Below are 72089 nucleotides of genomic sequence, written 5' to 3'. Positions count from 1 at the left end.
ACCTGCATAGGTAGGGAAGGTAGTTACTGGCATAGTACTCAGTAGTTGCACAGTAAGTGAAGCCAACAAGTGTTCGCTTTAGAATACGGCCCGGTTCCCTGTTGTTGAGCAGTAGTTACAGGTAAGTACTCGGTAGTTGCACAGTAAGTGAAGCCCACAAGTGTTCGCTTTAGAATACGGCCCGGTTCCCTGTCGTTGAGCAGTAGTTACAGGTAAGTACTCGGTAGTTGCACAGTAAGTGAAGCCAACAAGTGTTCGCTTTAGAATACGGCCCGGTTCCCTGTTGTTGAGCAGTAGTTACAGGTAAGTACTCGGTAGTTGCACAGTAAGTGAAGCCAACAAGTGTTCGCTTTAGAATACGGCCCGGTTCCCTGTTGTTGAGCAGTAGTTATAGGTAAGTACTCGGTAGTTGCACAGTAAGTGAAGAACGCAAGTGTTCGCTTTAGAATACGGCCCGGTTCCCTGTCGTTGAGCAGTAGTTACAGGTAAGTACTCGGTAGTTGCACAGTAAGTGAAGAACACAAGTGTTCGCTTTAGAATACGGCCCGGTTCCCTGTCGTTGAGCAGTAGTTACAGGTAAGTACTCGGTAGTTGCACAGTAAGTGAAGAACACAAGTGTTCGCTTTAGAATACGGCCCGGTTCCCTGTTGTTGAGCAGTAGTTACAGGTAAGTACTCGGTAGTTGCAGTGGAAGTACCGGATAAGTACTCGGTAGTTGCAGTGGAAGTACCGGATAGTTAGACAGTAAGGAAAGACAGGGGTGATCTTCAGGGCTGGGTAACTTTAAAAGGTGAATTGGTGTATCTGAAAAATGAAGACATTAAATAAAGATGTTTTGCACGTCTGCATGTCTTGTCATTATTATGTGAAACACATTTTAATCAGTACGTTACAGTATTTCAGTTTGTCATTGTTCACACAACCTGTAGGGGTCCATGGTGATTCTTAGGAGGAAGTGGCACATCAAGGTTGTACAGTAAAAGCATATGTGAGAGATATGAACAGTTTTTGCTATTTCGAGAGTGGGTGAACCATTGTTAATGTTTTTTGCTGTTCGTAGGCACCCCATATTTGTTTAATTCATATCCTGTGTTTTTATTTTATTTTATTTATTGTTTCTGGAGGCACTGAATGTCATTGAATGCCTCACAGAAAAACGAACGTCTTTGAACTACACATTGAGAGTGTCGGAGAGCAGTTGAAGCTGAGGAGACGTCATGAATCTTGTTCGGAATCGAAAATAAAATCTATCTATTAAAAATCCATCCTGTGGATCTTCATTGCCGGGGACTACGGGAGCAACACATATGTTCAGGAAAATTACACTGTCTTGACAAGTATCTATATGGTAAAACACAGGAAACTACCGTGTAAGACTTCAGAACTTACACTGTAAACACGTACGTAAGTACCCCATAAGAGTCTGTAAAATGTCATGCTACATTTATGAAAGTTACCCCCACACTTTAGGAAATTACCTATTAAGACACATCAAACTACACTGTAAGACAACCGCACTTACGCTGTCAGACACAAGTGTAAGTACTCGTCGGGTTCCGCGAAATAACTTATACATGTCCGACAGTTACCTTCACAGTTGAGGAAACTACACTGTAAGAGAAGGGAAGTTACTCTGTAAGACGCGGGCCGTATTATAAAGTGCTACCAAAAACACTTCTATTTATTTTTCAAGGGTGTTTGTTCAAGGGCTTCAAGGTGATGGATTTCTTCTTCATTAATGCCAGAGGCTTCAGTCTGTGGAGAAAGCTGACATGAGACATGAGGAAGACTTCGATTCCGATAATGTTTTTAGTGAAAATGCATAGTTTTTGTTTCAGAAAAGTTTTGCATTTACACAACAAGTTTTTAACACAATTTCACGTGAAAACGTTTCAATTCAAGCGAGGTCCTTCGTTCTGCCCCGGATGGAGCTCCCACTTCTCCGTGGTCTTGAGACGCCGTCCGATTCGCTGAGCCCATTGTGTGGGTACTGGAGCTGTGGGTGGACAGGGTAGAATCAAGGCTGACCACATGCTGAGTGGCCACTGGGCACTCTGCCCTGCTCGGCACCATGTGCGGCTCGTACATCCGCCCACAATTTGTTTTTGTCTCCGCCATCCGAAAGCTCAATTCCCTGCAGCTGTGGATACGTGGAGAAGTCACCGTGTGTGGGTTCATCTCGGCTTACATCTGTCGAACTGACTGGACTCTTACATCACAGGAAATGTCCACGGCTTCAGATGGAATTGTTCTATTTTTTCACTACACTTTTAACCTTCTTTCGTTCTCAATTATCTCTGTTCGTGTCTGAGGTTTTTATGGGTATTGACGATCAGCACATTGGAGAGCAATTCAGTATTTTCTATAAAAGCAAACATGTTGGAAAATGTCTTTGTCGACAAGAAAAAGAACTAAATACACATTTTAACTTGAAAGGTTGACATTTAAGCAGGTTTTTAACTCCCCATAGATGAAGAGTGAGTGTGTGTGTTTGTCGGTCTGTGTTTATCCTGGTGTGAACTTGTGACCCGTCCATGATGCACCTTCCCTCTAAACCCTGTAAAAGAGCCATGAGACGGCCACGTTTTTATTGTGGCTGTATAAATAACAGTGAATTGGATTGAATTGAATAGTCAGATGGGGCTGGCCCCAGCCCTGCAGCAGCCCGAGTTACATCAAACACCACGGAAGATGCTTTCAGTCTCATGCGTTGCGGCAATCCCATTCTTCTTCATAATCGGGTTCTGCTCTTATGCCAAATGTGGATTTGTCAGCTCAGTTATCACATGAAAGCATTAAAAAGTTCTTAAATAGGTTATCAGGAATCTTTTCAAGACTGAAATGTCATTCTGTGTTCATGTCATCCTCTGAGGAAACAAACGCGACTCCGGTGTTTGGTTTCTTTTCTCTCTTATGCAGCGAAAGCCGCAACACGATGAGTGATATTCCACCTGTGTGGGAGTGAAGTTAAGGTAGCAGCCATTTGTTCCATTAACACCTGACACCGAAGGAAGTTAGAATGGAATCACATTATTTCAAGATCCTCTGCGGTCTTGCTGCAGGTGGCGAGGATCACGATATTTCATCCCTACGCCGCGCGACGCGTGTGACCTACGAATAAATATGAATAACATCGGGGTGGTTTCTTCTACAGCCTGAAGTGCAGGAGATGGAACGGCCTCGTAATGGAACACGAGGCCAAGTGGCAGCTGCTTGTAAGATATTTCTTTTCGACGGCTGTTTTAAAAAGCGCACTTTTATCTCTCCACACACTCGCCAGTTCTGCTAACTGAACTCTGTTCACCTAAATGAAAGGCATCGATTTCCAGACTCAGGATGGACAATAAAGGAATAATTACACTCAGATATCTGATTATCTGATCCGTCTGACTCCAGAAGAAATTAGATGAATGAATGAAGTAGTTAATCTCACTGGTTTTGTAAGAACAAATGGGGCAAGCTGGCCTTTAAAGTCAAAATCACCAGTCCCAATAAAGCAGAAGGATGTGCAGCAAACCAATCCCTTCAGACAAATACTGCCACGGTCAGTACCCCCACCTCATGGGAATCTATGTGTAGTTAGCAAGTTCAGGTTTAATGTGTCTATAATACCTTTTTTCACACTGACGAACTCGCTCCGCCGAGGTGAGCGCTTTGCCGTACCCCCATTCAAAACAGCGGAGAAGGCAGATTGTGGTCTTACAAAACGCCATGGGAGTGGGCGACGCGGGGTTAAGCGTGGCCAGTCTGAGAACGAGGAGTCTGAAATGACTCTGCCTGGTCACACCGAAATCACACGAGAAACAAACGGTCAAAACAGACATCGGAAAAGCAAAAAATGACGCATCGGATGAAATCGTGAGTTTAAAGGATCTGGACCTGCTGCGGTCTCGGACGGATCTGGTCGGACTATGAGAACTTTCTAGAAGCCAGTGACTTTCGGACTCCGGGCTGTGCTGCGACGCCAGCTTGTTTCCAGTGGAGAAGGTTAATACCTGCAGACTCTCTGGTCGCTCTGTCCTGCTGCTCATTCCTGAGTGTAAAAAGAATCGGTTTCCATTTCAGTTGGTGGTAACAGCGTGAATGGGCGCCGCTCAAAGCTACAATTTCCTCCCTTTGAAATGGAGCTAATGAAAGCGTGCACATGAGTCACCAGTGAACAGATGTTGTCTCAAAAGCCCACAGTGGCCCCTCTCCTGCCCCCCAGCAGCCCCCCGCGGCCCCCCACGGCCCCTCTCAGCAGTCTGTGTTTGTGTGCATGGACGAGATTGCAGGTTTCACCGAGGTTCGCCGCCATTACTGCCTTTCACCTAATCAACTGACCATGCTGCTCCTTCATTTGTGTGTTAATCCGGTAATAGTCAGCCATTCCTGTGTGGATTTTCACTGTAAATTAGTTTTTCTATCACACATCAACTTGACATTATAGTGAACATATGAAATTAATTCTTTTCCTGTTGTTTTATTGCAGTTCCAGCTTGAATAAAGCCCAGTGTGGAAACTGTGAGATCCGTGTGAGATTAACCGATTGTGCAACATTTTGGACTTTAATTCGCTCATTTCTCACCTTACAGTCCTGTGTTTAATTCTTCCAACTCTTTCCATCATCTTTAAGGCAGCTTGATGCTACGTCACAACACCTTTCAAATCACGCAGTGCATGATGGGTACTTCTGCCCTACATCAGGCCTCCGTCTGTCTGAACAAACCGATCGTCAATCACAGAGAAATAAACCTTCAATAGCAGCCGAGGAATCGCAGCAATCACAGTTGATCCCCTCACCGTTCAGTAACAACAGATAACCCAGTTGGCTTTTCTTCAGTAGAATGGAACTCGCATTTCCCCAGTAATGAATGTTGTTCGCACAAAATAGGACTTTACCTGCTAATATGAGGAGACATTTCATTGTTGTTCACACGGAAGTGGGTTTATTTTGCCTTCTCTTGCTTTTGTTGCTGCATGAAACGAGCTTCTCCCAGCATCTGATGGATGGCCGTTTGGTTCATGAGGCGTGAGGAGGCTGAAGGAGCATCTATTTTCACTTGCTCTAACTTTGGTTTTTAAAGTGTAAGAGTGGATAAAGACGTCACCAAAATTTGACATTTAACTAAATTAAGCAATAATGTAAGTATGTGTTTAGAAACAGAGCTCAAAGCGAATGAAAATGTGACCTTTTGAAAACTGCTCCTAACGCTTTGACCCCACATGCTTAGAAACAGCCTTGAAAACCATCAGATAGACTCCCATTGGAAGCTGAGCTCCCGGCCAACCTAACAAGAAACTGAAGAGAAAAAGTTTTCTGTAATAAGGTTATGGTAATATAGCTGAGATAAAAACAACTTCACACCCAGTCTTTAATATCTAATACAAAATGAAGAGACTTAATTAAAAACCCAGGCTGCGCTCTTCAAGATTCATGGGGGATTTTTACTTTATCACCACAAGAGTGTTTTTTCCCCTCTTAACTCTACAAGGAAGGAAGAGCAATAACCCTCCCAGAATGGCCTGTCATGGAGTCGCCTGCTCTCATCCCGGAAAGCAGATGAGATTAGATAATCCTTTATTGGTCCCACGGTGGGAAATTCCTGCTGTTACAGCAGCTAACATACAGAGGTGAAGAAAATGAGGACGGATAAGAATATCAAGACAACAGAAGCCGATAATAACATAAATCGCCAATATTATCCTTCATTAATAAATATTTAATTGATTGACTGAGTGATTCATTCATTCATTCATGAGATCTGCAAAAACAGAGTTATGCTGGTTGAATAATTGCACATTTTACTTGATTTAGATTTAAACTTAAACGCTCATCCCTGTCACTTAGTCTGCTTTTTGTCATTGAAAAATCCAATTAAGATGCATCAGTTTTTGTCACAGAGACACAGAACATTTGAATACATGTTAATCTTTCCAGTTGATTGGACTTCTTGTGGAGCCTCTCCTCCCTGAAATAAGTGATAAACCTGTTAAAGAAGCAGATTACAGCAGTTGTAAAGTGTCCACACACGGTTAACAGTTAGTTTTAGCATCCATTTCAATCTGTTTTTATTAGCTTTTAAAGCATTTCATGCTGGCGGTGTCCCTGAATAATTCATACACACTGGCTGATCACATCAATCATAAAATTAGAATATTTTTACACTGTAATTGTTGCTCTTTATTTATCGGCCTCACATGCTGTGCCTGCTAATCACTGATCATTACTCGTGTATTAAAGCTATGCAGTTGACAATATATAATTGGATCACCGATCCACACAATGAAAACGTTGTGTGTGTGTGAACAATTGAACAATGTCAGTAGGGGCGACAGTAGCTCAGTTGGTAGAGCAGGTCGTCTTATAACCGGAAGGTTGGCGGTTCGATCCCCGCTCCCGCAGGCGTAAAACTGGCGTTGTGTCCTTGGGCAAGACACTTCACCCACCTTGCCTAGTATGAAAGTTGTGAGAGTGAATGGTTGGTGGTGGTCGGAGGGGCCGATGGCGCAGATTGGCAGCCTCGCTTCCGTCAGTCTGCCCCAGGGCAGCTGTGGCTACAGTAGTAGCTTACCACCACCGAGTATGGTGTGAAAGGGTGATGTGATATTGCAGTGTGAAGCGCTTTGGGCTCTGTCATGCAGGGTAAAAAGCGCTATACAAGTGTAGTCCATTTACCAATGTTCTTGTGTTAGTGTGCCTGTCATGACCAACAGCGCTCCTGGAGAGGAAGACGCTAAAGCTCACTCTTCATCTTCCCTCCTGGTCTGTTCCGTCTTCTCAGACCCATCAGGTCGTGTTTCTGACTCCTGGCTCCACCTAGTCTGACCTTACCTAATGTTTTTCATTTACTCCTCCTCCTCAGTCCCTCACAGAAGAAAAAAAAAGTAATTTCTCCTATTTCCTTTGCCCTCTGTCCCTGCCTCATACCTCTCTCTTCTTATTCCCACCATTTAGCCCATTTATCTCATTACCCCTCCTCTACAATCACTGCTGCTGTCCTTCCTTCTCTCCGTCCCGCTCGCTCTCTTTCCACCAGCTTGATTGTAAACCGCGGCCTTTCTGCTCGGCCTCTCTTTTTGGCTCATCAGAGATTGAAGTAGGATGAAGGAGCGGCGGCCGGAGCGGAGCGAGTGTGTGTTCGAGGCCGCCGCCCGCCGCTAGTGCTGCTGTTTGATTAGCCGCCATTATCAGAAACAACATAATCATGCTGGGGAGTAATGGGCAGGAGGAAAATTACCCTCAGAGAGGAATCTTTTCTGAAGTACAGATGTCTAACATTATTTCCTAATTGATGCTGATGTTTAGGAGTCAAAGATAATTACATGTAATAATCCAATGGTGATGTGTGCCGTGATGGTTTTACACTAAACTCAGCTGTAGCCTCTGTTTGTGTTGATGTGTTTCACAGAGAAACACCAATACGTTGATGTGGATTTACAGGAAACACTAACACACATTACACCACATCCATAATTGTTTTTTTCTCATTTTGATATTTGCAAACTAAATAGGTATTCAATCGACGCTTTCCAGTTGAAAGGGCCTGAATGTTTGGGGTTAAAGCGTGCAGCGTTCTCTCTGTGGATGCACAGCAGTGCTTTTGCATGTCAGGTACAGCTGGTGACCACGTCGTCCTGCAGTCGCCTGCCCAAACGTTGGACTCATGCAAACTAGAGGCAAACAAAGTGCAAGAACACCATCCAAACAAGGATTCCTGCAAGGGAACGGTTTCTCCTGTCACCTGGAGGAGAACATGTCAGACCTTATTTTATTGAGATAGATTATATTAACCACCATGCAGTCTACGCTGGTCTTTTTGGCTGAACTGGGAGATAGAAATGGAGGTGAAGCACAGATACAGTTAAAGTCTTTCCCTATGTAGTGGAGGATTCCTTCAGAAACTACACTGGAACATTAATCAAGCGCCAGGGCCCGTTTGCACAATGTCATAAGTGAAAATGCATTTTTTTTATTTTAATTTCAGAAAATCTTATGCTACTGCGACATTTTGAAAACATCTGTTTGCAAGGAAATGGCAAAAACTTTGAAAATGATCAAACTTTGCCGTAGGACCACCTTTTTATGCACACATGTGCTCGTATAAATGGAGCCTCAGGCTGCGGAAGAGTGGCGGAGCAAGGCAGCTTTTGTCAAAAGTCTTCAACTAGTACAGAGTTGGAATCGAGATGATTTTTCCTGTCGTCTCACACTCATTGGTATTTCGATCACACTCGTCTTGGATTCACAAAATATTTAGATTGTCTTGACCAAGTCCTTGTTCCTATATGTAATCCAACTGCTTCTTTAATTTCTTTGTTTCATAAGCAATCGTTTACTAATTACTAATTACTTATAAAATAATAATTACTTTTAAAAAATAGGATAAAGTAATGGCTGCTCAGTACTTTGGAATGAAGTTTCAATGAAAGTTAAATATTCAGTAAAACACCACACCTGCAAGCAAATTATTAGTTAGAACACAGAATGAAATGGAAGTGAGAAGATAACAGGGTAATACTTCACATAATTTAATTAAATGGCATGAACACAGAAAGTGACACAAGACTAAACACATCGGCATTTTAGTGAAATGTGACAGCACAGATGTGCAAAATTAATCAAAATAAAATAAATGACATGATCCACCGACTGCCTTTAAAGCAACACTAAGGAACGTTCAGTTTTCGTTGATTTTGGCGGCGCCAGTGGACAAAAGCGGTAGTGTTTTGCCTGACAGAATACTACAGTTCCCATGAGGCCTAGAGCGTGGCGTCGTAAATTGCTGTTCCCGGTGGCCATGCTGTCGGACTACATTTGTTTCCAGTGGCTGTGTGAAGGACGGATAGCGACGAGGTAATGATCTAAATGAATCTAATGGTGGCTAAACAATGTTATATCGTGATGTGACGCATGCCGTAAAGCAGTCCGCACATTTGGAGCTTTTTAGTGTGCAGGGTTCCTACCACCCTCCTCACAGCTGCTCAGTCAAAGTGAAAGCAATACTGACGCCCTCAGGCCGTGACAGAGGGGTCATTCAACTTGTTGTAAGTCGAAGTATCATCACAAAAGATATTAAAATGTTTTATTAAGGTTGAAAAGTTCCTTAGTGCAGGTTTAAGAACACAAATAATGCAGCCGTCACATGACTGCAGTAGTTTATAGGTATGAACAGAACATTATCTGTATGTAACAGCTTTACTCAAAAAGTTAAAGGTGCTGTAGGCAGGATTTTGCTAGTCAATGCTAATTTTTCTGTGTTTTCTTTGGATTAAATGTTAGAGTATCCATTGATAATCCTTTAGGAGTGTAGCATAATTGCACTACCGCGAGGGCGCAGCGTTTCCGTCTGTCTCTGTTCTGAGCTGAAAAAGAATCTGGACAGCTCCAGGTATCTTTGACCAATCAGAAGAGCCCCTGAAGCTCTAACCGTGATTGGTCGAGGGGCGTTCGTCGCACGTTCTTGTGGGAGGGGCTTAACTTGTGTAATGGCGTGATGTCAGAGAAAACAGGACAGGATTGGCTGTGCTGGGTTTCAAATCGACATCTTAGATGGGTCAAATCGACATCTTGGTTAGGTAAACCTAAGCAAGATGGCGGAGATGCGGAATCCTGCCTACAGCACCTTTAACGCTATAATGATGGAGACATCTTGAGAGCAGGGCATTTAAGTTGAAGCACGCAGCAGCAACTTCCTTATCTCCAAGTATTTATTGAAACACCGAATACACAACAGGCAATGACACCATCCCTTTACAATGTAAACAGAAAACAGCATCTCTTCAGTCACACTCAAAACAACCATCATCCCCATGGTTAAAACCCTCCATCAGAGCTGCACTGATGTTGGTCCCTTCTGGTTTACCATGTTCAGGTATTGGTTGGATAGCAGGCTGCTCTCCAGCTGTTTTTTTTAAGAAGTTGTTCATCTCTAGGCATCTTGATGCGTACCGGGAGAAGCACTTTGATGACTGCAATGCAAAATTCCTGGACACACTTGAACATGCTGAAAAGATGGCTGATGGTCCTGTCTTCACTGCCGGTAGACAGTTTACAGAAGGCAGAAGCAACCCGCTTTCAGACTGGGACACACAAGCAGTAATTTGTGTCCTTCTTTGCCAGGACGTCCCGGGTCTGATCGTAGATGTAGAGGAAGGACTTCCGGGACACTCGGAGGTTTTGCACAAACAGCGTGATCGTGGCTGTGCCCAGGCAACAGGCGACAGGCGATCAACGCCTCGAAATCCTTAAGGCCATCCAGAAAGACATGCATAGACCTCACCATAAACTCCATGTTTGAGTGTGACTGTGTGTCTGACTGTTTGTCTCTGTGTTTGTCCTGTGATGGACTGGAGACCTGTTCATCGTGTTCCGTCTCTCTTCCACCCACAGTTTTTCAATGTGAAAGTTTCGAGCTTATTGTGAAGTTTCTCCATGTTGAAGTTTTCCTTCAGCGTTGTGTTTCCTATTGGCCAGTTTGGAGAACAGAGTGAAGTAAAAAGTTGGCTGGATGTGTCCATCCAAATGTAAAAGTACCAAGCCAACCGCTGAGCTGCTGGGACTTTCACACCGAGCATCATAACCGTTAAAGAGAAAGCAGACTATCTCCGGTACTCAGGCAGGGTCAGAGGACAATCGTCAGAATGGAGTTGACATATTGTCAGTCCGCAGGAGAATACACACCGTGTGTGTGTGTGTGTGTGTCTTCAGAGGTGAAACACACACAACACGGTGTGTGCGCAGTGAGCCTTTAAAGCTGATGGAGCTGCAGTCGGGGGGTCGGTTCATTCTCTCAGCCTCTGCAGGAGAACAGGGCACCGCTGGGTTTTCTTGATGAGAGATCATCAAATCAACAATTAGCTCTTCAGATTTCTTCACATTGAAGGTTTTTTGTCTCAGTTTCCACCTTTTCGACTTTTCGACTATCTCTGTCGTATTTCGGTGTTGATGCTGAGTCTAGAGGTGAAGTTGTTATAATATTACTGCCACATCAACAAAAGATAAAGCCATCTGGAAACCAGCTGTATATATTCAAAATTATTCTGCTGCACAAGGAGCGCAGATGCCATAAGGGAGCAAAGAGAATAAACCATTCCTCCCAGCTAATCACACAGTATTTGACATCTAACACACCTGTGAATCTATTAAATACAGTTGAAAATGTCTGACACATGCTTGTTTCATAGGGGAACCTTTTAAGTAGCTATTTACTGAAGGAAAGTTAAAACCAAAACTGTTTAAAATCCAACTGAGAGAAACCGAAGACAAACACAATGCATTCTGGGGACTTTAATCATTAACAAAAAACAGAGAAAATCTCTATTGTCCTCTTTCTACTCAGTTCTGAATGTTTCGTGAAAATGTCACAGTTTCTGATAGTAAAATAAATTATGTTTCCAGCAAGCAGGAGGGTGAAAATCCTCTGAAGTAGACGCAGTAAATGGCTTCTGAGCCGTGCTGTAAAGGCAGAGTGACAGGTGACAGCAGGTCTCACACACTCGGAATGTGTGGGTGTCTACAAGTGTGCCTGATGTTTAAAAATGACAAAAGCTCTTCAAATGGAATGAAACGTTTTATCAGTACAATGTGATGCAGAAGTTTCACTAAACAACAAATCAAGTTAATCCAACTGAACACATTTCTCTATTGAGGCATCCCATCAGGGAAAAGCTACACAGATTTTCACTGATCCCTCATCTAATCTGTTGTCTGCTGGTAACTTTCAGATCAATCGCTATTAATTATCTCATATTAAGTCTTTGACCCTGATTATCTTTTTTAGCCTCAATTTAGCAAAGTTGACTCTAAAATGAAAACTTGTTTGTAGCCCGAACTTTCTGAAATTGTTTAAATGCAACAATCAAGCCAACAATATTATTTAACCAGGCCTAAGCATTTAAAGTAACACTAAGGAACTTTCAGTTTTCGTTGATTTTGACAGTGGACAAACGCGGTGGTGTTTTGCCTGAAGGAATATAGTTCCCATGAGGACTAGCGCGTGGCGTAAAATGCTGCTCCCGGTGGCATGCTGTCGGACTGAACTCGCCTTCATTTGTTTCCAGTGGCTGTGTGAAGGACGGATAGCGACGAGGTAATGAATCTAATGGTGGCTAGACAATGTTATATCATGATGCTGAAAATAAACGTTTAGCTTTGGTAAACGTAACTTTGTTTTTGTACCGCTTTTCCCCCCTCGGAGACCACAGACATGTCGCATGCCGTAAAGCAGTTCGCACATTTTTTAGTTTTTTAGTGTGCAGGGTTCCTACCACCCTCCTCACAGCTGCTTAGTCCAAGTGAAAGCAATACTGACGCCGTCAGCCCATGACAGAGGGGTCATTCAACTAGTTGTAAGTCGATGTATCATCACAAAAAATATTACAATTTTTTTTATTAAGGTTGAAAAGTTATCTAGTGTCACTTTAACTAAGCGTTTTTCTTCCATCAGAGGCACAACCCTATCATCTTCGGCCTCAATTTCACCTCGATTTCTCCCTTTTTTACTTTTAAACCAACTCTCTCTCTCTCTCAAAACCTAATTTACATAACATTTTCAAATTAAAACAGAAAACTTGTTAAATCTCTTACTGTTCTGGTTTTAGTTCCTACTTTTTAGATCATGTCTGGTTTCACATTCCTTGCCTGTGTTCAGTGAATGCTCCTTTTCTCTTCCTGATTATTGATTGAGGTCAGCTGTGTCTTGTTTCTTTGTGTGTACATGTCTACCTTCTTCTCTTGTCTTCCACTCTCGGGCCCCCTTTACACACGTTTTCAAGTGAAATTGGAAAGTTTATGTTGTGTTTATTGCCGTGTTATTACTGGAAAACGGTGTTTGAAGTTATTGAAAATACAAATTTATAAAAACTTCTGCCAAGGTGGAAATTCTCAAAACTGTTCTGACTCCATCTCCATGGAAACAGGGTAAAACAGAACTTTTTGAACACACTCCGACTCCGCCTCTGTTGAAATGGGGAAAAATCTACCAAATAATTGTTCTACAATGTTTACCTCCAGATTGTCATTAATTCAATTCTGATTTAAAATCTTAGCATATTTATTTCTGCAGTTTCCAAATCAGCCTCTTTCAGACAGGGACAGACAAAAAAGTTTCCAATTATCAAACATCCATGGTCAGCCTGTCACTGGAACTGAGCTGTCATTTCATCGCATTCACAGAGAAACAAAGATTTCCTCCACACTGGTAACGTATTGCTTTAATATTTGCAGACAGCATTAAGAATTCATCACCCAACAGCTAGTATCTATGACAGTTTGCAACCTTTATCTAGTAACATGGATCAGCTAGTGGTTCAACTCATAACTTCACTGCAGTTCCTATCTTCGCTGAACACAACAGGCAGACACAAATCTCTGTCTGCTTAATGGATTTTACCGCTCTTCTCCGACAAAGCAAATTACGGCCCATGATAGATACAACTACTACTACTTGGTATGGCTTGAAGTTATAAGCCAAATGGTTTGGCAGTGAAAATAAGTTGAGCTTTTTAAGCATTATGAATGTGAACCATAAAATGAGGATGCTTAACAGTCACATTATGGATTACATTTCATCCTAATTCAGTGGCTTTAATTCTGTGGAGGATTGTTGAGTGGAGCCAGACCACCTGCACCACTTTAATGATTACATTGAGCACAGATGGGGCATAAACTTCAAGTCTGCTCACTAATATATCTGCATTGTTTGTCCTGACAAATGATGAGCACGATCATTTGTGAACAGATGCAAATTGGAGTTGTCTCCATTGCATCTGTTTGCATATCTTATGTTGCAGAGTGATGTCTCTTACCATCGTTTAGCATTCCCTCTACATCTGAAAAGTGAGGAGATTATTTGCTGGAGTTTTAAGTGATGAATGTGAAAACCTCTCTTGTGCTTTGGGTGTTCAAAATGTTGCCTTGTCAAAGAGAAACTTTTCTGAAATGAAAACACAAAAATGATACGTTTTCACTTGAAACGATGTCGTGTAAACGGGGTCAAAGTTTTTGCTGGTCCAAAGGGTTCTGACTGTCTCTGAGCCTGCAGGACATCAGTGGTTTTGGCAGATTTTGATTGAATTTTTGACAGAATAGCAGTTGATTTTGCCTGGAGCTGTTTATGTGGGATAACATTGACAATATGGAGAGTAAACATACTAAACCTGAAATCCTAAAAGGAAATTCCCAACCATCCCAAAAGGTGAATCCACCACCCTGCAGAGAAATTCACCCTGCACGCAGTATCTGCCGTGTCGTTATTTTTGTCATGTCCCGGGGTGTGAGTAGAGATGAAAAGACATCATTATTAGGGTTGGACAGACGAACAAGTTGGATTGTTATTCCGGGTGACTCTCAACTATCAAACTACCAAGTCCAAAAGGACCTAGGCTGGAAATCATGACACAGAGACAAATATTACTGTTACTGTCCATCTACTGAGTATGTGCATAACTAATTACTCCAGCTATGGTACACGTGCACAGCAGCAGCGTTTTCAAAAAGTTGTGTTTTCGTCCACGTACATGGAAATTGATGGAAATGGAGCATTTTAGAAAAGTTCCACCGTTGCATCCATTTTCAAAAAGTTGCATTTTCAATGGCTCCAAACATCTCGAAAATGCAATGAAAGTTCTCAGTTTTCACTTGGAATTATTTGGATCAGTACATTTGGATTTCATCTTTGCTTTTTGCAGATGATGTTGTCCTGTTAGCGTCATTGAACCCCGACCTGCAGCATGCACTGGGGCGGTTCGCAGCCGAGTGTGAAGTACTGGGGATGAGGATCAGCACCTCCGCCATGGTCCTCGACCGGAAGAGGGTGGCTGCCCTCTCCATCGCTGGAGAGACCCTGGCCCAAGTGGAGGAGTTTAAGTATCTTGGAGTCTTGTTCACGAGTGGGGGAAGGATGGAATGTGAGATTGACAGATGGATTCGTGCAACGTCTGCAGTGATGCGGTCGTTGAATCGGTTCATTGTGGTGAAGAAGGAGCTGAGCCGAAAGGTGAAGCTCTCAATTTACCGGCCAGTCTTCATTCCCACCCTCACCTATGGTCATGAGCTTTGGGTCATGACTGAAAGGACAAGATCCCGGATACAAGTGGCTGAAATGAGCTTCCTTTGTTAGGTGGCTGATACACCCTGGACAGGTCTCCAGTCCATCACAGGACCAGCGCGCAGAGACAGACGACCACACACACTCACAGCAATGACCTTCCTGCTGTGAGGCCAGAGTGGTGCATGTGTGTGTTTATTTTCTTTGTGTACATTCACAATCTCTTTTTTCCCTCCTCTCTTTGCTGTGACTAGCAGACGTCCTGTAACACCATGACCTCAGACTCCATGAAAGGAGAGATCATCTCCTCCGCTGAATGTGACTACGAAGTGGTGGATCTGCTGGGCAGCGGTAGCTCCATGAAGCTTCTCTGCCTGAATAAATCCACCAACCGACTGGTCGCTCTGAAGGTCATAGAGGACGAGGAATCCATGGAAAACTCCATGAATGAAGTGCTGCACAAGAATCAGTCGCTTTTCACTTGTGTGACAAATACCACATTATAATCCAATCCAGAAAGGGTCGTCTTATAACCGGAATATTGGCGGTTCGATCCCCGCTCCCGCAGGCGTAAAACTGTTGTTGTGTCCCTGGGCAAGACACTTCACCCACCTTGCCTAAGTATGAAAGTAGTGTGAGAGTGAATGGTTGGTGGTGGCTGGAGGGGCCGATGGTGCAGATTGGCAGCCTCGCTTCTGTCAGTCTGCCCCAGTAGCTTACCATCACCCAGTATGGAGAGAATGTATAATGCAATGTAAAGCGTCTTTGAGTGTCCAGAAAAGTGCTATATAAAACCAATGCATTATTATTATTATTATGTCTCAGGAAACTTTTTTTTTTTCTAATTTGAACATTTAAGTTTACAACGTTCTTAATTATTTGCTTTTTTTTCTCTTCCTAAAAGTTTCTAAGTTTCTTGTGAAAAGATTGAAGCAAAGAATTGAACCTGAAGAACTTCTCTGCGATCCATGTCTGACACTGAGCCACCAAGAGGGCAAACACAACAGCCAGTAAGTAAGTGTGCTCAGAGACGTTTGGTACTTTGCCACTGCGCTGATCCATGACGTTTTTGAACTCAGCCATTTTTTGTCTTCCAGTTTGCAGACAGCCCATTTACTCCTCAACACCATGAAAGGAAGAGGAAGAAGGGAGGAAGAAGAACCTGAGACAGAACAAACCACAGTCAAGACAGGGAGGCAGGAGACTGAACAAACCCACTGCAGCCAATCAGAGGAGGCAGCTGGTGAAATTAAACAGTCACTTCACATGGTGCTTCAGTTCTGCTATTGTCACGACATTTGTTTGTTTCTTGTGGTTTTCATTAGTTGTATTTCTTATATTTTGTATTTCTTGTTGTAATTGGAAAGAAAATGTGAAAAGTAAAAAGTGTAAATAAACTTTCTTTTGAGTAACATCATCCTTCTTGTCTTGAAGCTTTAATCAGTCAAGGAATAGACAGTTGTGTTCTACTGGTTTGGTTTTGATTTTTGTTACTGATCAGACATTTGAAATGTGAACATCTGACTGCACTTTAATATTATTTGTTGTGAAGCTTTTCTGGTGTTTCAGCGAGAGCCTTTGTGCCTCAGTGGTTTCAACAAAAACATTCCAAATTTATTATGATCAAACTTCCCAGAACACTAGATATTTCTGCATCAAGCTGTTTAGAAGAAATGCGTTTGAGAGGGAAGGCAACGTTTTTGTATTTTCCTCACTTGATTTCTTCTCAGCCTGATCCACTTGGAAGCTACATGGTGAACTCTGTCCACAGGAAACCATTTCTCTAAGCCTTGGTACTACTGAGTTTAGTCTCATATCTCCAAAACCACGACAATTAGACCATTTTATGATACTATTATGAACAGTATACGCTCATCATTGGCCATAAGTTTTGATGTGTGGGTCTTATCATAGTCGTTGAATCATTCATCCATCTGATTTACTTGCCTTATGGTCACAGTGGAATTCAAAAGGAAATTGAACCATTTCACCATACAGTGTAGGATCTCCAGGCTCACTGGACAAGGTCACTTTAACCTCACAAATTCCTGTTGCAGCCCACTGGGGGCTTAATATGTGGAATAGAATAAACCATAAGTGGTTTTATTAAGCCCCAGTAGTCATCCATAAGCCCTGACATGAACATTTACATCATGAGAACCTGCTCAATAGCACAGGAGGTCAAACCTGTGGATGGCGCGCTGTCTTTGGTCACAGCTGAGCTGATGGGGATTACAGCAAGAGAGCAGGAGAAAAGAAATTTAAAAAAGGTTGAGTTTGTGTGTTAAAAAAAGTTCCAATGATTAAAGTCTGCATCTTCTTGATTAAGAAACAGGACAACATGTCAGATTTGAAGAGTAAAGACGTGCCAATTTCATGTCATTTCTGCACAAGACAGTTATTTTAAAATTGTTATGAAGGCATTTAAAAAAGGGGGGGGGGGGGGGGGGGGGGAGGTCTGAGGTGAATAGCTTTGAACATGCTCAGTGGATGAATAATAACAGCGTTTGCCTCCAGAGTGCCAGGACTCCCAGCCCAGATTCTCCTGGAACAACAGTCCGACCTGGTCGTCTGTCCATGCCCATCTCCGTTTCTCCCATGGTTCATGTTTCCAGCATATTGCTCTCTGCATGCGTGTGTGTGTGCTACTACACTGTATTCAGTGCTGCTGCACAGCCTCAGATCAAAATAAAGAAACAACAATCAAAACTGCATCTTAGGGGCAAGAAGAAGAAAAGCCCTGCCCCTTTCTTAAACATTAACAAACACACACACCCAGGTCTGTCAGTCAATTACTTCACAATCAGCTGTCAATAACACTAAGAATCATCTTCACTCACATATTTACGATCTCCATAACAGCCACGGTCCCCCATGTGAACTGAGCATATCTTCAATGACTGGTTTTCAGAAAAACCTCTCAATGTCAACTCTGCTCACTTTGGGTTCAGTTTGGATGGTAAAGAGACTGGCAGTGGTGAACAAACCTCCATCTCCACTGAGACACTGGCACAAAAAATTAGATAAAGTGTTGTCAAACTATGAACATAGAAACTGGTGATCTGAGTTGCAAATCTGTGCCAGGGCCACGCCCCCTCCAACTTAGTGAAGTTTGGGTTGATGCTTCCAATGCGACTTGATCCTTCTTTCCTGGAGTTGCTTTCTGCATTTCATCTTAACAGCTTGAGGTGGGAAGTCTAAAACAATAATAAAAATCCAAACCATAGATATTTTTTGATCACAATGAAGCAGTGAGAAAGTTCTAGGGGTCCTTTCTGTCGAATCACCTCTTTGCATGAGACATTCACTGTCCAGTCTGATGATCAGCTGAAGCTCTCTTCACTAAAATTTGATACTTATTTTGATTTAAAACAAAAATAAAGGTTGTAAACTCTGTTTTTTATCATTTGAAACTGCTCTGCTTCCTGTCGTAACGGTTTTTATTGCCTTTTGTTTGCAATCCTCTTTGTTTCAGACCTCCTTGCTTCAACAAAAAGAACATCTAAAAGCCTTTATTTTGTTCAGTATTCAAGCATATATTCAGCTGCAAGTTATCAGCATATGAAAGTAAATTTGACAAGGAGAATATGGTTCTGTGATATACATGACACCCTTCATATCGTAATTACAAGCAGATTCATTCTCCACACTGTGCTGCTACAGCAACACACACACACACACTCACACACACACACTTTGTTAAACAAACCCCTCTCCTTATCTCTTTCACACAGATAGCTGTTATCGCCGGCGCAGGTATAACAAAGGCACGCTTTTTTAATTAAGAGACGGCGTTGAGCGAGCATCAGCGGGGCACTGCGCTGTTTGTTCCAGCACCTTTTTGTCAGGAACAAGAGCCTCAATAAAGATTAGACCGCCTGAAAGGTGTTTACACGTGTCAGTGCGCACGTCGGGATTTCTTTCAGTGTTTGCCCACCGGCAGTAGTGGAACACGGACCCAACAAAAATTCAGATTTTACTGACTTTCATTGACACAAACGGCCTTTTCTCACGGTTATTTTGTGCCTTGTCTTCCAGAATACGGGTTGAAAATGAGGTGAGACTCGGACATCCTCCAGGGTGAGGAGAGTGTGTGTGCTCCTGCTGTGCCTTATGGCGCCTATCTATCCATCGTTATATATATTTTAGCAGAGAGCAGGAACTGGTTTTTGAAAAGCACAATGTTTTATGCACATTACAGTGGCAACACGCCTTTAGAGGATGCTTATTGTCATTTTTGGTCGAGCTTTTTCTTTGTATCTGCTTTTACAGCATCATTTTTGCTTTGTTGACACCAAAACATCGATGGACTTTGTTTAAACCAAAGAGAGTAAAGTTATAACATGTGTCTTATATTTTTCAATCTTTGACTGTGATCATTTTTTAGGCATAAATCCACTTTAGGGTGAGTGTTCTGAGGCCTTCCAGATGGACTCTTCTCTGTGTGTTTAAGCTCGACCGCATTATGTAATTGTGGGTTATCGCTGTGAAGATGCTCTCGTTGGTTATGCTCCTCTCGTGTGTGTATTTAGCCACACACACTTTGATTGACTGTGCAGTGTGTGGGTGGGCTACTTGTTCTCTTGGCAGTTTGTGTTTGAATTACTCTGCTGGAGTAGAGGACACTTACAGGGAGGGATGATACAGTCGGCCCTCTTTCATTTGTCCAAATTTTCACTTTCGTAATGTTTCTGATCATTTTGGCTCCAGCAGCTTATCTGTCTGAGTTCCAGACTTTTTCACTCAAATGCTACAGTGACATCGATTTGTCCAAATGTCCACAGCAGAGAAGCTTTTTACTCTGCAAACCGAGGCTCTGGAGCCACAAGCGGCTCCTGAGCTCCTACTAATGGCTGGTTTGGCTTGGTGCAGACCACCAAAATGATTACGTCAGCAGTGGATCTCATGTATGCAAAGTCGATGAAAGCCTGTGGAGCGGAGCAGAGAGAGCAATTACAACCACAGCCCTGACAGAGTCGGCGGGACACGCTGGGACCCTCAGGTCTTCATGCTAATCGCCCCAACGCCACACAAACACATTAGCAAGGGATCAAGCAAGCAGACGACACCAAGGGGGTCACCGCTGTCAGAGTCAGCCCGAATGCAGAATATCTGCTTCTCTTCCCCAACTTCATGAAGCAGCTGTGGCATCAGGAGGGTGGGGGGGTGGGGGGGGTGGGGGTGGGGGGGGGTGGGGGGGGTGGGGGGTGGGGGGTGGGGGGGGCGATCGAACCGGTGGACCGGAGGGCACCGCAGAGCAACAGGGACGACGGGTTCAGCTGCGTCAGAGGAGAAGAAACGTCAAAAGATTATTTCCTCTGCAGACTGAAATCATCTGCTGGTGAAGAGTTGGGTTTAATTGAAACATTATTTACTAACACACACTGGTTCCAACCACTGCTGAAGATACTGGAACACACACACGTGTGTTGAAGTTAGCAATCACATCTCTGGAAACACACCGCCCAAAGAGAGTAATTGTCGATTTCTCCGAGATCTGCCTGAAATGAAGGAGGTTGGCCACGTGCTCTGAAGTTTCCCTGCTCTAACACAGTAGATTCAGATGAATCAATTAAAGCATCGGGCTCTGCTGGAGCCTGATAACACGCCGTCAAAGACGACAGGTCTCTTCAACGACTGCAGCCGCCGCACGGCGGGACTCCATGAAAGAACGTGACAGCACAGGAGGAAGAGCAAACAGGGACACTCTGAGCCTTTTGTTCCATTTTAGTGTTTGTTTTGTGAATTGAAGTCGATTTACTGGACCGTTTGTAGGATTTCTAAAATAAAACCAGTGAAACACCGGTCAGTATCTGGCTGCCATCAATCAGCCTTGAGATCTGACGGCTCGTCCCGTTTTGTGTAGTAGTGGATGGCGCGGGAACAGACTCGATTGCAAGACGTTTGAGTTGAACTGGTATCTTTCACCAGGCAGTTCAAGCTGAGTAGTAATAGTTTCTGCAGGATTGTGGCTGAGAGACTCTTATTCTGGAGTTTAGAGGTACTCTCTTACTACGCTTCTTTGCCTTTTCTGTCACATTGTAAATGAATGTGTTTGTCATAACGATATAGAACAAGTTCGATAATAGTTTCGGTGTCATTTCAGCTTCAGTAATAGGTGTTGAAATGCACCAACAACACCTTAGGTTCTGTGTGGAGATCCTTTCTTTGAAGTTCCAACTGTTTTAGATGGAATTGATCACTTTATTTGCCTGGGAAGCATTCTCAGTAACAGTGGCGACATCGCGCGATCAGCTGCAGGACTGGAAAGACGATTTACGTTTGACAAGCAGTTACAAATATTATTCTCTGCTTAAACATGAGCGACATGCTCCCTGCAGCCATCTACGACTTGGTGAAGGACATTTCAGATCCACCTCAAGTCCATCAGCATCTTCTGATGCGAATGTTATTGAGTTGCCGAGAATACACGCAGAGAAAAATACGCTATAAACACCCAAAACACTCTGAAATGTTTCTGTTTCCACATAAACGAGGCCTAAGAAAACCCATAATATTTTGTCTGGCTTTGATGTTGAAACTCTAAAAAGCCAGCAACGAGAATCAAACCGAGTAAAAACATAAAAGAGCATCTTCAGAGCAAAGCGGAGGTGGCTTCAGGGGGATTCCTGTCAAGATCACACACTTATGATGATTTAGAGTCAAAGGAAACTGTCAGGCCAACAGATATCTCCTTCTGTTTTCTTCGGACCGCGGTGAGGACGTTTCCTCTTGACGCAGTTATGCTGTAAAAACCTCCACATGAGAGTGGCGTCAGCAGATTTCACTGCAAGGATTTACAGACCGTGGGATGGCATCACATGTGACGCGATTGATTACCTTCATCCCTGAACAGTCATTAGAGGAAAATCACAACAATAAAACCCATAATGAAGACCGGAGCGTGTCAGGTTCCTAATGAAGAAGGACACACTTGGTGGAAACACATCGCTTTTCTGCAAAAACGGAGGAATCTGAGTGATCCGTAGTTAGAAATTCAGATGGCGTCACTGGGAGCATAGTAAAGTATCTGAAGGTGTAAAACATTTATTGGTTTAATCCTTACATCCTCGATATGAGTCAGCAAACTGCAGGTGAGTCGGAGGAGGCAGAGAGTAATGGCAGGTTTGAGTTTTGATTTGTTTCATCACTCAGGCTTCACTGGCGGGACGCTGCTCTTGTTTTATTAGAACTCATTGTCAGGGTTTTGTCATATCTGTTTGCTTCTCTCTCCCCTTGTAAAGCCGGTAGCTTTTATATGTTGAATCAAGCACGTCTCTATCTTCATAATCGCTCTCTTTCAGAGTCAGAACACAGCCTGTAAAAGAAGGAGGATGGTAGCTAAACAATAAGGCCTCACCGGGTGTAAACACAGAGCATTGTGACTGGGATTTCCCCGACATGTTCACCATTCTTCATTAGAAAAACAAACAACAGCACCAACTAGCAGCCTGACATGTCAACTACATCATTTTCAGAGTTCCAGCCATAAATGGACATAATAAACAGGACCTTAGATATGAAGGGTGTCTGAAAAAAACAACTACAAGTATTGTCATGTTTACAGAATGAAAACGGAGAAACTCATTCAGCTGGAATCATGTTGAGGTGGGAACATTTATCCAACTGTCCAACTTAGTTCGCTTCTTCCCACTCCCTTTCAGGCACTTTATATGAGCTATGTAAGCACATGTAGTCCAGTAACTTGTCCAGTTACGGTTGTGTAAATGATACATGCATTGAAATCATGTTTGTACGTCATTGCCTGAAATAAACTATTAACTAACTAACTAACTAAGTGTGGACACACCATATGTGCCTGGAAGTTTTTGAGACGAAACCTGAATGTCATTCTGACACGCGTGAGTCAGAGGGCGACTTGGTGTTTTCCACCCTTTCCCTTTGTGACATTGTTAAAACAAAATCATGAATATCTTCACAACTTTAACCAGGTATGTTTTCGTTTCTCTTTTATTTTGATGCAATAAGAATCACAGGAGCTCAAGATACAAATCATCAAGACACAGTGGCGGTGTACTGAAATAAAATGTACGCACACACAACCACGCCTCCCAAAATACACCTAACTACAAAATGTAAAGAGAAGCAGGACGGATGGATGGATTCACTAATACCTAAATACACCCTACAGCTACACCGTAAACATCCTGAGGTACTTCGTCTCAGGACTGTGGCCGTCATGATCTGCAGCAGTAGAATCATTTTCCTGGTTATGAACACCGGGAGGTGGCAGGAAGCCATTGTCCCTGCAGGCCCCTCCATGCAGATGTGCTAATGAACGTGACCGCCGCGCCAGCGGCCTGCCCGGACTCGTACTGCGGGCTGGTGGTTGGAGGAGGGCAGGGTCAGTGCGTGACAGGGGCGTGCGGGGGGAGGGGGAGGGGGGGGGGGGGGGGGGGGGGCGTCACGTCACGTCACTTTTCACCAGTGACGCAAGCCGCACAAACTCCTTATAAGCAAAGCGGAGCGTCCTGCCGCCGCACTCCCAGCTGCGCTCTCACAGAATACCGTGCGCGCGCGCCCGGTTGCGTCACAGAGCCAAACACCTGCTGAAGACACTGCGTGCGCGCTCCCGGACGGGCACCGACTGACTGACTGTGTGCGTGTGCGCGTGTGGGTTTTACACTGATTGGCTGCACCGTGACCGCGTGCACGTGAGGGAAGCCGCTTATATTGGCCGCGCAGGCTCGCGCTCAGCAACAGTTTCCCACTCCGCCGGTACCCCCGAGGGCACGCGCGGACGAGGAGCGCACGAGGCGACAAGTAACGGTTAGAAAAAAGCAGAGGTAAGAAAAACATACTTTTTAAGATGAAACTCAGACTGTTGATACTGTTACTGTTGACTTTATCATCATTTCTTCTTCACTTTTTTAAAGGTTTATAATCAAGTGCTTCATAATAATCAATAAATATGCAATTTTGCCTGCAAATAATATATTTTCAATCATTGATGAGCTTTGAGAAAGGTACTGTTAGGAGGAAAGCTATGAAGACATATTCTTAATACTAATTGAAAACGCTATTTTTATGCATTTTTAAAGCTTAAAAAGTGGATTTACTTGATTTCATGTGACGGAATAGAATAGAAATACTTTTTAATGCCTAAAGAAAATTATTTAACATTCTTCTGTAGACTAGAACAGAGTGAAATAGAATAGAATAGAAATACTTTATAAATTCCAAAGGACATTTTCTTTAATGTCATTAATCATTATATTGCATCGTGGTACTCCTAAGACAATAACCCGAGAAAAACCTGAATCCTAATAATAATATGAGATACAAAGCTTCATTTATATGTCAATTATTAGTAGAAATCAACTGTAATGTGTAGAAATAACGTCTTCCAAAATTCATGATATTAGTGTCATCATTAATTGAAATTCCTAATAGTACTCATAATCACTATGAACTGAAATATTAACTCAAAATTATGCCTAATTTTTTAGCTAAAATGGGATTTTATTGTTTGTAGAGAGGAAATTTTTGGAAAAGACGATTTAGTGATAAGAAATATGTTGTTTCTTAATCATATGCTAAAAAATGACCAATAAAGAGCTGGTGCTCTCTCTAATGATCTCTTTATTTGTCATTTCCTATGTTAATGTTAGGGAATAACACAGAATTTTGTTGTTGAATGATCTCTATTACTGTTGGAAAGGCTGATTTAGTGATCAAAATGTGTTAATCCCCAATTTTAACTCTAGTAGTACAATTATCTATGTAAGAAAGAAAACAAAACTGGAAAAAAATTGGTAAGTTCATTTTCAAGCAAATAGATATTTCTACATATTCTAAACAGTACCCATATGTAAAGAAAAAAGTAAAAGGTGGAAGTTTGAAATCTAATTAAAAGATGTATTGGTGTGGTACAGAGAAGAGACATCCTGACACATTAATTCAAAATGAAGCCAGAATATGTCAGTGCGGTGGAGAGAAGTTGAATAAATGACTGAAAATGTTGCAATAGAAGGAACTGTAAGGTTGAGGTATTAGTGGTAACAAGTTTTCTGATTTCTAAATATTGTGCATGTGTGTGTGTGTGTGTGTGTGTGTGTGTGTGTGTATGTGCATGTGTGTGTGCGTGCGTGCGCTGCCTCTCCCCTCAGTCCATGGCTGCCTCGGCTCTTAGCAGCTGCTTGTGGATGTTGGTCCTGGGAGCGTGTGTGTCGCTGGTGGTGGGAACAGACTGCGGGAAGGAGTGCGCACTCTGTGTGTACCGTCTGCTGGGACAACAGTCCGCCTTATCATCCCTGGTAATGTCAACACACACACACACACACACACACACACACACACACACACACACACACACACACACACACACACACACACACACACACACACACACACACACACACACACACACACCTTTCGCTTTCGTCTGTGTTAACTTTATTTCCACTTCTTACATCTGAAGAGACGACATTCTCAACATTTCACTGCAATCAGTGGATTTTGCACTGAATCATAGCCGCCGTGGAGAGGATTCACAGTACCTGTCAGGGTTCTCCTCCTCTCCACTGTGAGATCAATACATCACTGATCAGCCAAAACATTATGACCACTGAAAAGTAAAGAAAACGACTGGTTAATGTTAGCCCGAAAAGAGCGGAGCTGCCATTCCTGCTGCGATTTGGGCAAATTAAGTACATACACCCTCTTTATGAAGGAAAAAAGTAAACAAGCAAAACATGTAAATGCATAATTTATGCAGATGGACAATTTAAGCTTGTTTCCACTCAGTCGTCCAGTGGGAGGGTGGGGGAGGGGGATGGAAAACATACAAGGACATTAGTGGTGTGAAATAACTTTAAACTGAAATTTATATTTCTGAAAGAATGCAGACAACATTCAAAATAATCATAATTTAAAATAAGGTTAATGTGGGTTTAAAGGTTAAAGGTGACAGGTCGGCTTCACTCACATTTTAAATGAGATTTATTGATGTCTTCAGGCTGATCTGCCTGTAAAGAAGCTTTTGTCACAATGTAGGTGAAATAAATCTCGCTATTTCAAACCCACAAACCAGCAACAAGTCACTCTCTTTTCCCTCCTTTCTCCTTTATATTCTTATTTTTCTCTCATTTTCATCCTTTTGATCTAATTTCATGCTCCTCATCCAGTTGATGACATCAATTATGATAATCTTGTGCTGCAGCCTATTAATCCATTGCTGTATTTCTCTCCTCATGGACTCTTCTCCATTTCGTTAATTTGAAGGAAATGTAAATAATTCAGATGTTGATGTGTCAAATGTGTAAAAACTGAAGGTGATTTTTCAGAAATTTCACACACCTTGTCTTATCTCCCATTCAAATACAACTCTGATTATACCTGTTAAAGTATTAATCAATTAGCACGTCACTTCCCAGGGTCTGTGGTTCGATCCCTCAAGACACAGAACTCCAAATCATTCCTAGTGGAGGCCAATTTACCATTTAAACAACTGGAGTGTGCTCAGTAATAATAACTGCTGTAAGATGAAGAACAGTCTCAATCCTTCTCAGTGCAGTAAAATTTGGCCACTAGAGGGCACACTCCCCCCCTCAGCAGCCCTCCCTTCCTCCCACTCCTCCTCCCCCCAGGTGACAATACATCTTCAATTCAATTTTCCTCTTCATTAATTCTGTCTTCATAAGCCAGCAGCAGTGAAAGCTCAGCGAGAATCCCCTCCACCCCCCCTCTACTATGAGACGGGGGGTTTTCTGATGGCTCTAATAAGTGAAATCCAACGACACATACCGGGTTCTTCTGACAGTGTACAAAGCCACCCTGAGGGCCCCCAGTGGAAACCTTTGGCCTGATTACTGCACTGCTGCCACACAGAGAACAGATGACTGAGATGATTGCATGGGGTGGGGGTGGGGGGGCAGATGGAGGGGCCGGCTGGGGGATGCAGGTTGTTTTATGGGGGCAATCTTCCGATGGAACTATTTACAAAGGATGCACTGACGCCACTTTGTTTTATGGAGGAGTAAGAGTACTGTTGATATTTTGTCAAATGATAGTTCACTGTATCGAGGATCTCGTTCTGAGTCCAGGATCCATATCTGATGCTGGCACTGGTACTGCTGCATTGCATGCTCAAGATCAGCCAACTTCACCATAAAATCACCGTCATCTGGTGAAATGGCCACAATTTTAACAGGTTGTGGATCAGTGGTAATAATTAAAATTATATATACATACATTTTCCATGCTGCTTGCTGAAGTAGCATTTACTGCGAAGCCAATTATTTTTTATGTTAGTTTATTTGTATAGGAAGACCAGACAGGAAATATCCCTCACCCTTGTTCATATTTTGACTATAATCTTTTGATTGGTGTAAAATTTTCAAATCACTACTCCAAATAACATTAAAGTTAGTTATGAATCCTTTCTTCCAATTGGTCCCATTCCTAATCCTTGTTAGCCACCAACCAATACTTTAAATGTAGCAAACTAACTAACCTAACTAATTAACTAACTAACTAACTAACCACAGCTTAATCTGTCCTGTAATACCAATAAATGCCACAAGGTGGTGTTATGAAACTCAAAGTGGGGAGGAGAATAGAAGTGCTGTTCAGTTTGCTTACTGACAGTTTAATTCTCAGAATAGAACAGAAAATACTTATTTGCTTTACTCTATTAATCATAGAGGGAATTGTTTATGTCCAATATGTTGATTTCCGAACCTTCCCAGTTCTTCACTGCGTATAATCTTAAATGAATTCTTTTATAGATTTTAATCCGTCAGCATTAAAATCTCTAAGAGAAATGGGAATATGACGAGCAGTGTCCAAATAAATCTACTCCCCTTTCCCTACCATCTTACAAAAGGAAAAGAATGACGATAATTCAATGGGAGACAAAAATATGTTCTCCTCTGCTCACAAATTACTTTTGCTCGGACAGTTTCTTCCCTTTTATTGCTTCTGTTACATACCTGTTGTCAAGGTAGTCTTCGTTCCGTTCCATCAAGCATTAATCTCCTGGTTTGATTAAAGTTAAAAATGAATAGCAAGTGATGGAATGGGAGAAAAAAAACACTTTTGTGGTCTTCAGCTATGAACAGATGGAAAGTGAAATTATTTTTCCTTTGAATGCTGATAGACGAAGCGACCACGGCTCAAAGTTTTCTCAATCTTGTCGCTGCACAATTGAAGAAAAAAACTCCTTTTCATCCATCTACAATGTGTCTGGTTCTTATATTCAGTCCTGTTTGAGATCTGAATGAGAACATTCAGAGAGCAGTGATGTGCATCTTGTTCATTCCCTCAAAGCTGTGAAATGTGAGGTTTTTTTTTGTTTTTTTGGAGCGTAGTTAGTTTTGTGAAAAAAGATACTTGAAAAAAGTTACTTTTCTGCATTGTCATTGTAATCATGGATATCACACTTTTTTTTATTATTATTACTGATTCATCCAAAAGTATCTGAAAGCTAAGTTTCATCTTTGAAATGATAAGCTATGCTGATGACACACTACTGTGATTGACCAGAATACACATCGAGATGTCTGGATTTTGTTTCCACAGATCATAATATCCATTACTAAATCTTCTCCAATGAAAATAATAGCCTTAAACCTTAAAATTCATCCAGGGTGTGCAACAATTCATGTTATATTTCTTAGAGAATTATGGAAATGAGCTACATGGGAAAAATGCAAGTAACAGTATGAAGGGTACAATCACTGCATTCTGGGGTTTAAACACATTTAGAACATGGAGCTGTAGCAGGAACAGTATCTCCTAGAGTCCAAAACATTGTTGTTATTGTCCACCTACTGGGCATGTGCAGAAGAACTGTAGTGCCCATGAGCAGCAGCGTTGTCTCTGCCTGCAGGGAGACAGAGCGTCTTCAGACCCTGAGAACGGTTGTCATGTAAACGGAGCCTTACAGGGGGGCGAAATAGAAAATGAAGGAAACACTAAAGCAGGCTCCACCTGATAACCAAAGCACACTGCTCCCACGCCCGAGGGCGGAGCCACTAAACCGCTGCTATTTGCTCGCGCCCGCGCGCGTGTATGTGTGTGTACACTAGCACCTGCTGCTACTACACAGTTTACACGAGGTTTGTGTTTGACAATGGGAATTGATATGAGCGAGTTAGATATAATTTCATTCTAAAGACAGAGACAAAGCAAATAAACCATGGATTATTTAAAACGCAAAAAAAACCCAAAACAATCTAACTTGCTGGCTTATATTTGAATACAGAATTTTTTTTTTTACTATATCAGTTCTTGTATCTTTGCTGACACATGGTGTTTTCTGAGTTATGTCTTCTCTTGATATAAGTAATTAATTGCTTTCTCCTCATACTTAATGGCATGTATGCTATTATAGAAACAAATGAACAAATGAATTGTAGTTTTAGGTGGTACTGACCTCATCTGACAAATAATTACAGCAGTCTAAAGTTTTGTTTAAATTGACTCAAAATAAAGTCATCAGAAATTGAATTCATTAGGGAAATTTTCTGAAAAATAAATTTCAATTGAATTATTTTCAAACTGTTCCATTCAAACCATCTAACTGTTTTTTTTATTAGCATTGCATCAGTATCTGTAGTTTTTATGAAATACCTAAAAAAAAAATAGTTTCATCAAGAAATTCGTTTCAGATTTGAGTTTTACTCAAAAGCACTGTTTGGGCCTCTGAAGCTAATTAAAACCATCAAGGTAACATTTCCATATATAATTTAAAGCCTTGATTGTGATCCTATACCAATCAGCCCTCAAATAGAGTAGCTTCTCTTATAGTTTACTATATTACTATATCAAGGCCCCGTTTACGTGTCAATATTTCGAGTGGAACCACAAAGTTTTTGAGTTTTTCCAACTGCAACTTTAACTGCATTAATAAAAGTAGCTTGGACGAACAGCATCAGAGCGGTGTCTATGGTCACTGTTTACCTTCTGGAAAGTCACAAAACACACAGTCATAATTTATCTTGTCTCATCTTTCATGGATGAAGTCAGAGCAGTTCCATAGTTTCATGTTTTAAACTCCCAGGAGTCACATCGATGAAGCTTGACATACGATGTACTCGGTAATGCATTGCTCAACAGGGCAAATGGATTGTTGGACACAGGAAGAGTAACAATATGGTGTAACTGTAGGTTGTTGTACAAAATATGTATTTGCCATCAAGATCTACATACCTGTAGATTGAATTGACCGAATGACCTAAAAATTCAGCTAAAACAATAATACTTGAGCTGATGTCTCTGAATGAGGGACTGAAACAATACAAATTAACACCTACAGGCATGAGTACTTCAAGATATGTGTCTGTCAGGATTTATTGCTGAAAAAACCACAACAGTGTTAACCAGTTGGAAAAAACGTGTATTTTTCTTGACAATTGATGGGTTTCATTTGTCTAGAACCCACATCAACAACTTGAAATGTTGTTACTCACCCTAAAACAAAAGTTAGTCAGACTCGTGGTGGAAATGCTGAGGGACGTGTCCAGAAACAATGTTATTGTGCTTACATCTTGTAAGAAGAAATAAAGACTGGCAGAGCGTGTAAAGACTGATATATACTACTGCATCCACAGTACTAATAGTGCAGTGTGTAGCGTCTACGCAGTCACTTCACCCCCAGAACACTAGAGGGTATAGAAGGATCACTCACTCAACCACATGAAACAAGCTGGTTGTTTTGTGGGGTTTTCTGGTCGCGATGAGCAGTTTAGCAGTGCCGCTACAAATTTTATCGCCCAGTGAAAACCTGCAGACTGTAGCTATGAGCTACACGCTAGCTATTCTTTGCAGCATAAATCAGGCTTCTGGTCCAAAGAATTTTTGTGTGCCATAAAACCAATACGTAGAGTTGAAGGTCTGACACCAAAGAGGCAGCCTGTTGTCTTAAAGATCTTCCTTCCCTCAGAGGTTGGAGGATGGTGTGAACGCGTCGCCCTCACAGACGTCCTAATAGCAGTGCTGTTTTCTTTCAGACATGCTCTCTTGAGTGCGATGGCGGGTTGGACAGCCAGAAGCTGCGTCTGTGCCAGGACGTTCTGCTGGAGGAGGAGAACCAGAACCCGCTGGCTCCACAGCAAGACCAGGAGACGCTGGACGCCGCCACGACCGACGAGGAAGACGCGGCCTCACCGGAGCACCAGATGGCCAAGAAGTACGGCGGCTTCATGAAGCGCTACGGCGGCTTCATGTCTCGCCGCTCCCCCTCCTCCTCCCTGGAGGAGGCCGGAAACCAGGACGAGGAGCAAAGCATCCGCATGGAGATCCTAAAGGTCCTCAACGCCGCCACCGAGCACGGCGGCGAGGGGGACGGCCAGGGAGGCGAGGCGGCCAAGCGGTACGGGGGCTTCATGCGGCGGGCCGAAGGCGGGGCGGCGCAGGGCAACCTGCTGGAGGCGGTGCTGGGCCGGGGGCTGAAGAAGCGCTACGGGGGATTCATGAGGCGGGTGGGCCGGCCCGAGTGGCTGGTGGACAGCAGCAAGAGCGGAGGGGTGTTGAAACGGGCTTGGGAGAGCGGCAGTGAGCTACAGAAGAGGTACGGCGGCTTCATGGACTAGGACGCCACTGTCAGCCACAACCCCAGCTCCATCTCCCCAGCCTTCTCTTGTCAGCCAATCACCTTGTAGTCTGGACTTGTTGGTGTTTCAACTGCCCCCCTCTGCCCCCCACTTCCCCCCCTGTGCTAATTACATCATCTGCCTTTGTATAATGTGCCGCAGCCTACGTCATCGGTTCAACTGGTCCTGTAATGATGAAAGAAAAAAGATAAAAACATTCAAATGTACACAAATCATTTGGGGTCTTTTTGGTTTTCATGATATTATTTATTAAAAGAATTTGTTGATCAAGGCGTGTTGGTCGAGTGTATCATTCCCCCCACCTAAAAAAAAAAAAAAAAAAAAAAAAACCCTGCCTTTATAGTTGTCAAGGTTCAGCAGATAAAACAAGGCCAAGGGGTTTTCAGGCTTCAAAATATGCAAATGTGCACTTGTATTTGTGTCAACACAGCTGACCGATATGCTGTTACGCTTTCCAGGGAAGTAATCCCTCAAGCCAAAGCTCCAAGAGAAAATAGAAATAAAGCAGTATCACATACACACACACTGAAATACACTGATAGTCCCAGTAAAAGTCAACATGTTATTGCCGACGCAGGCCATCCTCTCACATTAGAATATTATGTATTCTTTACAGAGCATGATAAATTGCATGCTCAAGCAAACAGACCTTGCGTTCAGCAGGTGGAACTCATGATAACACAAGTGTGCATCATCTGCAAACAGGCGTTTTCAAATAATGGCTTTGTGTGCATCAAGCTCAGCTTACATGATTACACATGAGAGTGCTACAGCTACAATCAGGAATTTAAAGGGAACAAAGGCAATATTGGAAATGATCCATCAGACAGTCCAAGCTGAAAGGGTAGAAAACAGAAACTTTGTTAAAATAAATTCCTTTTCAACTGCATAAAAAGCAGGTGCATTCACAAACGATGCAGTTATTCTCAGATACAAATCGTATCAAAATCACATGAATTCATTTATTTGCATGTATCACTTAGATGTTAGAAATGCTCGATATGAATCGAATGAATTCATGAATTGCGTGAGTAAATTCAATAAAATTCTCAGTTAGCAGATCAGCTGACACAAATGTTTACCTACAATATGAAGTTTGCATTTGCTTTTACCACAGATGCTCCAACACTGATACCAGCGTCGAGAATAGGCTGCGTTCCTGCCCCCTGGTTAGTACTCATTCTTGTTCTTGTGCTTTTTAAAATCCCTAATTTTTCTATGTGCAAACCTTCAGGAGATCAGGCCTAAAGTTCCATAAATCAGACTGCTTGGGTCAAAATATGCATCTTTTTCCGCGGTGTTGCTGAGCTTAAGTACACTACATTTAGCTGTGTTATGCTACCCTATAATACAGTCCAAACAGATTCATTTGCCTCATTTTTATTGAGTTGACATTGTGTCGCTGACTGATACAGCGAGACCAATCCTCTAAATGGCTCCTAAACCATATGTGAAAAACATCAATGATTAACTAGAACAAACATTAGCTTTCATTTAAATGTTGTGCTGAACTTTGATGGATGATAGAAATTTATATATATAAAAGATTAATGTGTTTGAACAGTTGGAGGATATCTTATTATATTTTAGATTAAAAGTAGACTGAATGGAGGTTGGAGAGGTGATGAACAGTTTAAATGAATACAATACAATACAATACAATACAATACAATACAATACAACATAATACTATAGAACGCTTTATAAATCCAAGAGAAAATTCTTGGAATGTTAGACTGTATAAACGTGAAACTTTTCACTCATTCTCAGTTAATGAACCTTATGGCATTCCCATTACACTGTTCTCTCAAACATATATAACTGTAATTCTAATTAAGGATATAATGAGGTCCATGTAGTTCATGACAACTTGCTTTGAAAAACAAGCGAGAGAGGGAGGAATATTTAATGCACAAAGTAAACCAACTAGTTTTCTAACAGTACTGTATAAGTTTACTTTGTGTTGCGGAGCAGAGAAAGACTAAACAAATGGATTAGGTTCACCTGACTTCTATGTTTTTTTTAAAAACAGTTAACAGGGAGCGTGCTGCAGAGATAATGGGCCCTGTTCAAACACACTAACAAGTCCACTTTGGCTTGAATCCATTCTGTGGGACCACATTTTCAATTATTTAAAACATCACAGGACCATTTTCTGCTGCACCAAACATTAGTGATTGCAACCGTTCCACTGTGAGGACGCAAACATAGGTTTTAGCTGTTTGGTCCAACAGTTTGTAGAAAATGGTGACCAAAAGCCTAAAAACAAAACATTTAATCTTAATGTACCATTTTGAAAGGGTTCAGAGCTCGTCTGTGCCCTCAGGACACGAGTCCTGTGTTTTCTGCCTACATGAATGATGGATATCAGAAAATATGCACTTTGTTAAAGATCTCAATAGGTGAAATTATAAAAAATGGGAGGTGGTTTCACAGTCAAGTTCAGGGTAATAAGGGCTGTTGTAAATGCCCAGCTGTGTGTAAACATGGCCTAAATCAGGGCCTTGTGGTCCAAAACCGGCCCACAAGAGGCTCCAGTCTCACAAACCACCAAGTCAAATGATGATATTTCACAGAAACATGGATTTTTCTTGAACACGTTTCTTTAAGAGACGCAACACAACACTGAGATCAGTGGTGCTGTCATGTTTGCTAGCAAACGAGCATTCGCCTCATGCGGATTCTATAAGGGCGAACTTATAAAAACATGCACAATGTAACCGCTGAAGGAGGAGTTTTAGGGGGATTTTTCACCCACCAGTGACGCCTTTTTCCACTTCAGTAATCTTCTTCATCCTATTGCTGCACTGTTTCAAGAGCAAATCCTCCTTCAGTGTGGGAAGACAAGATATAAGTGTCTTTTATCTGTGTATTTTGTTACAAGTATCCTGATTATAAATTACAGCGGAATGAAGAAATTGACTGATTCTCTGGGTCTTTAATCAAATCAGAGTTCCTCTCTCATCAGAACGTCTCCAGTCCTTCATTTCTCTCACTGGATTATTGGAATCAGTCTCAAAGACAAATGAGCTAAAGCGCCCAAATGTGATTATCCACGTCTGCTTTCATCAGGTAACGCAGCGGAGAAGATATTTCCTGAGTTATCCTTATTACTCTGTGGTTATGTGACACCTTCACTTCACAGTAACTTTCCAAAAATCATAAGTGGTCGCTCCAGCGCCGAGCGCGTTCAGCGGAGGCCAACTCTACGAGTCGCTCCATGGAAGTGAAATCAGATTGAAATGTGCGTTTTGTCGTCCCCAGCTGCTCAGAATTCGCCCTAATTACTTCCCCACAGCTTCTCATTTCTCCCGAGAACAAGCTGCGCCTCCCGCCGCCCACCTAGCATATCTTATTCCTCGCTTTTTTTTCTTACTCCTTCGAACCGCGAGACAAAACCTGAAACGAGGCAGTACCTTTTCCTGATTGTTGCAATGTGATTGTAATTATCACAAAATTAGGCTGCGTCAGTTTATCCCTGTTTGAAGAAGAAAACGGATAACAAGCACATAATCAGACAGAAAGTTCGTGTGTATTAAAAATCTCTCACTTGATGACTGACATTTCTAGAAAAATCGCAGGTACGTTTGATAAAGGTGTGTTCTGCCTTGGATCCGTTGCTACAGTCTTTTAAAACTATGTTTTACAATATGATGGACTCAGTCCGACAAATATACCGCCGGATGATGATGGAGCGGAGAGACGGCCAGAGGAGGTGCCGGACATCCTGGAGTTTGCTGATTTTGGTGTGAAAACAATCGATCGCCCCGATCAGCCACTGAATCAGAGTTTATATTCGGAGGTTGACTGTAAGAGAAAAAGTTGATGTGTAGAGAAAACCTGCTTTGAGCTGACTCCTCAGAAAAAAAACAAAGCAAATTCAATTTTCCACAACATTGGCATCACCTCCACGCCACATTCACTGATGTGCTCCTCCTGTGGGTCACATTATTGGACCTTTCTGATCTGCTGTTATGAGAAGAGATCATGGCTGTTTTATGTTCAAAGAGCACAACAGAAGACCTTTAATAACCCCTGACTGGCACCTTTTTTTACCCATTTTTATCACATTCCCTCTCCGCTCACAGCTCTCTCCTCTTCTCTTTTTTCTGGAAGATAATAAAAAATAATGGAAACAGAATCTTATTTGTTTTGCGATAAAATCACCAAAGTTCTTTTCTCAAACTTCATTCATGAAGACCCCGAGGTGTGAAACTCATTTTAATTCAGGGGGCCTCATGGAGTCTGATTTCATTTTAAGGGGAGGTCGGAGTGGTAAAATAATAACCTGTTGGGTTTAACTGGAAAGTTTTTCTTTGTTCTGGCACACAGTATAGGTTTCACAAAACCAAAAAATCACTTGAACCTTTGTGCAAACAAGGCTTCAGTGTTGTGTCATTTCTGCTATTCTTATGAAAACTGTGTAAAAATGCACTTTTACCATTTGCTTCGTGGTTTGACGGACCGGATTGGAGCTTCTTGCAGGCCTTTTTTTGGCCCAGGAGCCTTATGATTGACACCCCTCATGTGTCACAACCACAAATCATCTTGCTGTTGATTACTGGACTTTATTTAAGTACTTTTCTCTCACACACATAAGAAGAACTTTCTTATTCAGGGTCTTTCCTACGGACATTTCAGCATATTGACAGGGAAATTGGAGAAGCTAAACCCTTCAGTAAACTAAAGCTGACGCCCCGTTTGCACATTTCCAATTGAAAACAGAACTCATTTTGCATTTTGAGCGCTCTTTTATAAGAGAGGAGTGCGACTTTATGAAAAAGCTCCATCTCCATGGAAACAGGGAAAAAAGAAAACTTTTCTGAAACGAAAAGGTTTTTTGGGCATTTTCACTTAAAACGTTGGTGTGTAAATGGGGCCTGAACCTTCAGTGTTGCTCATCAGTTTGCTTCAGATCCTCAGATATTTTACATGTGGAAGAAGAGCTCAAACCAAATTTAAGATTTTATGATTTAAACCAGTTCAACAGTTCATTATAAATTATTTCTACAGAATGGCAGCAAAGTCTCAAGGCAAAGTACAAATTGGTAGTTGGCGAAGACAGGTGTGTCTGAGAAAGATAATCACTCTGAATCTTTTTCTGAGAAGAAAGAAACAGTTTCTTGACAGTTTTCATGCACACAGTAACTTTCCAATGTATCTTATAAACATCCCATAAACAAGGATTAAACTTTTCATTGTGTGAAATCCAAACCTGCTGTTTATGTGAAGCATTACAAACTCATCAAAAATGGGTTTATTCAATAAAAACGTTTATTATCCTGTCCTTTAAGTCATAAAATAAATGAAACAGGAACTATTTACAAAGGTCAGTGATCAGTGGTTGAGGAGACGAGGGTTGTGATAAATTAAATAATGCAAGAAAAGAAAAACAATACAGCAAAAGTTGCCTTGATCCTAACTGCGTTCGTTTTCCTCCTGCCTTCAGTGTGATAGAATGAAAACACAGCAGTGGGGGGAGGGTTCACCCACAATGTTACAAATCACGTCCTGTTATTTTGTGAAAATATCAAGGACCATCCAGTTTCAGACAGAACTCGGTCGCTGCCGCCCCCGGTTTGAGCTGCGACACTGGTGAGTAAGAAGCGCTTGCTGGAGTTCGCCTCCAGCAGCCTGAGGGAGTAAAGAGAGGCCCACCTCCTGAACGTCTGCCCAAAGCTTTGAGTCAGGTCGGCCGTCTGGGGCTCGGATGAAGACGTGAAATTCGAAGGTGGGCGTGGATCTTTATTAGTTAACAACATGATCATCATGAGCGCCACCGATGTGGAATCCAAGGGTAGAAATGTCAATTCATCCGGTGGGAACACTGACGTAAATATTTAGACTGGAGAGCCAGAAAGCTCGAGAGGTGGGTGCAACGGGTGAACGCTGAGAAGCTCTGTCAGTGCCCAAAGATGGGATTATGGATGAGTAAGAGATCCCTCAGCACACTGACATCCGGAGGAAAAGAGATCTTCAGTTTTAAAAGTACTCGTATCGGTTCTCGGCATCGGCAAGTTGCTAAAGCCAGGTCATACAGCAGGGAAGTGAACTTCATATTCTGCAGGTATCAAATGGAGATTTACAATCTATCATGTTGAGAAAGAAACTGTGTTTTTTTTTTAACATAGTTACTGTTAGCCACATCATGCATCTCATGCAGACTGTCAGGAAAAGGTTGTGTCAGTTTGCAGTAGGAACGGCCACAGAAGCACCTAGAGATGGATTTTTTAAAAAAGTACTTAACTTTATTTTTAATTTTTTAATCACCCCACTGATGACACTGATGACTGTTGATACCATCTAATTGTGTTATTATGCTTCAAGCAACCGACTGTCCTGTCATAAAGTTAGAAGTTCAGTATAAGATTAATTAGCATAATTAAAAAAAAAGAATATTAATTCCTATCTTGACGTCTGCTCTGAATGAAGATGGGTGATAACAGGCATCACAGTCAAAAAGCTTTTTGTTAACCGTTCACTCAAAACACTGAGGTTAGGGGGAACTGATTTAATGATATGTAACTGCACCAAAGGTCGAGGACGATGTTTCACCGGAGAATTTGTCTCTTAAATCTGCGGTTGTTAACTGGATCTATCAGCACAAGGTTTTTCTCTTCTCTTCCTCTGGATGTTCACAGAAAAATCCTCCCTTAGTTCCCACTGGCAGGTAATGTGGAGGAGAATCAGTTACATCTTATCTTGTAAATGGATACAAACTGTTATGTCTTTGGTGGATGCATGCCATTCATCCACCCCTTCATGCATTTTTTATTCAGTTTATCCAGACTGGTTTTGCAAAATTGGAATATTTTATATCCCAGCTAATCGTGTACAGTAGGAGCTTCCAAGGTTTATAATTATCATTTTTTTAAAACTAAAAATGATCCTATTTTTGAGTCGTTAAAGTTATTTTGGATTAGTCTAATCATGGAAAAAAAATCTCTTTTTAACAAGGCACAATTAAATACATATATAAAAAAGAAAAATCATTCCTCATTTATGTTTTTACTTATTTACACATTGGTTGATAGAGTTTTAGTCTTACACTGACTACTGTATATATTATGTACATTAGATGTATCTAACACATTTCAGTTCAGGGGAAATAAAATCCAGACTAATTTCATCTTGAGCCGGTTTTGGACCACAGGCCTTATGTTTGACATCCCTGATCTAGATTTTATAGGAATATGCATCAGGAAGCAGAAACATGACCCGGGCCTCCTCAGCTGGGCAGCCAGTCTCCACTTCACAGTCTTAAACCATTCCAGATGCTGTTTTTTTTTTTCGTTCTATCTTTATGTACATCTCAGTGTACTTCTGCTGATTTTTTTTTTTGCTGTTGCAGCCACGTTCAGGCCCAAGTTCATTTATTTATACAACCTTTTTATTACTAGACAGGAAGGTGAAAAGCGGAAAAGACATTGCACAACGTGGGTTAACTGAATTACAGAATGAGAGAAGAGGATGTAAAAGCCACACTGTCGATGGGCGAGAAGAAAATGTCTTAAAGAGAGAGTGCATGAGAGTTACCGTAGTTCACACTGATGTCAGACTGTGAGATTATGCGACTGAAAACTTAATCTTGATTTGATGTGAACTTTGTACTGGTGCCAATGACTGTAAATATAAACGCAGCATGCACCATGGATGAGACGAGCTTTTACAACGCTAATATGAAAAAAGTTTGTCCGTCTGATGTTTGAAATGAAGACGATGCAGTCATTTTCAAACTTATGATTCCATATTGAGTAAACAATTCATCAGACAGTGATACTGACATTTTAACTGCATTAACTCTTCTTGAGTAAGTCTAAAATTGGAGGAGAGGATGAATGATGGATTTGCTAATTAATTTATTCATTAATTTTTGCTTGAGATATGGTGTCCAGATATGGCTTTTGGGGGAACTGAAGTTGAAAATTTGAAAGTATAAAAGTCATTGAATCTGTGTGGATGTGCGAGCAGGGGGCAGGACGCTGACATAGCGAGTCTAAATTCCATCCTACATTCCTTTTGTTTCTGCTCATCACAGTTCATGTATGTCGACCTCCCCTTACACACATGTTGAAAAATATGTGTGATTTTGGGTGGAGCTGTGGCAGTCTAGGGATTCGAGGTTAAACCTTGACCCTGATTTTGGTTTTATTTGATTTTATTTTATTTTATTTTATTTTATTTTATTTTATTTTATTTTATTTTATTTTATTTTATTTCCTGTAGCCTTGACTTGCAGTGTGGTGTTTGAGGTGAAGAAAACTGAATATATCATATCGATTAATTCGGGGAGAACTACATGTCCCATTATGCTTTGCGCGCAGGAGCAGACGCACAGGCTTGTGATTGGTTAATTTCCCGTCACGTGCCGCGCCGGGCGTATCCCGGAGTGTTCGCTGAGTTTGGAGTAACATCCTGCGTTTCTCCTTCTTCCAGCCGCGGGCTACAGAAACGCGTGACTCTCCTCCGCCGCTGCCGCCGCCGCCGCCGCTACACGGTAAACGTCCCCCGGCTCCCTCCGGCCCCGGTGTCCCCCTCCTCGGCCGCCCCGCGTCCTTCTCCTCCCGGCAGCGCTCCGTTAAAGCGGGCACCGTGTTTTCGTAAGCGTCGCTGGAGCGGAGAGTAAAGGTCGCGGTGAAAGTTGACAAAGTGGGAGCTGCAGGGAAAACACGCGATCCGTGACTCGGTAAGTGGAGTAAATTCACTCATTGATGAAACTCCTCCAGCCGGCCGGAGGGTTTTATTCTCGTGGATTTGCTTGATTTAATTTGCTGGAGTTATGTAACAGAGCTCGGTTATTATGGAATGATGTTTGAGCTCCACACACCTGATCCTCATGAGCCCATCAGATCACTCTCTGTTCCCCTTTTCTTTAACACTCTGTGTTTTTTTACAGTGAAACAGTCATGATTATATAACCCGATACTAAGTTTTTTGTCAGATTTTACCTACTTAGTTTAACTTGTCATGTTTCACAGCTGTGACTGATAATTTTGTATGCACATATCCAATTAAAACAATTCATGTTTGTCATTTACAAACACGACTATGTCCAGCTTGTTTGTCAATAAGAAAAACAGGTTTAGTTTTCTTCTGAACTGATCTTGGGGCTATGTCTTATTCAGTCTGTCATATTTTTGTGACAGTCTAGTCAGAGCAGGTCTTTATCTAAGAGATTGTGCCTGGCTCCTTTTTCTGGATCAAAGTTTAACCTGTTGTTCAACTGTTTACTGAAGCTTTTTTCTTAAAGCAAACTGAGAAAGCATTTAAAAAAAAAAAAAAAGGTTTGGTTCGAATAATAAAAGAATATTATGTTGGTTTAAAAATTCTATGTGCACCTCATACATTCAATCACTTTTAAATAGTGTATATTGGGGAATCAAAGTCTTTCTTTACTTTTTAAAGACTGCACTTAAAATTTTAGTGTCTGTTTTCAAGATGCTACAGTTGGTTTGGAATGTCCTGTTTAGATACTTTCAAGAACTTTGGTTTTGATTAAGAGGATATTAAAGAGTTAACAAAAAAAAAAAACATAACATGCAGTAGGCCAGTTCACTTTATGCTGACACAAACATTTTTCACACTTAACCCAAAACAGAAGACATGCTGGTGCAGCTGTGATCACCCACAAACCCACATGGTGTTTTATAAGCCGAGGAATCTGCAGCCTGTGGTTCTTCAGCCCCTCTGTGCTAGATCCATGAAGATTTCACAAAGTTAAATGTGAATAAACATTTAACCTATTGTGAAGTTGACAAACCAGAGTAATTTTCAGAAGGATTCTTGGCGAAAAATGAGACAAATCACTAAAACTACCACATATTGGAGAAGGGGTGATAAACTGGCTCTAAAGAAACATGCAGAAACTGCTTCAAACCAGTCAAAATGGATAAAAAAGCTAAAATGCAAAACAAAAAATGTCAAAATGTCATGGAAGAGGAGTGAAACTGTAAAATCAGGAACATAAATAGGTCAGATGGCATGAAATGTTCTCCATTCTGAAATTGAAGCTTTATAAAAGCAACAAAGAATACAGGGTACCTACGTAAATCAATACTAAATGAAAATTTAGAATCAGTGTCAATCACATCACAGAAATGTCTCTCTTGGTCCAGTATTAGCCTGTATTTTCCACATCTTTCTGCTTCTATTGACACAATTAGGGCTGTCAGTAAATTCTAAATTCCAAATTGAATGAATTCTGAAATATAGATGCTGGATTTTCCAGAATGAACAGCGTGTGGAAACATGAATTATCACAGTTCAGTCAGTCTTGATATTGTAAAAACAATAAATCTAATTATCTAAAGCCATCACAGTGTTGGAAGCCATTAACTCTTTATCTGTAACTGTGACAAACTGTTGACTTTCCCTCGTGAGTTATGTAACGTATCTTGCGTAATTTTCACTGACCTGTGTTCAGTGTATGTCTCTGTACTGTGATGTTTTTATCAGGTTCACTTCTTCTTCTTAAGACCTGGATACAGGATATCAGACCCAGTGTTTGGCTTCATGAAGTTAGAATTTAAACTTGATTGGACCGATTCTTTCTAATACTTCGTTCTCTCTCTCTCTCCTCTATTCCTCAGACCAATCATGAATTTCTTCCTGGACACACTGCGCGTCATCCTGTTGTCCTTCTGGTACAACATCGAGGCGTTCATCCACCTGTTCGTGCCCCGGAGGAGGAAGAGCGTGGCGGGGGAGGTGGTCCTGATCACGGGGGCGGGCAGCGGCATCGGCCGCCTCATGGCTCAGGAGTTTGCGGCTCTGGGCACGGTGCTGGTGCTGTGGGATATCAACCAGGAGGGCATGAAGGAAACGGCTCAGCTGGCCAAGGAGTGCGGCGCCATTAAGGTCCGCTTCTACCTGTGTGACTGCAGCAACAAGAACGAGGTTTACCGAGTGGCCGACCAGGTGAGTCTGTACAGGAGCCTTCAGCCTCCTGCAGATCTGTGTTCACTCAGACCTGATACACCTGGAAACATCTTTATGGAGCATCTTCTAAGCCTGACTATCCATTCTTTTAGATACTTAGAATCAATTTCAGTCTCACATGTCTCCATCAGGAAGTCTTTGTTTTTCCGGACAGATGTTGGAAGTGAGTTTATTGCATTGTGGGCTGAGCTGCATTTGCCTCCAGTCAATAGAAATTGGTTCGAGGACGTTGTGGGTTACAACAGACAGATCGGACATTGACGTCTGGCACTTGGTAAATAATGTATGGTGAAGATTTAAGCTCTCTGCCAACCAGCAATAAACTGCAGCTTCTCGGAGACAGACGCACCGCTAAGTGGACCAAAGTGATGCACGGCAGCTACCAGGCACTTGAGCGGGGAATTAATTTAGTGCTGTGTATTGCCACCACACCCTTTTTGAATGGATGCCAACAGAGAAAAGCCTGATAGTGCTTTCACACACGCTGGAAACGGGCAGGAGATCGGTGACCCTGCCTGGCCTGTCAGACGTTGCACATGCACCAGATCAATGTCTCCAGATGTTAGACTAGATTAGCCTCGGAGTCAGAGCAAAGAAATTGTTTGATTTTGTTTGAAATATAGACATTTCCTTCACATATGCTTTGCATCATAACAAATAAGATTATTATGGTGCTATGTTAGCAGTCCATTTGTGTCACGATTTGGCTGTAGCCCTCTGATAAAGTGTCGTATAATATATCCAATCAGGCAGATAAACACGATTCAGGTGCTTTTTGTTGCCTCGTTTGTGGAACTTGTTGCTCTCCTGGTTGTTGCAAGTGATCGATTTTGTTCACAGAACGATTTTAAGCCTGAAACACACACTTAAGTCTTATCAGGCTGGAATGGTCACAAGATTGATCCTCAGAAAATAAACATTGTTCAGCTGCTGCAGGTTTGCGTAACCTTGTTTTGGCTCTTTTATCCTGGAATGGAGTCGCAGTGCTTCAGAGACGTCACTGTCATCTCATTTTGTCATATTTCCTGTTTATACAGAACGATTTCATGCAGTGTTTTGCTTCTCTCTGGGTTCGCTAATCCTAAACCTCCTGTTAACTCCAGTTCTGTGGGAAAAAAAGTCAAGTTATTGATCATCAGTTTGACTTTTAAATGCCAGAAAACGGTGTATAAAAATGTCCTCCAGTCTTTCACGAAGACTGAGGTGCTCAGTTGGATCTCTGATTCTGTCCTGACAAACCTGTTCGGTTTAGGACATTTTCAGAAATCAGTCAAACAAAATAGACTCAGAATGATAAATGTTTGATTTTCAGATCAGCTGTCTCGTTAATTTTCAATTCTTGAGTTAGAAATAGATTTTACTATTTAATTTCTGAAGTACAGATGGACCACAGAGGTCACAGAGACGATTCGACTGTCTTTGGTTTGTCTGCTGCAGGTGAAGCGGGAAGTGGGCGACGTGGACATCCTGGTGAACAACGCTGGCATCGTGACGGGGAAGAAGTTCATCGACGCTCCGGATTCGCTGATCGAGAAGACGATGGAGGTCAACACCATGGCTCACTTCTGGGTGGGTGTGGTGACACACGCACGCGCACACACACACACACACACTTAGATCAGACTTTGACATCCATGTTTCTTTACGCAAACACTATGGATTGGCTCGTCATTTCGTTAGTCTGGATGATTTTGGAAGCATTCAGTGAAGTCGGTCTGTAATGTATGAAATGAAACATCAGTTGTTTGTTTAATTCACCTGCTTTTCTTGGGTCCTCTCAGACCTACAAGGCCTTCCTCCCTGCGATGATCGCCAAAAACCACGGCCACCTGGTGAGCATTGCCAGCAGTGCTGGACTGATCGGAGTCAATGGATTAGCAGGTATGTCCTTCATCACGGGGTGGAGGTCATCTCCGGGTTATTAAATGGTCCCAGCATGAACTGTGTCTCCTCTGTGTGTCTCCTCTCGGCAGACTACTGTGCCAGCAAGTTTGGCGCCGTTGGTTTTGCGGAGTCGGTGGGTCTGGAGCTGCTGGCGATCGGAAAGGACGGCGTGAAAACCACCATCGTGTGCCCATACTTCATTAACACGGGAATGTTCGATGGATGCCAAACAAAGTAGGTCTTTCTACCGACAGCCAGCTACAGAACTGTTTATTACTGTTGTCTCTTGTCCTACAGAAGACTGATTTATTTATTTATTTATTCAGCTCAGCTGAAGTCACATCATTTACTGATTCATCTGAAGTAAACACTGCTTTCTCCCGATCGTCCTTTTCATCAGAAGATAAAACCACCAGATATCATTTAAAAATGTTTCTGAAGTGCTGCAGGTTGAAAATGGTTTATAATTGAAGCAGCTTAGTCGGAACTGGAGCTGTGAACTGCAGAGATGAACTGATTTAGCACAGGGAGTCAGTGCAGATGTTTGTAATGAGTGTGGAGCTAACCAGATATTTATTTATTTATTTATTTATTTATATGTGAATGGATCCCCATTAGTTGCCACCAGGGTGACATCTAATCTTCCTGGGGTCCATGCCTACTTAAACAGTCATAAAGTTTAATAGTACACAAGAATAAAAGTCAAAGATAGTGAATAGAGTACATAGAGTAAGCAATCATAAAAAGCAATACATAAAAACATTAGTCAGTAGAATACAGATAAATAGGTAAGAGAATGCATATACATAATTAAAGTAGAATCAGGCTTATTCAAATGTAAGTTACACAGCTAGAAGTTTGAGGAACATAGTAAAAATCCAATAAATCCAAAATTAAATAAGCCTTAGCTCACCAAAGAGAAACCATTGAACTAAAGAGGTAAGTCTATTGATTTATTTTGTGCAGTTTACACTGTCGCTTAAGGTCAATTTTGCCCCTTCAAACATTTGCTTCAGTTTGCTTTATTTGTTTCCTGGTGGTTGTTTTGGATCCTCTTCCTCACTCCGTCCACACATTGAACTGGATTGTCCGTCGAGTCAAATCTCAGATGGTCAGTGTAGGAATGTTTTTAGAACTTGGTGCGTCTGATGGCGGTGATGGCGAGTAAGATGGCGGTGATATCCACTATTACCTGCAGAGCTGGGCAGCCGTCAGGTCGTCAGCACCGACCGCCACTCAGGGACGCCATTAGCCACACTGACAGCACTTATTGAAGCCGGGAGTCAATAGAGCTCCTCTCAGTGCCCTGATGGCTTGTAGTGATTGGCTATTATCTCCGCTTGGCTAGTGGCAGATTAAATAAACTGCTTTCACAGGTTATCTCTTTTCATCTTATTTTCACTGGAACGGCCTTTTTCCTTTTTTATCTAGAGAGAGTGACTGTAAGATAATGAGTGAACCGAGCTCTTCTGGTTCTCCATCAGAATTTCACGCCATGCCGTCGATGATCGTACGACCTGTATCAATAGGTTAGTGTCTGTTTCCTCCTCCCGGGGTGTGTTGGCTCGTGTGTAACTGTCACACAGAAAGCTAATAACCAGCCGCAGCCCGGGGCTCAGGACTAACGGCTCAGGAACAGGTTTGATACGACTTGACTCATCACTTCAGAGCTTCGAGGGATTAGCAGTGACAGCGACGCCCTCTAGAGGAAGATGATGGAATAAAAATGTTTTGAGGAACTGGAGTTCATGTTGTCTTGAACCCCTTGACTGTCAACCATATACCAAATCATCCAGACTGTAAGACGACGTTTTTACACAACGGCTTTTCTGGAACAAAACCACATAAATGATGCAAGTGGTGATCTAAACGTGGCCAAAGTCACGCCTTGTTTTTTCTTTTCCCACATCATGCAACTGATACAGCGAAGTATACTGGTACATATCATGTTGGACCACTAGGTGTCACTGTGTGACAACAGAACCCTGCTACGGTACTACAGAAAAGAAAACAAATACTTCATTACTACTGTAAGTGACGAAATGTCTCACAGGAAAAAGCTGTAGCAGTATTCAGTCTCAGAATGGTCAATATGTACAGCAGAAAACAAGCTGAAAGCTTTGCTTCGGGAGGATCATCTGTGGTGCTGTTTTGCTCAATGATGAAAATATAGTTAATTTTATATGATTTGTTTAAGCTCCTGTTGCTCTGCGCCTTTTTTTTTTCTTGTCTTTTTCAGGAAATCACGATTAAACTATACCAAATTTTCCGTTAGGTGAATAAAAACTACATTTTAATCATTAACCATAATTTTCTGAGGTAAGTAGCGAAAGGTCATCAAAACCTCTCAAGATTATTTTTCAACTTTGGCCACACCTCTTGTCTCACTCACGCTCTCCTGTCCAGCTCACTACAACCCTTAGTGCCTCATCCCAAGAATAGTATTTCCTAAAAGCTCCGGTGACTCCAGAGCAGAGCTCCTCGCCACTGAACTCCACAGCAGAGCTCCTCGCCACTGAACTCCAGAGCAGAGCTCCTCGCCACTGACTGGATTCAGTATGAGTCCATCTCAAAACCAAAACTCAGACTGTGCAAGAAAAATTGTGCCTAACAGAAGGTCTGCAAGAGGCTCCAGTTTGACTCACATAACCAGCAGTTTAGATTATTGTAATGCTTTTTTTGCTGGTTAAAGCCAGTCCTCTTTTAAATGTCTTCAGTCGTAACAGGAACAAGCGGGAGATCCCACAGCACCTCTCACTTTTTGTGCTCATTTTAAAACATCAATGCTAACTTTTCAGGCTTTGTGGTATGTTGTCGATCTCCTTCACCCCGATGACCCAAACAGAGCATTGTTTTTCATTCTGACAGGCCTTGACCTGCCATTTTACTTATGGTTTTTGTTTGTGTGTGTTTTTGTTGCTCCGTATCTTAGATGTTACTCCTGTTTTATATATACTTATATTTTTACTGACGTCTGTTTTTATCTTTCTGCTATTATTGGGATGAAGCACTCTGTGAATTGCTCATCGTTTAAAAACCCGTACAGGTATTCTAACATATCAAGAATTTCCGCCTGGGATTATTAAAGTGCTTCTTTTCTGCTTTATCCCTCCTCTGACTAATTATATATCCTTCTGAGGTTAGACGGTGGCTCTTAATTGGCCCTCAGTTTGAGTATCGGTGTCCAGGTCACCTCATGTCAGCTCTTGTGGCTGAACCCTGGGCCGAGTTAATACAGAAAGAAGAAAATAGCTTCTAATAAATCCAAATTCCTGCTGGATTTATTCAAGAAGAATACATCCCTGCCTCTGAGTCTGGCAGTGTGGCTCCTCTCCCCACATCTCTCTAAAACCCACTCACTGCTGAATGTCCTGAGGTGATGTGTTGAAGGTGCAGTCGGACTTCTGTCGGTCCCGGTTTACGTCCCCCCCCCCCGCCTTCCTGCGTCCGGCAGCCCCCGAAGCGAACGGGACACATGCTTGGTGACGTCCGCACACACCTGACCTGTCACTTCCTGGTCTTCACATCGCTGCGTCCACCCTGAAAATAAACACAAAACATCTGAAAGGGAGGAAAGCGCTGTGACGCAGGAATTCTTCCTTTAACATACTGGAACCACGAAAGGCTTGAGAAACTTTTACTTGCAGTCGTGTGGAAAAGCCGAGGAGCCATTAGGCTATAATGAGATGTTCAGGTGACATTTGAACCATTTCAACACTGATCGTTTCATCCAGAGTGCGACTGCTTAGAGGAGGCAGGTTACTTTCAGCTCATATTGTTAGATTTACACCCCTGTGGCCGAGCCACAGGAACGATGCGTTTTCACTTGAAACGTTGTGTAAGCAGGGTCTTAGTTTTCACATTTATTTCTATAATGCAAAGCCTAATGGAAGCCTTTCAGTGATCTAACAAAGTGTTGCTCTTTTCTTCCAGCACTTATCCTCATCTTTTCTTTATATTTAATGAAATAAATAACTTTTTCACTGCTAGTTAGAAGGTTAAAAAAAAAACTTTTTAAAATTGTCTCCTTATGTTTATTCTACTGCGGCTTCTTTTTGTGAACCGCTGGCTTATTTTTTTTCTTGAACAGGATGATTAATTTTTTTAACCATTCAAAATGCAAACAATTCATTTTAATTAGTAAATGAAAAGAACTCCTAACTGCATTAGATATATGTGTAACCAGCTGAGACCACGCTAAAGCAATCAGAAGAATAGTGGAGGGTGTGTTTGGGTCTGGCGAGCTATATTAAAAAAATCTATAAACTGTTTAAAATCAATTAATCCAACATAAGCAGCAGCATTTTCAAACTAATAAATACTCAAACAAATTTACAGAAATATTAAACTTAAGGTGAAGGAAAAGAGCCTGGAGATCTGGGAAAGTTAGCTGAAGGAAAAACTTCTGAATTTAAATTTGTGTTTTTTTTTGTTTGTTTTTTCCTTTCGCCAGGTGGCCGACGCTGATGCCCATCCTGAAACCTCACAGCGTCGCCAAGAACATCGTCCAGGCCGTGCTCACGGACCAGGTCTACCTGCTGATGCCCAAGAGCATGTACATCATATCGGCGCTGAAAAAGTGAGTCTCTGTCTTCACTTTCTCCTCTTCCTCACTGCAGTGCAGCCAGCCTTCAGTAGGGACGCACATCTACTGATACCAGAACCCGTAAAAGATCCCCGATGCAAGCCGGCAAATAACACTACATGCCACCATTATGACTCATTAACAGCAAGCTGGAGCATGCGGCGCTGCCGTGGCGTCCACCGTGGTGTCTGCACTCCGCCCTACATGCACTGCAGACACAGTACTTAGACCGAAGCTGTCGGAGGTGTGTGTAGCATCAACGCACAGCGTTCATGTATCATCATGTACTCAGTATCAGCAAGGACCTAATGATTAGTTTTTGTATTTGTCCTTTTAAAGAACTGGTATCAGTGCATCCCTACTTTCCATTGGCTCTGCTGGTTTTGCCTCTTTAATTTGTTTCTTGTTTTTCCATTTGCGCCTCGGTGTGTACAGATTAACAGCACCTCTAATCTTCCATCTTGAATGTAATCTTTCACCTCAGCAAGATTAGGCAGACTTCCTCTGCCAGCAGCAGGTTGGACTTTGACCTTCACAGGGTGCTGGAACCTTCCTCGTTGCCTCTCCTCCATATCGATACGACAGAATCTGTCATTCATGATGTGAATCTGTGGACAGAGATCTGCCGCATGCAGACTCCATTGAGCTCATTGTCCTGTTAGAACACAGCAGATCGAGACGACCGGAGCTTTGTGTTTTGGTGTGAGAAGCATTTTGTTGACTCTGTGTGGAAATCAGCAGTTCCTGAAACACTCACACGTCTTGAATAAGAGATCAAACCTCGAAACGTCTTTCAAGACATACGACCAAGTCCAGCTGATGGGATTCAGCTGCTCTGAAATGACTGTTCAGTCAACTGGGCTCATGTTTGGGATGGTGTTGGATGAACTACTGGGAGTTTGAGCCAGCGTTTCTCTGGTGACTTAGGTGGTCTTAATCCAAATCATGTCTCTGGGTTGAGCAATGAACTCTGGTCTGAGAGGACCCTTCATGGCAGGCATTGGTGTGTGAATGACCGTATGAACAAGTGGATGCATACGGCAGATCTTGTAAATTGTTGCGGTTGCTGAAATGATAAAAATGTCCACACATATTCAGTAAAGTGCATTTATTCAGGCATAAGAACTGCATGATGATGAGCCACTGACAGGCCAGGTACAGAATGGATCAGTTGATGAGGGCGGGGCTTATCAAAGGGGTCACATGTTCAGTGGTTGAAATCAGCATTTCAACATGAAACGAATGATTGGCAAACATTTTGACAAAAGCAAACTTCTGACAACTAGCTGGTCTTCAGGAGTGTTTTTACGTGTTGGTGAAGTGTCCAGTTCCTCAACGGATCCCATTCAGACCACGTTATAGTTCAGATCACTGAAAATCTCACTAATGGCTACAATAATGCGTCTCACACTCTGTGAGCTTCTCTAACTGCAACTTCAGAAGTTTCCTGACATTTCAGGATATTGCGTAAAATATTGCAAAAGTAACCTCGAGGTCAGAATGTAGGATGGCAGATGTCTCAGTTCAGTGACTGCTGCGTGGGTCAGTGCTGGAAGTTGTTTTTCAGATGTGCTTTAAACGCTCACATCAGGTTTGAGAAATGAAAAATGAGGCAGGCATTAGGAGTGAGAAATACTTTTAAAAAGTGTTCATTTCCTTTCTAGTTTCTGCGCATTTCAGTCAGTGTCACACCAAAGCAGATGAATCCTCAGGTCTTTGACTCACTACACTCAATAGATTGGGGAATTTTGAAATGCACATCCAACAGGTAGGTGGCACGAAAGAGTGGAATAATCTCACGCTGTCCCTCCATCGTCCTCCTCTTCAGCGTCCTCCAGTGGAAGCAGAACTCCCTCCTGGCCTCTTACCTGGGATTGACCCTCGAAGTAGACGGTCTGACTCACGTCAGTCGGAGCCGTGCGTTACAGTAGCGGGCGCTCGTCTTCCCCGAGGCCCGCGTGTGTCGGGATGTCGCACTTTACCTGGGAGCACGACCGACACGAGCTGCAGATCAATTTTCACTGAATGGGCCCCTCGAAACGTTTCGGGACTGGAACATCCTCTGACGGGCTCTTGAGATGAAACAGACGCTGAGCTGGTTTCTGGTGGAAACTGTGACTGGAGATTTACATGATCAGAATGTTTAGCTGTGCTCATGTCAGTCACGACTGCTCAATCTGTTTTCTGGACTGTTACAACCGGTGTTTGAGTCCCAGCGGTGTCGTCCCCGTCAGGGTAGCGCCTGAATCGGGATTTACACGAGCAGCTTTCTGGTGATAATTTGTGATGGCAGTTAAATGTCTGTGTAGCTTATTGAAATGATCTGAACCACTCCGAGTGACGGGAAATGTTTTAATAGTTCTTTGAAATGTTGGGGAAACTGCACTGTGGGTGACGCTGAAAAGAAATGGATGGAACTATGAAAAGAAGAACCGCTGTAATAAACTACCATGACTTTTTGTTTGCCCAGTTGATTTGTGGTTTATTTACTTTGCCTTGACCACAGTAAGTACAGTCGACATGGCGGCTTCAGTGTCCTGAGTCACACCACAGAAACATGATAAAGTGGAGCTTATCAGTCATGTATCATAATGATCTTTAGAGACTGAACTCAACCCTAGAAGAGGAACTTTAACGTCAACTACTGGCCGTAAATGGAGCCAAACTGAAAGAGCAACTAACATACTGATGTTCAAACTTATTGTTAGCTGTGCAAATTGACTGGGGTTTACTGGTGATTGATGCTCCATTATAGGCCCTAATTTAATTTATTTATCCACCACTTTGAGCTTTAAACCAGAGATATGTCTTAAAATTGCTGCTAATCTTGTTAGAACTCCTTCAGAGGTCTTCTATAAAGAACAGTGTGGCTCAAAGATTAGATGTCTGTGACCAAAGATTCATGGTCATTTAGCACAGCATCACCCGAACACCAGTAGAAATTTACCTTTTTTTTTTTTTTAAATATATATTGGTTCATTGCTGGGTCAAACATATTTCCTTCTGCAGCTCATTGATGAAAGGTTGTGCAGATGTTTAGAAACCTGCTTCATCAGTTGGGTTTTCCTCCAGCTCTACTTGATCTCTGAACAGACTCAGATCAGACGTGTCAGGACAGTGACGACCTTTCTCGATTTTCACCCGTTATCGCTGAGCTTTCCCTTTGCTGTGTTTTTTTTAATCCCCGCCTTTAAAACATCCCCTCTCTGTTTGCCTCTTTATCTCTGTGCATTTTGAGTTCCAAGTTCATTTAGTTACATTAAATTTTTCGTTATTTTACCACAAAAGATTGGAAATGAGCTAAGAATGGACAAGAGAGGGAAATTAAAACTGCACTGCAGTGATGAACTGAAATATAGAAGAGAGAAAAAAGTCCAATAAGTAGGAAAATTCCTCCACTGTTAATGGGACTGGAAACATAACCTTCATTTGATGTGGACTTTGGACTGGTGCCAATAATTGTAAAATAAACTGCGACATGCATTATGGATGCTAAGAGCTTTTTGCCGCAATGATTCCAAAAAAACTGGGACGCCGTTTTGTTGAATATGAGCGAAGACGATGCAAGTATTCACAATCATTTCTTATTCTCAGGTAACATTAAAGATGTTGACACTCAAAGAGCTGGAGAGAGGAATGTCTCCTTCTCTCTGATGTCCCTGAAAGATTCCTGCCTTCCTTCATTAGGAGTGTAATAATCCATTAATTTGGATCAGAGTGTCAACATAATGATGAACGATCAGATAACGTCGGCACTAAGTGAAAACAATGTACACAGCCATCTTTTGGGAACACTTTTATTTTGAAATCCGAATTGTACGTCTGTCGTCATTTCCGCCCAAGCGAAGGAGTCTCCCCTTCGATCTTGGAGAAGACCTCATCTTCCGTCCCAGGAATAAATCAGGCTGTGTGGAAGGATTTTGGTCTTCGGAGAAAACACAGGTCAGCAGAAAAGTCCAAGCATATGGCAACTATACCATTATGAGATAAAATATTTGGGAAAACACAATGAACCTGGCTGGGCACCTACAAAAATAAATACACATAGACGCCAACACTAGTAAAAGTAAGACGGATGATTAAAATTTTCAACATACATTGGTACAGTAGCATTTTAATTGAACAGATGAACACTTCAACAAGAAATGTTGCACTTTATAGAGGGCAGGTCTGTTTTTATTCATTTTTTTAATGTATTTTTGCTTGAAGTTTTTCACTTGAATGTGTGGTGGACTTTAGAATTAAGTGTCTGATATTTTAGTTGCTTTTTTTTTTTAAATTGATTCAAATGTAATTGATATCATTAAATAAGCAGATATATGATCGCAGGCCCTTGAACCCAGTCCAATCAAAATCATAACTTGGTAGACTCTGCTGTATCGACGTATTCAATCGTTGTCCATATAATCAATTTAAAGGTCTTATATTATGCCATTTTTCCGTCATGTCATATCGGTGTATTTTGATGGATTTACACCCCTCATACATTATTCCAACTTTTTGGGAATGAGTTATAATTTTGATTGTATAAAACCAGATTTCAAGACATTTGTTGTGTCTTGAAAGCACAGGCCAGTCTCTCAGGGGCCTCTTTTATTCTTTTTTTTAATAAATGTTACTTTCAGTCCTTGCATGCACAACACATCATACCTGCATAGCTGGTCAGTTGGCAGTAAGCTCAGAGGTATCCATGTTGTACTGAGAAGCTAAATTCTGGCAGCCCACATGTTTGTAGAATTATCCATCCCGTCATCAAATAAATGCCCGGTGGACGGCTGAATGGATCGTGGAGGATCTCTCCATGAGTCGAGAGAGACGCTTGGCCATCAGCTTCTTTCCAGGAGCCATCAGGGTTTTCATGTCTGTCAGGATTGGTACTTGTTACTAAGTAGGAAAAACAGATGAACACATTCAGGTGCAGCGTTTGTAATGGGGATTTTGGCACCGCGGCCTTGTCTGGAGGAGGACCAGCCACATTGGTTTTTGTAATGGCAGCAGTCATGTTTTGTGTTCATTTCAAAATCCCCCCTTCAAAAAAAAAAAAAAAAGATTAAAGAGTGAAACAATTTTTTTCCCCTCTTTCCTGAAAGTATTTTTTTTTCAATAAAATAAATCTGTGCCTCTGAACAGGAAGATATGCTGGTACTGCATATGAGCTCTAAGGTTGCTTTCACAGCAGGACCATTTGATCTAGACAAAAGTTCACTCCAGGGGCCTTCTGGGAAAGTCCAATCTTGATCCTCATCTGGATCAAACAGGTGAACTCTGGTCCCCTTGAAAACGTGGGTCTGGGTTCTCTTGCAAGTGGACAGGAGTGTGTGGGCAGTGGCAGAATGACGGGTCGCATTTCTCTCGGAAAGAAATCAAACCTGAACCTGTAAGTGAATCCAACAAGGAATGGCTTCAAATAAAGCAAGATCCACTTTTGGAGTGATCCCGTCTGAGCCCAGCCCTGATGCCAAAAGCAGAATGAACTCAGGTGTTTACAACAGACAGCTGAGGAATCCTGAACCACCCTGCTGGTGCTCAATAAAGACATTTTCATTTGAATCACACCGTATGTCTCGGACTTGTGACTTGGCTGTTGGTAAGACCACATAAAATCACAAATTCATGCTCGAGACGGGGACATTTCAGAAGGGTCAGCTTTCTTTTGTTTCTGGTTATATATAATGTTGGCTGTTCGTAATAAAATGAAACTTCAGCTGCATGTCTGTCAAGACGGGGAACCCTGGACCTTGCCCAAGTTACCTGGACAAAGATTTCGTTTTGAGCTTCAGAAGGAGCAGCAGCCGGAAAGAAAGTGATGCTGGTGTCAAATTACACTGCACTTTGCAGGTGTTTAATCTGCAGTGGCACAGTCGCTATGTAATTCTTGAATAAAGGCCGTCTTCATGCTTTAAATGTTGAATGGTGGAAAGAAAAACTTGGCTTGTTTCTTTGACCAAACCAACCTCACATCCACCACTGGGGCTACAGTGAGACTGCAGCACTCTGGTCCACAATAAAGACTTTAGAGATGGTTCTCTAGCATCACAGTAAGGTTTTAGGACATGGTCTTTTCAGGATTAAATCAAATCAAATCTAACTATAGAGCACTTTTCATATTTAGGATAACAAAGTGCTCTTGCTTCTCTTGTGTAGTGAAAAGGATATTCCTTTATCGTAATAATGTCGTTCAGATTTCAGTCTGTGGTTCACAGTTTTCGTCTTTTAAAGGTCTGACTGGGTTCCTGCCTCGGTCACGAGTTCAATATGTTTGTTTACCTCGTGAGGGCTAAATAACTGGTGAACGGCTCAATAAACAAAATTCGTAGATGTGGGAATAAACAGTACTTGGTGTAGATTTAGATGTGGAGAAATGCACCATGGGAAATTAAACAACCAGCAATCTCCATGCACTGACAGTCTACACCCTCCATTTGCAACCACACAAAGGTCCCAAACCGCGGTTTTATGTGGCCACAGCAGTTAGAGCCATCAGCGCTGTAATGATTAGGGGCCTGTTGATGGCGGCAGGCCCAGATGTGTGGCAGCAGCCGGCTCGTGGAGCGCCATAATGGGCCTATCAGGAGCCGGCTCGTGGAGCACCATAATGGGCCTATCAGGAGACGTCTGCATGCCGTGTTGAAGGAATCATTTACAAGGGCTTACATTTTGTGTAATGTGGCTCTCTGAGCACCACTGTGCAGCACACGAAGAGTCCCAGTCACTTTCCTTGGGTACAAAACGAGTCTGCACGAGTCTTCCAGGAGTGAATGGGAGAACGGTTCATGGTGAAATTGCAAAACCGTGGGGATTTCATCAGCGACGGCACCGAGAGACATCTTCTGAATCAAAAGACAGAATTGGACGACTGGTCTGGCAGCACTGCAGTGAAACAAGATGTGAATTGAGGGGAAACCACAGCTCTATTAAAATGGCTCCAGTTCACCAACCGGAGTGGTTTAAAGAGAGGACAGAAGATGAGTGGATGGGTCAGAACAGGCCAGCGTGCACATCTGGGTCTTATATTTCAATCTGTTACTCATGGACTGAATGCTTTAATCCATTGTGTTGTTCATAATTTTGACATCATTTCACAAATACAGTATCTCCACACTTTATTATTTCATACTGTCACATGGTTTTGTGTTTGTGCAAGCCAAAAGAATTTTTCTTTAATATTCAAATATTCTTTGACACTGCTGGAGGAACGTTTCTGAGCACCCGAGGTCAACGAGCATTGAATTGGGAATGCAGGATAATTGGTAGAAAAGAGGAGCAGTGGTGCATCAAATGGGTTTTGGTGATTACTCTGAACTGGTTCAACTTTATCAAGTGTGAGAATCGAGGTGACCAAACGCCCATCACCTGAAACCGAACCGTGACGTGTTTGAACTCCGTCTGGTGACCGCTTTGTTTCTGATAACCAGGACTGCAGATTTCTGCATCTCAACGTTATTTCTTACTTTAATTGCGCTTTGTTTCCAAGAAGTGTCGTCTCATTGTTCTGTCTTCTGTCCATTCATCCGAGGACGGAGCTATTATTCTCCATTAGAAAGATTTTTGTCTCTGGAACAGAGTCTGTCTGTCACGTTGGTTCGTTTTGCATAAAAAGCCATTGTAGTCAGGCTTTTGATAACGTGTCGAATTATCCAGCCTTGTCTCGGCTCCCGACTCCAACACGCTTATTGTTATTGATGAAAGATTTGTAGTCACTGAAGAGCTGCGAAGCGAGTCGAGGGTTTTGTTTATGGACCCCTGGTGTTTGTTTATGGACTGTGGGAAGAAAACTCAGGGAGAACATGCAAACTCTCCATTATGAAATTATGAGACGATTCCCATTAAATGCACAAAACCTTTGATAAACAACCTGAAATGTCTGTTTAAAAGCTTTCTCTGTGATTTTTCTCGCATAAGATAAGAAAACCTTTATTAGTCCTTCGGTGGGGAAATTGCTTCTTTGCAACAGCGTAAGTAGAGTGAAAAATAGCAGACAAGAGAAGTGTTAGATCATAAAGTTCTTTAGAATAGACGATGATCAATTAGATTCTAAATATGTGCAGAATGTGTTCTGACACAGTGAGGATGTGCAGTATGAATATTTATAAATAAGTGAAAGATTTGCAGCATAAGAATGATTACTGAATAATTTTAAACATTACATTAAGAAATGCAGAAGCGATGACAGTGAAATATTACGCAGGTGTGATGGGAGCGTGGCTGCAGCTACTGGCTGAATAAACTGAGAATTCGATCTTGTATCGAGTCGTATCGTGTCTGCTGATCTTATCAAAGGTTTTTACCACAGATTAGGATGAAACACCGAGGTCCATGATGGAGTCCAGGGTTCGGATCTGTTCAGATCATTATCAAATAGCAACTGGTAAAAATAGAAATGCAGATGTGTTTTTTACACTAATTGCTTTTTTGGTGGACACCCAGCATTCAGCCTTGATGGCTTCGGAGGTTTACTGGAAATAACTCAGGTTTTGAGTGGCTGACTGATTTAATTTCTCTCTTTTTTTTCTTTCTTTTCTTGTTTTGCAGCATCCTCCCCATGAAGCAGGGCATTCTGCTGGGCCAGTACCTGGGAGCCTTCAACCTCATGGACACGTTCAGGGGACGCTCCAAGCAGGAGTAGGCCAGAGACGTCAGCTTTTAATGTGATTTTAATGTTAATCCTGTCGTTGATTGGTAATATGGATTAATCGATTATATTCCGGCAGAGCGGTGCTTTATGCTTCTCTGTGTCAGGCTGTTTAATGCACATCCTGGATGAGCTTCATCACGACAGAGACAGCGGTGAAGAGGAAAATTGATGTTTATTAGCTGCAGTTGGCGGACCATTGCTGATGGATTGTGGGATTTATTTTGTACCATTCCAGTGATCAATGCAACGCTCTTGTTGATCTTTCCACAAATTTCCCAGCCATTCCAGACGTCCACTCATGAGCCAAAACCCCTCCGAATTAATTTTTTCCGTGAACACTGCTAAAACAACAACGTGCTGTGTGTGCGCACACACATTCTGAAGCACCTTCCAGTGAAATTGATCACTCATGGACTATATTTTCGTCCACTGATTGGCAGATCATCACTATATACACTAAATACTAAATGACAGTAGAGTGAAAATACATAAGATAAAGGCTGTGAAGAAAAAAAAACAAATGCAATGAAATAGCTCCATGACACAGCTGATAAAAGTAACTTTTTTTAACTTGTCATTTCAAATGCCATATGGATAAAGGCCCGGATTACATGGCGTTTCACGTGAAAAAGCATCATTTTTGTGTTTTCAGTTCAGTAAAGCTCTGCAATTTAGACAATGTTTCTTTACGAAACACTGAAAATGAAGCAGTTAGCATGCCAGACCACGAGGTGGCGCTGTTGGTTGTTTTTGTAATGAAACCACAGGCGCGTGCAGAGAACAATACACTATAAACATGGACAATGGACATTCACATGAACTGGAGACCAAGTTGGATTGTTATTACATTGACTCCCGGCTATAAAACTACCAAGAGAATCTGGACTCTGGAGGCAAAAGTTGTTATTGCTATTTTGTAAAAGTCATTCCACCATTGTCGTGTAAGCAGACAACCAAAGCACAATGAGATGCTTCCATTTTCACTTGAAGCTGTTGTCATGTAAACGAGTCCCGAATGAAGCCATTGCTCTTACATTCCTTAGGGTGCTGCGAGTTTTTATTTTTTCTCTCCTTCTAAATGCTGATTGCCTGCAGCACAGCAGAGAACGGAGGGCCAAAGCATTTAAAGCTAAAGCTAACTGACATCTAACCAGTATCAGCAGAGGGGTTACGTGGCACAGCGCCTGATCGACTCAGATCTTTATAACGCATGCTAACTGGAGTTTGGGGCTTTTTGCAGCAGATCCCCCATGAGCACAAAACGAAAGGTGACGCTATGATGTTGGACATGGTGGTGCAGGAAGTCATCACATCGGAACAAAAAGCACAGTGTATAGGTTGATCAGTTGATGGAAAATAAAAATATTGTATAAGAAAGTCTGCAGATAGAAGTTGTGGGGAGCCAGCTGAGGAAATTAAAAAAAAAAAAGTAGCTACTTGGTGACACCGAGTACCGATACGAGCGCTTATGAAACGCCATAAAGCCTGAATCATACTCTATATGCAAACAATGTGTGAAGGCTATTTGTTGCCATGAACTACGTCAGCACAACCGAGAATTTTCATTATAAAAATGCGGGTGTTAAGTGTGCAACATGTTGCCTCTGCTCCAGCCGTCAGTGTTACTTTACCACTCAGGAATGCCGTCAGCCATTTCTTCCTCCATGTTGAATGAGGACAGACGAGCTGCTATCGGGACTCATCACCACAAAGTCACATTTCTAATCCGATCCACTTGTTTCTTCACATCCGTCCCATCCAGTATGTTAGCTTCTTTTTTTTAATTTTTTATTGGTACGAATGGTAGATTTTTAATGCAGTGCAACATAAACTGAGGAGGAACGAGACCTGAAACCTGTCTAAAGTTTCATCTTGTGTCGTCGTGTTGTGTAGCAGATGGTTCCGTCCATTTCGAGCTCAGGTTGTCTTCACACCTTCTCTCCTCGTCTTGAAAACATTTCCTCAACATTGTTTTTGCCAGTGCCCAAGATTTCATCAAGAATTAAAACCGTGTCAAATTGAGCTGATTATTGAATGTCAGAAAAAATGGTGACCTGAAGTAATTTCATGTTTCTATTTGTCATATTTTTATTTTCACAATTTATGTCATTTATGAAACCTGTTTACTCCATGCAATGTAAATAAATATGTATGACATGTATCTATTCTGTGTCTTGCTTTCACCTCACAGATTCACCTAATTTGAATGAAAAACTGCAGACTCCCCTCAGAAAAGCCCCAAAATCTGAATTATCAAACCAGAAATGTTGTCTTTTTAAGGCTAACAGTGCTCATCAGTACAAACACTGATCCACTATTGATTTGAAAACATGTTTTAACACATGTCGGGTCAGATCCTGGCCTTCCAGGACAACATTAAGAAGAAGAAAAAAACAAGCTTATGAAATTGTGAAAAGTAAAGAATTTCTATGAGAAGCATGGTGGAGGCAGCATCATGGACTCAAAAAAAGCTCGCAGTACAAAGTCTGTCATTCCAGACTCAAAGTGTGTTTGTTTATAGTCTGTTTCTAACTATTAAAATCCATTTATATCAATAGTCTATATATATTATATATATTTCTCCTCAAGAAGTTGCCTCAGATTTTCCCAGCCACAGGCTTTTTCCTGTTGAGAGAGCACTTGATAAACGGCAGCCGTCACACTCTGGTTTGACGTAAAGCCTCAGTTATGCCACAAATACATCAAGTGATTTTTCATTAGAAAAACTTTGCAGGCCAAATAAATCAGCTTTCCATTTGAGGGTGTTTGTTTGTCTCACCCTCTTAATGGTTCAGTCAGTGGTTGAAAAATAGTGTGTGTAGGAGAGGATTTGGTTAATGTTTTAGTGGTAAAAGTCACTTTGAGGTTATTTATTTTGAGCATTTTTGTTTTTCAGTAAGTTCTTTATAAAAAAATCATACATGTGAAACTTAACTGAAATGCAAGAACAACAAACTTGAAGGTCTGCTGGCATCTAGTAACTGTAATTTGACACCAGCTTCATCGTCCTTATGACTGAAGCAGTTTCTCAACTTGGAGTCGTCTTAGTTTAAACAGTAAAGTCCACCTTGGTCATTCTCTCATCACTTTGAGGCTCTGGGAAGACCCAGCTTATCTATATCAGTGCAAACATGGTTCAGATCTGTGGACCAAACAACTTTGTGTGAATCATCAGGACCCAAAAAACAATCAAATCCAGCATTTTTACAGACGACTGACCTTATTCTAAAACGTCACAACCTCTAACATGCAGATCACAAATCTATGTACACACATTCTTAGCAGATTAGTAAAAAAATACTTGACTGTTCTTATAAATAATCAAGATATTTCCATTATTCTGTACAGACCAACTGTTCACTGTTAAATAAAATTTTACTAGTGACTGTTTTCAGTTACTAATAATCAGTGTGATTCTGGTGTTTGTTTGAAATCTTTAAAAATCCATTAAAAAAAAATTTAAAAATCACATATGTACAAAACTAAACTGGTGGATTCATAGCGGCTCCCTGAAGCTTTCCTCAAATTACATTTGAAGACACTTTTTTTTTTAATCTTCAAATCAAATGAATTCTATCTCCTAAAAAAGGGTGGAAAAAGTAGAATGAATGAAGTTTAGCTAGAAACTAAAAAAAGAGTAGATAAATTCATACATCTAAAATGGCTAAACAGAGAAAATCTGACGAAACAGCCAAAATGAGCCAATACAACTTCAACACTTAAATTAAAACTGGCATGGAACAAGGCATGGAACAAATGGAAAACACACGTAAATTGACAGATATAGGAGATTGAATCCACTAAAATGACAACATCATTAAACATGTTCAGAGCTGTTAAAAAATACAACAAAGCATGTATTTCAAATTGTAGTGATCAAACTCTTATCTCCACGTCTTTATGAGCTGTGTAACCTCGCTGTAAAGGTTCAACATGGTTTTATGGCTCCAGATGAATTTTATTTGACTGATAATGGCAAATATGTCAGTACCTGTCCTGGTGAAGCACGGTGGTGGCAGCATCATGCTGTGAGCAGGAGAGCCTCCGACACTGGGCAGGATTCAGGGAACGCTGACTGCAGCTGCGCAGAGTGTTGCCATTGATTAGCTGCTACACAACAATGTGGACCTCAGACTGGGGCAACAGTCATCTTCCAACAAGACGGCGGCCATCAGCAGGAAGCACAGATAACAAAGGAGTTCGATTCCGGACAACTTGACAAGTCCTCCTGCAACTCGCCAGAGCCTGGAGATGATCTGACTGACCCCTCATCCAACAGGATGGAAGAACATCTTCTGCCCTCTAAAGGCCTCAGTATGCTTCCCCGTCGCAGCGACGTCGTTCCTACGCCGGCAACCCTACGCCGCCACTGAACTTATCTTGCTTCTGTATGGAAAGCCAAAGGAGTCACAATTCGCCACTAATCCAACGCGTCTGATCCTTAAGACGGCGTAAAAAAAACGCCTGTTTTTTAATAAAACGGGCTTTAAAAAACGCATTTTTTAAACAAGCAAGACGTGCGTTTTTTACAGCGTTTAACGAGATGTTAATGAGCTCTGCCCTCTGAAAAACACAGCCAATAAGTTCAATGTTTCTGAAGCCAATCAGCAGAGAGCACAGCGTATTCAGCCATGGTGATTATTCTTAATTCGTGCAGATCGATATTTTAATCCTCTTTTAATCCTCTGAATTTTAGTCATTTCCTCTAGCAACGCAGTACAGGCTACGATAATACAGAAGAGCAGGCAAGCCTCTTGGATCCATTGTTTTCCATCCATTGTTTTGCTCTGCTGATTGGCTTCAGAAACATTGAACTTACTGGTCGTGTTTCACAGAGGGCAGAGCTCATTAACATCTCGTTAAACGCTGTGAAAAAACACCTGTCGAGCTTGTTTTAAATGCCACAAAAAACGCCCGTTTTTTAATAAAACGGGCGTTTTTTGTGGTGTTCTACAGCCTTCAGCAAACGCGTGTAAAATACAGAAGTTTGGACAATTAAAGGTGCTGTAGGCAGGATTCGGCATCTCCGCCATCTTGCTTAGGTTTACCTAAGCAAGATGGCGATTTGACCCATCTAAGATGGCGATTTGAAACCCAGCACAGCCAATCCTGTCCTGTTTTCTCTGACATCACGCCCTTACGCAAGTTAAGCCCCTCCCACAAGAATGTGCGACGAACGCCCATCGACCAATCACGGTTAGAGCCTCATGGGCTCTTCTGATTGGTCAAAGATACCTGGAGCTGTCCAGATTCCTTTTCAGCTCAGAACAGAGACAGATGGAAACGCTGCGCCTTCGCGGTAGTGCAATTATGCTACACTCCTAAAGGATTATCAATGGATACTCCAACATTTAATCCAAAGAAAACACAGAAAAATTAGCATTGACTAGCAAAATCCTGCCTACAGCACCTTTAAAACGCGTGTTTTTTACGCCGTCGGATCAGACGCGTTGGATTAGTGGCGAACATTCTGAAGTCCTTCATTCAAGCAAAAAATAGAGGCTTCTTGTTGTGTGACAAAGCCCGAGCAGTGTGAGAGCTGTGTGGACACAACGGGGTTCAAGCTATCACTTACTTATACTGCAATTATTTTATGATTTTTTTTTTTTTTTTTTTTTTGTCTTTATTGTACAATTTCAGAGTGAAAACACAAAAGGAACTATGTGTGAAAGCTTGATGAAGTGTTAGTCAGGAACATTAATACTGAACAGAACGCCACACATGGTGACGCCTTTCTGTACGTCGTGCTGTGTGTTATAATCGGTCCAATTCCAGCAAATACCTGATGCAGCCTGAAACACAGCCTGCTGGTTAATTCTGGTTCAGCTAGTCTGAGAACAGCATACCTGGATATTGAGGCGCATGAAAAAACAATGGAAACACAAAAATGATGCATTTTCACTTGAAAGTTTATCCTTTTCAATTTTTAACCCAAATAATAATAATTTACCCAAATAAACAACATTTCAGGGTGAGGTAAATACACACCGATTGCTATGAAATATTTGGATGGTAATTTATTGAATGGGTGGGAATAATTTAGAAATACTGTAATTAGAGACAATAAATAAAGGCGGGACCACTCGAGGGGTATTTAATCATAAATTGACTGTTTCCCACTGGAACAACTCATTATTAATTTACTGTTTTTTGCTGAGAAAATAATAATATTTCATCTAACCTGAATTTATCAGTGACACTTAGAAGGCAATTCTTGAGCAATTCTTTAGTTTACTGGTTACTGCAGATAAAAATAAAACAGCTGCATTAAAAAAGAAATCATTATTCTCAACACAGACCAGTCCAGGATTGTCCTTCTTAGACAGATGGCTGATTGCAAAGTGGTGTGTGTTTACAGGTAATAGCAGCACCTCAATTAGATGTCGTGACAGACCGACGGATCGCCGTGTCTCACATTTATTTGTTTCAGCAGGTGAAGAGGATCAGGATGATGATACGTCTCTGTTGTAGGTAATGACAAGCAATCATATTTCAGAGCTGAGGTGTTTCTCAGAGTGAGGCATGCGGTGTTACATCACTGATCACTAAAACCGGGAGGAGGAGGAGGAGGAGGAGGAGGAGGAGGAGGAAGGCTCAGTCTCATCATACTTCTGTTCTGGACTGCTACTGCCCTCCTCTGGAAAACCTTGCAATAATATTCAGAAGAGCATCTTTAAATGGTTTCATATTGGTTTCCAGTCCAGTCTGGTCGAGACAGACCTTTAATGTGTTTAATTAAGATGAAATGAGATGATTTGTTATTGGTAACTCCAAAGACAATGTAGGCATCCGAAGTAACACACACCAGGAACTCTCATTTCAGTCTTCTATTTTGTATTGTTGGTTTTATTTATGTCCTTAAATTTCTGGCACTGATTTGCACTTAGTGCTATAAATAAAGCTCTGAAGTTCCTTAAATTCTGTAAAATGAACTACATATTGTTGAAATTTGATTGGATTTCAGCAGAACTATGACAATGACTCTCACAGATAAGTAAGTGATGATTAGCAGTGTGAGGAATAGTGGTTCAGTTTGGTTTGATGTGGAGCTTGTATTTTATTTTTATGGTATAGTACAGCACAGTAAGTAAACTAAAGCACTGTATAGCATCGTGGCACTGCACACTCACATCCATACAGTTCATGCCACTTGAACAAGGTGCACTTCAGGTTGCAGGGCAGGGTTGATTGCATTAATGCTGGGTCGATTCCCAACCACCTCATAGAAAAACACTCCCTTTGCATGTACAGTCTCATTTGCATTAGAAATGGTGTGGAAAACCCTCGTTATATAGTAATAATATGCATCCTGTGGGTGAACTTCTTGAAAGAAGGTTTACATTTGGTGTTGATCCTTGCAGTTTTTGCAACCAAGAGGCTGCGACTGTTTGCCATTTGTTTTTTTGACTTTCACTACTTGCAGGTTTTTTTTTTTTTTTTTTTTTTTTTTGGATGAATGTCCTTCGTTGGAGTAATATAAAGCTTGATAGCCTACCTTGTCACATATCACACATTGGCCCTCATTTATCAAACAAACGCACAGCAGGAAACTGGACGTATCGCCATATCCACGCTAGGATTAGCATTTATTATATGGATGTGAGCGTACGGTAAGATCAAATCTCACATCAAGTCTGACGTCATGGACACAAGTTTGAGTCAGTGTGGATTTGCGGTGCAGCACCGGAAAACCTGGGAGAACGTGGAAAGAATTATTAAGAAAAACATAACAAAGTACAAGCAGCCACATATTCAGTACAGATTAAAAAGTGAGACAATAACAAAATAAAATAATTAGTGCTGTCGTGCAATCAAAAATGAATCTAATTAATTAGAGGATTAATTAATCTAATTAATCACATCTTAATCTCATATCGGCTTTAGGTCCCCAAGTGAAGAATTCGAATTCAGGGACATAACAGAATTGTAGTGCATGACTCGTCAAATAAATACACCAAGAAGAAAAGATTTGAAATCCACATTTTTGTTGATGATGAATGAAAGCTAAGTCAGGTTGTCTTATCCAAAATAAATTCTAAGCTTAATCAGGCAACTCTAATAACACTTTCAGTGTGTTTCATTAATGAAATTCAAAAGAAGAAAAAGTTTAAGTACATGTCCGCGTGCGTGTGCGATGGTCCGCGTGACGTAAAAATCGTCATGAATTCCTGTCCGCTAGGGTCCGCGTGGTCGTCCGCGCAGCAGCCAGATTTTGAGACCACGTTGCGCGTTGCGCGCAGGTTGTGGCGGTGTATGCATGCGCCAGAGCGCCACAGCAAACAAAACATGATGGTAAAAGTGAAAGTAGACGGAGCTACAGCCTGATGGCTCCACTCAAAGACACACAGAGAGTGAAAAACTCGTGGAAAGAGAGAGCAGACTCTGTCTGGAGGGAGGAGAAGGTCTGCAGACAGAAGTGAAAGTAACTAATCGCTCTGGCACTGCCCCCGCGATTCAGAAACAGGAAAAAGAGGCTAAATAAACTTCAATACTTAATGATAATGTGCTGACAATGTATGTGCTTAATTTTCTCAAAATAATCTGTAATAAGGGAGCAGATAAACAGTCTGTAGTGCTGGAAAAGCTTCTCGAGGCTGCGTGGATCAGTGCGCCTGCATGGAACACTCACAGCTGAGCCCAAAATGTAGTATGGGAGAAAGCGCGTGCGCGGACACTCCAAAGTGGACGCGGAAACACATGCATGTGAAGCATGGACGAGCCTTTACAGAATTTCAAGTCCATAGGAACACTGTTAGAATAGTGCAAAAAGACGCACACGTCACAGTTGAGCACTGCTTCGGACTGTTGCTTCGGACTACTCAAAGGCAGGTGTCTCTGTCTTGGCCCAGTGGGGCAATTCTGTTGTGTAACCCCAAAAAGGTCCATACATCGATCCAGCCATCCATCTTCAACCGCTTCTCTGGGGCCGGGTCGTGGGGGCAGCAGTCTAAGTGGAGATGCTCATACTTCCCTGTCCCCAGACACTTCCTCCAGCTCTTCTCGGGGAATCCCAAGGTGTTCCCAGGCCAGCCGAGAGACATAGTCTCTCCAGCGTGTCCCATGTCTTAACTGGAGCCTCCTCCCAGTGGGACATGCCTGGAACACCTCCCTAGGGATGCGTTCAGGGGGCATCCTAAACAGACGCCCAAGCCGCCTCTGCTGGCTCCTCTCCATATGGAGGAGTAGTGGCTTTACTCCGAACACCTTCCTGGTGACTGAGCTCCTCACCCTATAGCTCCCTGCCACCCTGCGGTTGAAGCGAATTTCAGCTGCTTGTTTGTAGGATCTTGTCCTTTCAGTCATGACCCTCTTGACCATAGTTTAGGGTAGGAGTTAAGACTGACTGGTAAATTGAGAGCTTCACCTTTTAGTTTATCTCCTTCTTCACCACAACAGACCGACACAACGACCGTATCACTGCAGAAGCTGCACTGATCCGCCTGTTAATCTTAGACTCCATCCTTCCCCCTCTCGCAAACAACACCCCAAGATATCTAAACTCCTCCACTTGAGCCAGGGTCTCTCTGCTCACCTGGAGAGGGCAGACCACCTTTTTCTGGTAGAGGACCGTGGTCTCAGGTTTGGAGGTGCTGATCCTCATCCCTGTCACTTCACACTCAGCTGCAAATGGCCCTAGTATGGAGCCAACAAGAAAAAATCATATGCAAAAAGCAGAGATGAAATCCTGTGGTCCCCAAACCAGAACCCCTCCGGCCCCAGGCTGCACCTAGAAATTCTGTCCGTGATGACTATGAACAGAACCACTGACAATAGGTAGCCCTGCTGGAGTCCAACATGCACCGGGAACAGGTCCGACTTACTGCTGACAATGCGGACCAGACTCCTACTTCGGTCATGCAGAGATCGGACGACTCCATATTCCTGAAGTACCCCCACAAGATAATCGTGTGGGTCACGGTCGGGCTCCTTCTCCAAATCCACAAAACACATGTGGACTGGTTGTACAAACTCCCACAAACCCTCGAGCACCCTGTGGAGGGTGTAGAGCTGGTCCAGTGTTCCACGACCAGGATGAAAACCACATTGTTCCTCCTGGATCCAGGGTTCAACTATCGGTCTAATCCTCCTCTCCAGTACCCTGCAATAGACTTTCCTGGGGAGGCTGAGGAGTGTGACCCCCCTATAGTTGGAGCACACCCTCCCTCCACCCACCACCCCGGTCTGCCAGTCCAGAGGCACCGTCCCCCACCGCCACGCGATGTTGCAGAGACGTGTCAACCAAGACAGTCCCTGCACATCCAGAGATTTAAGGTACTCAGGGCGAATCTCATCCACCCCCAGTGCCTTGCCACGGAGGAGCTGACCTACCACAGTGACTTCAGCTTGGGTGATAGGTGAGTCCACCTCTGAGTCCTCAGCCTCTGCTTCCTCCACGGAAGACGAGGTGACGGGATTGGGGAGGTCCTCGAAGTATTCTTTCCACCGTCCAATAATATCCCCAGTTGAGGTCAGCAGCTCCCCTTTCTTAACTGGAATGTACTACTGTCATGAAGTGTAAATGGAGAAGCAACATTGTTGTGAAAAAATTTGAAAGTTTTATGTTTTCACTTGAAAACAGCTCCTTAGTCCTTACTGTTGAAATAAAGGAGAACATAAGGATCTGTCATCTTGTGTGAACACACTGATATCAGAGTTTCCCTTCACATATTTAGAATATTTCAGACTCCAGGTGGATCCCATCGATCTGATTCCGTTCGTTCATCTGTCACATGGCTTCATCCAGATCGAGCTCATGGGGCAGTGTGGTGCTGCTGAAAATGATTCAGAAACATTCTCCGTTCTCCGACTCCAGCAGCGAGGAGGCTGAACTACCCACCGTCCCGAACCACTTTTTTACCAGCTCTGACACTGAGAGGGAGAGGTCAAGCGGTACGCCGTCCCACCTGCTGGAGGGGAGTTGCCGCTGCTGCAGCTGAGCGCCGCCCTGAGACAAGCCAAGACTCAGAGCAGCAGGACTGGATGGAGTCGCAGGCAGGGCTCTAGAGCCACTGCTGTCTGGGAAGCAGTTCAGAACAATAACATACAACACAAACCATCTGAAACACACACACAACACACTGAGGCAATTCCATATCCCTGATATAATAACAAAACAATCCAGATTTTCCAGTTTCACATTGATGTGTGCTTTCATGAAGTCTTGAGCTGGTCGAACTGCAGGAGCTGACCTTTTAAAGATATGTAAAACTCTACGCAGGTAGAAATCCAGAGAATTGCTTCATCAGTCAGTCCGCCAGCAGAGTTTAAACATGACAAAGCTTCTCACGTTGTTAACACTCGTCTGTTTTTCCCCGCTTCAACACAAAATGTCCACTTGCTGCCTCATTTATCGCACAGACTGACAGGTGCTGCTGTAGCGTGGGAATCAATATATTCACTTCACACACCGGCAGCTTTGGCTAATTGAAGAATATTCTAACTTCTAGGTTCAGCTGCATGTTTGTCCGAGGTTGTCCACACATCTGGAACAGCCAGTGACAGGACGGCGGTCTGGTGCGAAGCTGCAGAGCTATGCAGATCAAACCAGACTCGTCGAGTTGGTGAATTTTGGAAAAGTTTGGAAAAATTCACCAACCGGGGACAAAGTTTGGACAAATATTCTGAGTAGAACTTTTAACCCAGAGTCTAGAAGGGTTTTGTCTGTGAAAAAAAATGCTTTGAACATGTAGATCCAGCATCCAGCAATATAGGCGGTTCTTTCGCCTTCTGCTCACCATCTATGGGTGAACAAAATCAAACAGCAGGTCGGTGCAAATCTATGGTATTTCAGGTGATAAGGCACAGAAATAAAGAATGCGTCCCCACAAGTAGATACAAGACTGAGAAAAGCTGAATATGAGACATACGCCAACCAAAGTGGGACAAAATGAACACAAACTGAGCAAAAAGGAAACACAAACAAAATCCATGCAGAAAATGAGAAAAATACAACTGCAAAGAGACAGAAAATATCTGACTGCTGTAGTCTTTTCTGCAGATGTAAAAATGCCTCAAACTGTGTGAAATAGGAACATAATTTGCACATTATGACAGTGGCATTAAGGCACACACCTCTGATATTATTAGAACTCCCATGGCCTCTGCCAGAGACTCAAAAGCCAAAGAAATCAGCAAAGAGGGGAATCTGCAATGTGTCAAACAAATGCATGTTTGATCAAACTTTTTCTAAATTGGAAAAAAACCTCACACAGTGAGAACATGCAAACTCTGCAGAGAGACAGCAGTTTCCTTGTATCATTGCACCTCTGATAAAATGAACTCAAAGACATGTTGTCACACCTTGTTGTAGATCATCCCAACTGTCTGTTTTAATAATTTGAGTGATGCTGCTGATCAAAATTTGTTCAGCATCACTCCTATTTCAAATTATGAAGTTGACAAATTAATTACAGCCTTAAAAAACTCTAAAGCACAAGATGCATTTGGTTTTAGTATAAATTTTCTGAAGGAATGTAAGGATTCTCTTGTACAACCAATAACTCATCTCCTCAATATGTCCTTCAAACACTCTACTGTGCCATCTGATTGGAAAATTGCCGCAATAACGCCAATATTTAAATCAGGTGCTAAAACAGACATGGCTAATTTTCGACCCATAAACATAGTCCCTGTTATATCTAAGCTAGCTGAGAAGTGGGTGGTGAAACTCCTCACTGCTCATTTGGAAAACACTAAACCTTCACTGCATCCACTACAGTTTGGCTTTCGGGCCCATCACTCCACAGATACTGCCCTGTGTGTGCTCGTAGAAATTATAAAAAGCATGCTAGATAAGAGTCCCTGTGTCGGAGCAGTCTTTTTGGACTTAAAGAAGGGTTTCGACTCCGTCAACCACACAATTCTGCTGTCCAGGTTGACTCAATTTAACATCTCCCGTCAGGCTCTTGAGTGGTTCACATCATATCTCTCTCACAGGAAACAGTATGTGGTAGTGGATGGGGTAAAATCTCCATGTCTGGACTGTGATGTGGGTGTCCCTCAGGGGTCAGTCCTTGGGCCAGTACTATTCTCCCTCTTCATTAATAATTTACCTGATGTCTGTCCAAATATATGTTCACAGATGTATGCGGACGATGCCGTTATTTACACTGAAGCCAAAAGCTTTCACCAGGCTGCCAAAGAACTTACAGCCGCTTTATCGGCTGTACATGACTGGCTCAAGGACTCACGCCTACTGCTGAACACTACAAAAACTGTCTGTATGTATTTCTCCAAACGCCCCACTGAAGGAAACAAACCAAGTGTCTTACTAAATGGAGTAGAACTTGATGTGGTTTCAGAGTTTAAATATCTCGGAGTAACTTTAGATCAAACACTGTCCTTCAGGAACCATGTGAAGAAAGTTTCCCAAGTTACCAAATTTAATAATCGAAATTTTTGCCAAATTCGAAATAATTTAAATATAAATGTTGCTAAAACCTATTTTTATTCAATGATCATTTCTCACATAGATTATTGTTTGACTTCTTGGTCCCTAGCTTGTCCAACAACACTTAAAACAATCGAAAACCTCTACAAAAGAAGTTTAAAAATACTTGATAAAAAGCCCATTTCCCACCACCACTGTCACGTTCTAAAAAAGCACAAACTATTAGAATTCAATAACATGGTTAATCTTAAAAGAGTCTGTCTGATCTATAAGGTCTTACACCACCTTGCCCCACCGCCGCTAAAGGAGTTTGTTAAACATAAATACAACTTAGACAGGACTACACGAGCCACAACAGAGGAGACCTGTTGATCCCTTACAGACGGACAACCTTTGGTCAGAATGTTTTGTCTGTCCAAGGTGGACGTCTGTGGAATAGTCTACCACAAACTCTGAGAGAATGTCCCACATTCAGCTCATTTAAGGCTCAGGTCAAACACTGGTTGTGGGCAAACCAAGTCTGTACTCATTTATAGAAGTGATGTGTTTTAAATGGCGTGTGTTTTAAATTTTAAATGAAGTGTGGAAATGTGGAGAATGTGAAATTTTCATGTAATTTTGTTATTGTCCTTGTCCTTGTATTGCCCTTGTGTGACCCCACCCTTTGGGACAACAGATGGAAACTAGCCCTCGGCTATAATCTGGCATGTTTACGTTCATGTTTTTTATGTATGTTCATCAACATGCACTGTCCCAATCAAATAAATGAATAAATAAATGAATAAATATGCACCAGTTTAATGTGGAGGCTTTTGCTTGCTCTTGTGAAATTGATGGGCTTTTCTCTAAAAGCGCCTTGAAATGACCGTGTTGCGTTTGGCATCATAAAGATAAATGGAATTGAATGAATCCAGGAATGTCAGAGAGGAATGGCCTTTAGTTTGCCCTGACATGAAGTAAAAATAGAAAGATAAAACACTCAAAATCAACTTATTTTCATGAAATGAAACCAGAATTTACTTTTTAATGCTTTTGTAGCTCTTTGACGTCT

The 72089-nt window shown here is 42.1% G+C and overlaps 2 protein-coding genes across 2 annotated transcripts; both read left to right on the top strand.

Moving 5' to 3' along the window:
* The first annotated feature begins 23610 nt into the window (after positions 1-23610).
* penka (proenkephalin a) lies at positions 23611-31792 on the top strand. The gene is made up of 3 exons (XM_030114711.1): positions 23611-23836; positions 25160-25306; positions 31004-31792. Exons 2-3 carry the CDS (start codon positions 25163-25165, stop codon positions 31583-31585), a joined length of 726 nt encoding a protein of 241 aa, XP_029970571.1. The 5' UTR covers positions 23611-23836; positions 25160-25162; the 3' UTR covers positions 31586-31792.
* An 8214-nt stretch (positions 31793-40006) lies between these two features.
* On the top strand, positions 40007-59809 carry sdr16c5a (short chain dehydrogenase/reductase family 16C, member 5a). The gene is made up of 7 exons (XM_030115923.1): positions 40007-40292; positions 42196-42523; positions 43982-44113; positions 44326-44425; positions 44518-44662; positions 48882-49007; positions 57546-59809. Exons 2-7 carry the CDS (start codon positions 42203-42205, stop codon positions 57637-57639), a joined length of 918 nt encoding a protein of 305 aa, XP_029971783.1. The 5' UTR covers positions 40007-40292; positions 42196-42202; the 3' UTR covers positions 57640-59809.
* The last annotated feature ends 12280 nt before the right edge of the window (positions 59810-72089 follow it).

Source organism: Salarias fasciatus, chromosome 18 (assembly GCF_902148845.1).
Source record: "Salarias fasciatus chromosome 18, fSalaFa1.1, whole genome shotgun sequence".
Lineage (NCBI taxonomy): Eukaryota > Metazoa > Chordata > Actinopteri > Blenniiformes > Blenniidae > Salarias > Salarias fasciatus.
This window is presented reverse-complemented; position numbering and strand designations above follow the sequence as displayed.

What these genes read in the sequence shown, in the direction of transcription:
- penka (XM_030114711.1), top strand. Translation starts at nt 25,163, where the DNA reads ATGGCTGCCTCGGCTCTTAGCAGCTGCTTGTGGATGTTGGTCCTGGGA. An exon ending in AGTCCGCCTTATCATCCCTG is followed by an intron (nt 25,307 to 31,003) that starts GTAATGTCAACA and finishes GTTTTCTTTCAG; the next exon opens with ACATGCTCTCTTGAGTGCGA.
- sdr16c5a (XM_030115923.1), top strand. Translation starts at nt 42,203, where the DNA reads ATGAATTTCTTCCTGGACACACTGCGCGTCATCCTGTTGTCCTTCTGG. An exon ending in TTTACCGAGTGGCCGACCAG is followed by an intron (nt 42,524 to 43,981) that starts GTGAGTCTGTAC and finishes TGTCTGCTGCAG; the next exon opens with GTGAAGCGGGAAGTGGGCGA. An exon ending in TTCGATGGATGCCAAACAAA is followed by an intron (nt 44,663 to 48,881) that starts GTAGGTCTTTCT and finishes TCCTTTCGCCAG; the next exon opens with GTGGCCGACGCTGATGCCCA.